Genomic DNA, 61172 nt, shown 5'->3' with positions numbered 1-61172 from the left:
AAACAGGATCCCTTCTCACCACCGCTGTTTACATCCTCCTCTTCATTTTCTTGTGAAGTCCCTGCAAGCTCTTTAGGGTTTTCTCTTAGTACGCTAATAGACTTCCATTGGGAGACACACAGTACACAACGATTAGCTAGGGAGATAAGTGTCTCCCACCATGCATGGAGAACTTTGTTTCAAGGCATGCTGCCTTTGAGTGAGCTGCCTTGAAACTTATAGTTTTAAGGAGATATACACACACACACACACACAGAGCCTCTTATATATTATCTGCAAATACATATTACAATGACTAGAGTGACCAATGTGACCCAGGCTTTCATCAGAGACCTGACATGACATTCTTTGGTGGACTAGTATGTAGATATGAGACCAAGGGGCTCCCATGTATCTCTGTGCCCTCTACCAGTTGGCGCAAAGAGGTCCCTGGGTCACACACTTTTAATGTAAAAGGAGTCAGTAAAGTTTGGGGGGAATCCCAGGACTATCTTGCTAGTCCTTCTGTTAATTCTGAGGCCATCTTGATGCAGAGTGCTGTGATAATGGCAGACAGGACTGAGTGATGGCAAAAACTCATTTCCTAGGAATTCTAAGGCCAACCCTGCCACTTAACATTTTCAGCTCTTCCTGAGACTACCAATGAGCCAGTTGCTAATCACTCAGGGAGCTACCACACCACAGGTTCACTGTTATGGCCACACTGCTTCTCCAAGAGGAATGCCCCTTCTGGGACCCCTACCAGTGCCACTAAGAGTTCCAACTAGATGCACCAGGCAGTCACTCCTACATGCTCTCTGCCCACTCCAGCAGTGCACAAGGAGGAAAGGGACAGATGCTGGGGCCAAACTGTCTCAGCACTGCATGTGAGTCTGGCAGTTCTTCGCTCTCTCCTTGTTGGTGCCATTTGCAGCTTGAATTGTTGTTGATGGCAGACAGCCTGGAAGAACCCTTTCCCCCTTTGTATTCCAACCCTCTATGACAATACGGGGAAACCCATTCCTCCTTAGCCCCTCATCCTAGCCAGGGAGACCCATCCCCTTGGTCCCTCCCCCCAGGCTAAGGGAGTTCATCAACATTCAGGGGAGAAATATACCCCTCAAGAGCCAAGGGTCTCAGCCCCCAAATGGCCAATCCACCCCGCATCAGAGGGGACCTATTCACCAGCTGGCTGACCATCCCGCAGCCAGAGACCACTCTAAACTCTCATTAGCTACCTAATTATGGATGTAGATGCTTGTCTTTAGGCACCCAAGTCTCACAGTGTTGGCCTTAACTTCTGTCTGGCTCATTTTCCCTGTACTATATCAATACTTACTGACCTGACAGCGGTGTTATGAGTATCAATCATTTAATGTTTGGAGAGTACTTATAGCATGTCTATACATTTTCTGTATTATGTTTTTCAAACATAGGAGCCATAACAGGACATCTGTATTCCTGAGATTATAGAGCATCACTTGTCGGCTTTCACCTCTAAATCTTGCCCACTTAAGATGTAGCACATTTCTGCTTCAATAAGCCTTTTAGAATCCTTTGTTCTACTAAGTAGAAATGTATGAAAAGCTGAAACTTTTTTATATCCAAAAATGGAAACTTGTTGGAGTTTGTTTAATCTCCTCAATCCTGAGGGATTCTTCCAAGCAATGATGTTTGTTTAACTGGACACCTATTGAAGAAATCAAGAATATGTGATCCTATGCAAGTGAATATATTTGGATAATAAAGGCCAGATTGTGGAGCCCTTAACTCATGTTGGTGATCACTTACTGACATAATGACAGGTTTCAGAGTAACAGCCGTGTTAGTCTGTATTCGTAAAAAGAAAAGGAGTACTTGTGGCACCTTAGAGACTAACCAATTTATTTGAGCATAAGCTTTCGTGAGCTACAGCTCACTTCATCGGATGTGAGCTGTAGCTCACGAAAGCTTATGCTCAAATAAATTGGTTAGTCTCTAAGGTGCCACAAGTCCTCCTTTTCTTTTTACTGACATAAGTGGAACTGCTCCCATGAGTAAATGCTCACAACACTCCACTGTCAGTGACACTCTAACATGAAACAGCTTAAAATGGGAACAAACTTCTTGAGCCAGTGCTCAAATTGGGGAAGTGGAAGGATGATGCTATTTCTCCCCAAAGTGATTGTATGCTCCAATTTTTTCCAATGTTTCCCTCTTTTTTTTTTTTCCTCCAAAAGTTTTTTTTTTCTTTTCCAAACTGGTAGCCTGCAGAGTATGGGCTAGTGTGGCATAAGCAGCCAATTTGAGCATTATACAGAGTACCAAAAAATACTGATGCTCATGCTGTGCTGACTCCATTTTTCCATCTGATGTTGAAAGAAGCATAGGAAAATTTTACTTGAAAGTATGTATTTTTTTGTTTTGTTTTTTTCTTTTAATTCCCTGCTTTAAAGGTAACCCACAAATAAAGAAGAAATGGATGTGTGTCCTCTTTATGGTGTCTAAAAAGTTTTTGTAAAAGTATTTTTTCCTACTTCCTTTTAACATTAAAAATCAGTTGTTGTCTATCTTTGACGACTCTGTTGCGACTTGCGAGCTGGTGAAGTTAGGACATCAAAAAAATACAGAAGAGAGAATGCTGAGCAGCGAGAGGGAAGGGGAATTTTAGTCAGATTACTTAAAACACTTTGCTTTTTAATTGTTTTTTTTTAACAGCTGTTTTATACCAATACCTATATGACATTTGGGGGAAAAGGAATTCTATATTACTTCTTAGATTAAGGGAACTCACAGTATTCATCTCTGAGATCTCTACAGCAACACCAGAGATCGTCAGAGTTGATACGCCTGATGTTCCAAGATAAAAAATAATAAAGAAACAAAAAAAGCATAAAATAATTTTAAAACATTCTTTGCAGACTACGTAGTTTGAAAATCTCACCCTGACTGTCTAATACAGAATGAGTACAGAGGCTCAAACTATGATGTGTGAAATCCCCCAAACTCAGCAGAATTAAAATATTTTTGTGCTATTATTTGGAATATGGGTGAAATGTGGACCCAGTAGGTGGCACCATTGCATCTTAAATACCAGTAGCTGCAATCACCTTATATAGGTCCTAATATGCTCCCATTAGAGTCAATGACAAAACTCCCGCTGATTTCAGTAGTGCAGGATCAGGCCCTTAACTAGCTCAAAGAAAAGGACCAAGCTGTGTAGCATGACCACCCATGCCACCAGGTCTTCTGCTAAACTTAGCGCTGTGATTTCCCCCCCCGCCCCCCCTCATTGGATCCTCAAAGCGTGGAAATCAAAGTTTTGACGCATAAAACAAAGAACAAAAGAAATAATTACTATTTTCAAGAGGTCAGATAAAGTTTAGATTCTTTGTTAGAGTAAAACATTTGCACACTTGTCTCAGTGGAATCAGATTATTGGGCTTCCCAATGAATGTTTGAAAGGAAATAATGAAAGAGTAAGTTAAAGCCTTTTAAATCTATATAATAAAAATTTTACTGTATCCACTTTCCAATTTTCACTGAATGAAGGAATGAAGTTTTTAGCTTATTAATTCTAACATTCACTTCTTTTGTTTCTTCACAACTTTTTATTGGGATTTTAGAGAACAAGCCTGGAAATGAACAAGCTGAGGACATGTTCTGTTTTGTCTAGATTGACATATTTTGACACAAGAATTTTCATAAAAGGCACCAAACTTCCTCTTCTGATCTGTCCACGCTACTTTGCTGTTCTTAGAAAATGCGTGATCCAATGCCCATTGAAGTCAACAGAAAGCCTCCCATTCTCTTCACCAGACTTTGGATCAGGTTGAGAGAGTGTAAACTAAGGCTCTGAGCTATGTCGATTCATGATTTTCTTTGCCTTCATTGTGTTTCTTACACACAATCATAAATATGGGATCAGCTCCTTAGGTACTGTAAATCAGCTTAACTCCATTGAATTCAATAGAGCTATGCTGATTTACACCAGGACAGAATCTGGACCATAGTGTTTGTGGGTCACTTAGGATTTTCCATGAATCAAACCACTGGTCATTCTAGAAAAATGGCTTGCCCCAGCTGTGGGCAATACTTGCTACTTCAGAAGATTCTGATCTGCCCTCCTGCAAACAACCATACAAACCAGCCAACCCAGAACCCTAATGTATTTAGTCCAGCAGTTCCCAAGCTCTGGTCTGTGGAACCCCTGCAGGTGGCCTGCAGAGAGCTGGCTGGTCACATGGTGCTACTGCTGGAAGAAATGAAACAGATGGGAGGGGGAGCAAAAGTACAGAATGTGCTTGATGATCTTCTAAAAGGAAAAAACACTTATTGGATTAAAGGCAGCTAAAATACTTTGGTTATTTATGGTGATTATTCTGTGCAATCAGTTTCTGCAGAGATGTTATGCCATCATGCAGGGGAGGAAAGGCAGCGTGTACAACAAGGAATGAGGCAACCATCAGAAAATCTCTCTATTCAGATGTACCCCATGCTATGAAAATATTTGAACACCCCGATCTAGGCAATTGTGTAGTGTTGTATGGAGTGGGGTGAGAGCTCAGAGGCAGGGCAAACACACTTAAAATTCCAGCAGCAACAACCTTAAAGTCTGGCAGCCAATTCACAAGGAGAGAAGCCTCCTGCCCAAACCCCTCCAGAGCCTGCCAATGTTTCTCTACATTCTGTTTGTCTCATAACTTTCCCTCTGAGTTCTCAGTATATGCAAAAAATACTGAGAACCTTCATAAAAGGGGTGTTGGGGGGGAGGGGAAGAGGGGGTTGTCATGTGAAATACATGTCTTGGGGGTGAGCCTTCCATGAAGAGGACCCCAATGCCCTGCCATTCTTTGCTCCAGTGGTGTCCCTGGCAGGAAGCCTTCCTGAGCTACATAGGGGTTAATCCCCAGCTGTTCAGAGGCTGTTCAGGGAAGCCATCCTAGCTAGAAGCTAATTAGATGCAGTTGTATTTATTGAGGCTCACCAGCTTCAAAGAAGGATGTGTTCCTCTCAGAGGCTAAACTCATACCTACCCCTTACTTGTGCTTAGAAATCAGGGCAGCAAGCTGTGGGAAAAACGAACACAGGAAATACTCTTTATCACTTGTACTGGGGCTGGGCTGGGATGAGTTTACTGCTTATAAAATTACATGAATGGAATATGCAGCTAGAGGCTTTTGCCAAATTAGATTAACCATGAGATTTGACTACTCCTATTATTTGAGTTTACCTGTAACAATGATTGTTAGTGGTCATAAAATTATCTAGCCCATTAAAAAACAACAGCCACAGTTTTTACCTCAGTTCAGTTCTGCAGCTGAAAGTCCCATGGGCTGTTGTAAATTCCATTTGTGTACTCCCAAAAGCATTTTCAATTTGCAGAGATAGATTAGCACAACTACGATGACAGAGATCATGTTTCTCTTTTGTGTGGATTTCAGACCTGTGCCTATACTGGTACTGGCTGGGAAAGCTAAGTAGCTCAGATGTGCAAATGATTGTTATGGAATTCCCCAGCTCCAGGAATAAACTACCAATGTAAAGTTAACATGAGGCTGCTATTTCATTATGGTCAAAAGAAAACATTCATTAATGGATGAGCGGTAAAAATTAAAACTTCAATCACATTTTCTTTCAGCTAAAAGTTTTAATCAAACTGCACACCCAAGTGGAATGGACAGTTCCTGAGACTGGGAGCTTTTCAAGCAAAAGTCAATAAATTACAAGTGAACATAAATAAAATCTAGATCTACTCCCCTACAACAAAGGAGAACATAAAAAATGCAGGCAAATCTGCAAACACCACAGCAGCATAAGTTGACATAATGTCCTTGCTTTAGGCTACAAAGAGATCCTATGGTTATTACTAACCTCAGCATTGCAGGTAAACAATATCTAAAAATACACCCAAGCTAATGAATGATACTTTTTTCACAAGCACATTCATCAAAGTATCTGGCAAGGGTAATAAAAAACTTGATACATACAAATAAAAGTTTGAGGCAATTAATATCATTCTCAAATATCAGAGGGGTAGTGGTGTTACTCTGGATCTGTAAAAGCAGCAAAGAGTCCTGTGGCACCTGATAAGACTAACAGACGTATTGGAGCATAAGCTTTCGTGAGCGAATACCCACTTTGTCGGAGGCATGCAGTGGAAATTTCCAGAGGCAGGTATAAATATGCAAGCAAGAATCAGGCTAGGAATAACGAGGTTAGTTCAATCAGGGAGGATGAGGCCCTCTTCTAGCAGTTGAGGTATGAACACCAAGGGAGGAGAAACCGCTTTTGTAGTTGGCTAGCCATTCAGTCTTTGTTTAATCCTGAGCTGATGGTGTCAAATTTGCAAATGAACTGAAGCTCAGCAGTTTCTCTTTGAAGTCTGGTCCTGAAGTTTTTTTGCTGCAGGATGGCTACCTTTAAATCTGCTATTGTGTGTCCAGGGAGGTTGAAGTGTTCTCCTACAGGTTTTTGAGCAGATTTAAAGGTAGCCATCCTGCAGCAAAAAAAACTTCAGGACCAGACTTCAAAGAGAAACTGCTGAGCTTCAGTTCATTTGCAAATTTGACACCATCAGCTTGGGATTAAACAAAGACTGAATGGCTAGCCAACTACAAAAACGGTTTCTCGTCCCTTGATGTTCACACCTCAACTGCTAGAAGAGGGCCTCATCCTCCCTGATTGAACTAACCTCGTTATCCCTAGCCTGATTCTTGCTTGCATATTTATACCTGCCTCTGGAAATTTCCACTACATGCATCTGACAAAGTGGGTAATGCTTGCTTATAACGAAAGCTTATGCTCCAATACATCTGTTAGTCTACAAGGTGCCACAGGACTCTTTGCCGCTAATATCATACTGTTGCTACAAGGGTGAATTCAACAGACAGAAAAATGAGGAGGTTAACTGATCTATATAATTCATACTCAGTCTTTATAGTCATCAATTCTGCAAACACATGCTTAATTTTATGCACTTGAGTAGTGTTGAAAATTAAACATGGTGTAAATGTTTGCAAGATCGGGGCCTGAATCTTCAAAGCACTCCACAAACATAAACTCATCGTTCCTCACAACAGCTTTGGGAGATAAATATTCTTCTCTCCATTTTTCAGATGAGGAGCTGACTCAGAGGTCAGAGCCAGGATTAGAGCTCAGTAAATTCCTAATGCCAAGACCTTGCTTGGACTAGCTTGATTATGACTTTTTCTTGTGTAGAACTCTCTCTCTCGTTCTCATAAAATATTACAATTACATATCTGCCCATAGATACCAAGACGATGGGTGCCTTTCAAAGGCCATACATGGCCCCAGCTGGTTGATGCAAGAGTTTCTATAGAGGCCAAAGGAAAAGACAAGGCCATAGATTTTCATCCTTATTGACAATAAAAGTCAAGATTATTATTTTTCCTGATTGCTGCACTTATACAGAGAAATTATTTCCCTGTTTCAGAGATGGGGTCAGAAATGGCAGATCCCCAGAGACTCATGGGTATTTTTAGATTTGTATGTACTGTATATGGAAACTTAAGCAAGTAAATAATAGCTAGAGAAAAACTTCAGTGGTTCAGAAAATATGTGCATAGCACCAAATCCATTCCTGTCTTACATATGTATGACATGCTGGCTGAAAAGTTGGCTGCAATGAGCTAGACTCTAGGTTCAAAACCAGCCGTGTGGTTTTGCTTTCTTATGTGAGTCTTTGGAAGTTTTCTCCCTTTCTTGACATACTTACTGAGTTCTCTAACAATGTATTCAACTGTTGTGGGGAAAGCATAACATAAATTAATTGACAAAGGAAAAAAAATATGTGTGGATAACTAAAGAAGCTTGTAGAGTACTGGTCTTAAGCCACCACATCAAACAGGAGAAAATGTGAGTTTCAGAGTTAATAAATCCATGAACCTTGGCTGCATGTATAGAAAAGAGACCCAAGACATGTGCTAACATCCACACATTCCACGGCAGAGTGGTGTAAGTAAGATTCCCAGGAAGCTTGACTCCTTTGAGAATTGCCTACAGGAGGCATTTGTGAGCAGACATTGTGGGGTCTATTCTGTTGATGAACACATGTAAGTCTTAGGCTACACTGGCAATTGAACGACTAAACTTTTGTCTTTCAGAGGTGTTAGCCCCCTACCCCTGAAAGACAAAAGTTTTGCCACAACAAGTGCCAGTGTGAACAGTACTTTGTTAGCAGGAGCGCTCTCCTGCCGACAGTGCAAACGGGGTTGTCGTCAGGAGAGCTGACAAACAGTGGCTACCCTGTGCAACTTTTAGCAGCATGGCTGTAGCAACACAAAAGCTGTGTAGTGTAGATATAGCCTTAGTAATCTGCATGGGCTTCAGAGGAAGAAAACATACTGGAAATGTCCCATATATTCCATTACCTCAACTGCAGAAACACTTACTTTCAGTAGCATAGACCCAGATCCTCAAAACTATGTAGGTACTGTGATAGACCCAGGACAGTTGGGTACAGCAGAATAATTTTTTTTCCTCACAAGGAATACATATATTTATGATGGCAAGTTTTACGAGGGATAGGAGTTAAGCAAAGCCAGTTCAAGTACAGTGGCACTTTAAGTTCCACCTTGTAAGGTATAGTCTCCATTAGAATTAGAGGCAATCTCCACTTTTAACCTTTGTAACATTTATGTAGCATGTTTTCTCCATTCCAAAATGCAGGGGGGTCTCTCAAGGACAACCTGTTAGTGTAGCTAATAGATATTAGTTCAGTGTGTGACCAGAAAAAAATCGTGTAATCTTGATGTGGCAGAATAAAGATTGTCTGGAAGTAACCATGTGTTTAGATTCCAGCATTTGGCACCTTCAAATGACAACCTGGATCCTGTATTTAAACTACCAGACCATTCTCAGACAACTGCAGGTTTTACTGAGGGTTCGTAATTGTCACAAAAAATCTTAATCAGCTTTCATGTTGAGAGTTCTTCTTGGCTTCTGTCTCAGCTAGCTGGGCACTCTACTGTGCCACTGTTGATGTAATCGATGACATCATGAGGATGTCTACCATCAGTATTGCAGCCAACAGACTGAGCTGTTCCTAGAATCTCCTTAATAGTTCCAGAGAGCTCCCGGGCCAAAGACCTGTGCCTCATCTGGTGTGCGATGTTTACTATCTCATCAAAGCTGACACTGCCACTGTATTTAATGTTCTTCTGCTTCTTCCTGTCACAGGGAGGCTCTTTGAGGGTTTTGATGATCAGGGCAGAAGCAGAAGGGACAACCTCCATCTGAGCTTGCCTGTTCTGGATAGTGAGTTTCACTGTGATCCTCAGCCCCTTCCAGTCACCTGTTGCCTTGGCGATGTCATCACCAACCTTTTTGGGAGACAAACAGATATACTGTCCACTGGATAAGCAGTTTTCTGTTCCCTGACTGACCAGAGCAGGAGCTGCTCCAGGCTAGGGTGGACTCCAATTAGCCTGCAAAGAGTCAGTTGAAGCCATTAGGCTAATGAGAACACCTGACTCCAATTAATGTGCAAAGAGTCAGGTGAGGCTGTTAAGCTAATGTGAACACCTAACTCTAATTAAGGCCCCTCTGATACTATAAAAGGGCTCACTCCAATCAGACTGAGGAGAGGAAGTGTGGCTGAAGGGCTGGGTAATGAAGACACCCTCAAGCCACTGGAAAGGGAGCCCTAAGATAAGGGTGAAGAAGGCGTTAAGAGAGAGAGAAGCGAGGGAGCTGTGGGGAAGTGGCCCAGGAAATGTAGCAACTCTGGCAGTGAAAGGTCGGCTGCCAACAGCTACGGCCATAAGGGCTCTGGGCTGGAACCCAGAGTAGAGGGTGGGCCTGGGTTCCCCCCAACCCGCCACTACAGAAACACCTCCTGGGAGGGGAAGACAGGCCCCTTTCTGGACAGGAGGCTAACCTGCTTTGGAATAAGCCTGTAGGAACAACAGAGACTGTGGGAGTTCTATCACCAAACTCCTTGCTGGCTTATGATGAAAAGGGCTCAGTAAACTGTACCCTGGCCCCAGAGAGAGAAGGGCTACATGGAGGGTCACAGTGAGCCTCTGAAGCTAGCATAAACTGCCTGGAAGGGCGGGACCCATGAGGACAAGGTTGGAGCTCTGCCACAGTACCTAACTCCCACTGATTTCAGTGGGAGTTAGATGCCTAAATGCCTTTGAGAATCTGGGCCTTTTCCCTCCTGACTCAGGGCCATTCTTATCCTACTTACACTGGTGTAAATCAGCAGTAAATCCATTGAATGGCAGGATGTTGCCTTGTTTGGTACTCACTGCTACACCTCCACAGCATATATTTTAACTCTGGACTGAAATCTTGGCCAACAGTGATTTTTGCTCTGAACAAGCTTAACCTGGGTTACCTTCAATAAGTCTCTCACACATCACCATGGCTTTCTTTTTCCAAAACTGGCACTGGACACTTCATTATAGACACAGCTCCTCCTCCTGGCAAAAAATCCCCTTTGATTGCAAACCATCCACCATGTTAACTAAAGTACAAGTTGTACCATAAAAGAGAATCAAAGGACTAAATTTTGCCCTCATTTTATGCCTGTGCAACCCCACTGATGTCAATGAGAACTGTAAATGCATAGCTGAGGGCAGAATTAGGCTCAAAATCTTCCTGTTATGGGCCTTGGGGAAGGGATAGCCAGAGAGGAGGAGAGCAGGGAAGGAAATGAGATTTAATCTCTTGTCTCACAGGAGGTCAGAGATAGAGCAAACACACTTAAAATTCCAGCAGCAACAACCTTAAAGTCTGGTAGCCAATTCACAAGGAGAGGAGCCCCCTGTTCAAACCCTTCCAGAGGTTAAAGGTTCCCATGAACATTTTTTCTTGTTGCTCCACCCCTCAGCCTTCTGCAAAGATTTTTTTCTCTGTATTAGAGTGATTCTAAAAATGGCATGATGGGCCTTCAGGGTAGTTGAGGCATAAGTATATTCTCATCAAATCTGCTTTATTCAAAGGCTAAAACAACCTTTCTTCCTAACTGCTAGCCCTGCAAACTCAGCCTGGATTTGAAAGTTGAGTTGGGTTCTCTCTGTCTTGTGTGTTGTCACCACTAGGCCATCTCTGCCTCATTACATCTACCCAGCCCCATCATCTCCTGAGCAGTTTGGAACTAAGTGAGCAATTCTGTTGATGTACAAGCCAGCATAGAATCTAGCTCGCTCTCTCAGAGATAGTTGGTTCTGAGCTTCAGGAGCCGCTACCTCAGAACATTAATTTTGTAAGCAGTGTAATTTGATGCTCATTCACCCCAGATGAAGATCTACTCCAATGACTCTGAATGCACCCAGAGAGCATTGCTGTAAAGTAAGGAAGTGCTAGTTTCACATATCACTTTTCAGACTAGAACTTCACTTTTACAGTATTAATGTGCACTCCCTGCTTTCTCCCTTTCCCACCCCATTTGGAAAGATAACTGACAATTTAATTTCCCGAGAGTAAACAATGCACTACAACTCAGAGTTCCAATGGTATAATCTCATTCACTTGGATTGATTTTACCGTCACCTCTTGCTGAAATAAGAAGTACTCTTGTGATGGATGAAAAGGTTGACACCTAATGGGTTTAACGTAGGTACAGCTAAGCTATAACAATATACTATGAGTCATTACAGCTGTGCTCTTGACTGGATGGGTTTCTGCAGGCTTCTAGTTAGGAATTAGGCTCCATGCAGTAGCTTAACTTGGAGAAGTGTTTCACAAGTGTCTTCTGTGCTCAGTGGCAAAACCACCGAAATGTAAGCAAACCCATTTGGACACCGAGGCTTGTGTATGCCTACACTGCAATAAAAAACCCATGGCTGGTCTATGCCAGCTGACTAGAGCTCAGGCTAAGGGATTGTCTAATTGTGGTGTGGACATTCAGGACCCTGCGAGGGAGAAAGTAAGTAAGGAAGTGTTATTTACTTCTTCTCATAACACAAGAACTAGGGGTCACCAAATGAAAATAATAAGCAGCTGGTTTAAAACAAACAAAAGGAAGTATTTCTTCATACAACACACAGACAACCTGTGGAATTCTTTGCCAGAGGATGTTGTGAAGGACAAGATTATAACAGGGTTCAAAAAAGAACTAGATAAATTCATGGAGGATAGGTCCATCAATGGCTATTAGCCAGTATGGGCAGGGATGGTGTCCCTAGCCTCCGTTTGCCAGAAGCTGGGAATGGGTGACAGGGAATGGATCATTGTTCTGTTCATTCCCTCTGGGGCACCTGTCATTGGCCACTGTTGGAAGACAGGATACTGGGCTAGATGGACCTTTGGTCTGACCCAGTATGGCCGTTCTTATGTCCCAGAGCTTGGGCTGAAGCCTGAACCCAAATGGCTACACCACAATTAAACAGCCCCATAGCACAGCCCCATGAGCTCGAGTTGGCTGGCATGGGCCAACTGTGGGTGTCTAACTGTAGTGTAGACATACCCCTAGTTAGTTTATGAGAGAGGTTATTGGTGCTACAGGCAGAACTACGTGATGGGCTATAATTGCATCCTCCAGGACACCAGAACACGCCAATTGCTATTTTCCCATAGGCTACAGATATTCTATATGTAATCTATGTTCCTTCCTTAACAAAGGGGCTAAAAGGGACTGGTCCCACAGGGCTTGGTGATGATGCTCTACCTTGACTAATTTTTCACCAAAAGAAAGAAGCAGCAATGGAGGGAGGACTTATGGAGGGAAGATAGAGAGATGTGCAGGACCTCTTTTGGGCAGGACTTGACTGGAAGCAAACTTGGAAAAATTCTACTTGTAAAAGAGATTAAAATAAATTTCCTCTGAGAAAGCCAGATGGCCATGGAGGTGAATATGGAGCTTCTGGCCACTTGTTCAAACCCAACCCAAGGGAACAGTGACAGTAATGTAGTCCTGATAGATGTTCCTCCTGCAAGTCTCCCTACTTTCCTTCATAGGTGGCATGAATGGATGTTCTCAAGTCCATTTTGCAGTCTGAGTCCTTCATGCTGGTCTTTACATTGTGTTTGGTAATGGGGTCTCAGATATGTATTGACGCTATGATTAGAGATGAGGTGCTTCTCACTGGCAGTCAGTTCAAACTGTGGCTTGGCACCACTGTACAGAAACCTGTATGTGCAGGTTGCTTCCCAAAGATGCCAGAGTGTCACCGGAGCTCTGTGCAGAACCAAAACATGTGGCCCAAAATGAGACCCTCCAAAAAGCTGGACTTGTGGTTCTCAAGAGATGAAAGGCGGGGAGCCTACAAGTGGGAAGCAGGAAGCTAAGTTATGAAGAAGAGGATCATGAAATATCTAAAGGGAGGTCATAGGGAATCCAGAATGGCAGTGTGGCTGTAAAAAAAGAATTAGATATGAATTGCAAAGAGATGCGAGGAATCCCCACATTTTGTGGAGGAACAGAGTGCCAAATATAGGAACTATAGGATAACAAAAATGAATCAAGCTAATGAGATGTAACAATTTGTTGAAATCATGTCTTATTTACATGTCAAGTGTCACCTCACCTCATTGCTTCCATTGGCATTGTTTGCTTTCACACAGCTCTGCTAAAGCTGTGGGATCAATCACTCTGTAACGCATCTAATGTCGTGGCAATAAGAGGTGAAGCATTTGAACCACTTCTGAATGAGATGCTCCAGGCAAGGCCTGGCTTGCTGAATGCCTACAACGGACTGTAGAGGAAATGTTTTACTTAGGGCATGTCTACATGCCCAGTGCTGCAGTGGTGCAGCTGTACTGATGCAGCTGTGCCGCTGCAGTGCACCTGGTGAAGAGGTTAATAAAACCACCTCTGTGAACGGCAGAAGCTATGTCAGCAGGAGAAGCTCTGCCACCGACATAGTGCTGTGCACATGAGCACGTATGTCAATGTAACTTATGTCACTCATGGCGGTGGTTTATTCACACCCCTGAGCGGCATAAGTTATGCTGACATAAACTGTAGTGTAGACATAGCCATAGAAAGTACAGTATACATTTACTTTTGGCTGGCTGTAACTGTTTGACATTTTTACTACCATGCTGGGTAAGTTAACTTTTCTCTTGTTATCTGCCCAGGTGGCAGGGACTCTAAAACAGAACGTCTTCTGGATTTCTGTTCCTCTTGGAAGGTGGTATCCCCCAACCATCTCACCCGGCAAGCTGCCTCTGATGTGTTGGCTGTGATTATGAAATGGAGGTTTTGGGGAGGTACTGTACAAATGGTATGGACTAATGTGAAGCTTAGTTATGGTTTCTTTGATCAGTCTGGGTTTCCTTCTCTGTCACTTGGAGAGAGATGGTTTTTCTGCACTCAAATGACCAAGATTCCCTTTTGTAAATTTGAAAAGCTAAATCAGCAGTGAGGAATCTTTTCTTTGGAAAGTTGTAAGGAGTATCCAATGTATAAAAATGACAAGTGCTTATAGGTCAAATTTCAAGGCTTGCCACAGGTGACTACAGAAATCTCGTTAAAATGAAATACAATTATTTAAGGAGCTTAAATGATTATCAGGGATCATGCAGCTTTTGTTAAGAACCAAAAGTAATAAAAAGAAATGCCAGTCTTTCAAAGCTGCTTTGTTAAAGGATTTAGAGGAGTGAAATGCTGGCTGTGCTGCACCTTCTACCATCAGCTCTGAAAAGTTCTCCAAAGTTGGTTGATGTTTTGGTTTGGGTTTACACTGCGTGAATCACCTGTTAAGCTAAACTTAGAAGGATACTATCACACAGTTAGGCCCAAAATTCTGATCTGTAATCAACAATAATTTACACAACCTAATGTGACTAGAAATGTTTTTATAACATTTTCCCCCAGTGGGTGCCCCTCCAAATATTAAAATGAAAACTTACGCAAAAGAACCCCACACAGTCATCTACACTGAGGGAAACTCAAAGAGAACAGGAATATGCTAGTGCAGCACAAGAGGAAAGCAAAATCATCCAGTCTAGCTTCCTTTTCTGAGCTGAGTAGAATACAAAAAATAAATGAGCGACAAAAAGAGTGGAAACATTTTAAAAATCCTTTCTATTTTAATAAGCAGTGTCCCTTTAAGAAGAAATTGCAACTCAGCAGGAGCAGGATTGGGCCATTGAAACACAACAGGAGATTTGCCAATGACTTCAATGGAATCAGGATCAGACCCAAGGTGCCGTACATTAAGTCTGTATATGTATGTATATGGCTCTCATCATTGTAGTATATGAACATGTGGTGACCTAGACACAAAACTTCCCTATCTTTGCTCACTGAGCTGGAGGATATTTGGCCCAACCACAGATCACATCCATCTTCATCAGCCTAATGAGGGAATATACATATGCAATGAAACCAAGGGAAATGCTCTCATGGGAGTCAACATTGTAAAAACATCTGTTAAGTGTTTTCTGCACATCTGTTCATGGTTCGGCCTCTGTTTCAGTATTCACAAAAACATTGCTAAAATTCCTAATAAGGGAAGCCTTGTGTCAGAGGAAGGAGTAAAGACCAGTTGCCATGGTTTGTACCACTTTATGTAAAACTTCAGTCGTAGTTTCATGATTCACACTTAATTGAAAGAGATGAAAACAACTTCCAAACATGGGTTAAAACATATGAGAAGATGTCCTCAGAGATCCCCTGGTTTAGGATACCATGTTACTGAGCTGAAGGATGCAAAGAAAAGTGGGACTCTCATATAACTGCATCCTTTTGACTTTTCCACTTCTGATTGCAGTGACAAAGAAAAAGTCATTAGAAATGCAATGTCACCTCCAAACACTGCCAAAAGCACCAAGTGGGTTTTACTGAAATCCAGCATATTTGCTCTCAGTCTGGGCTATGGGCTTCCAGCGGTCAGTGCTCTTTTTGCTATGTCTGCAATGCTGTTTATGAAGGATCTGGAGTGATTTATGGGTTTTGCTTTGAAAACCAGACCCTTTGGTTGCCTGTAAGCTTACAGGACAATTACTAATGTGCTGGAGCACGAATACTGAGCCCTGACCATTGCTGATGTTTTTAAGCTTTCAAAAAAATAACATGATAAAAGATAGGGGAGTTTAGCCAAGTTAGTTCACTCCCATTTTTAACTCATCGCCAACCCATAGCGCTGCGCCAAAGGATATTAGTGGGTATGATGGGAGATACCACCCCAGTGTGTGCGCACATGCACAAATGGGACAGGGAGCAAGGAGGCTCTGCTGGAATGCAAATTGGATATTAATAAATAAAAGTGATGTATAAATGTGAAGTTACCTTAATCTCTGACATTGTTTGCGGTTTCTAAAGTGCTAGTGTTCAGTGAAGTACACCGACAGGTAAGGATTTTATAGGCAAAACCAGAAGCAGCTGGTGGTACCCTGAAGAGGTACAAATAAAACCACACTTCCTCTTGAAGATACACTCTCTCTCTCTACTTATATTCTCTCTCTCTTTCTCTCTCTCTCTCTCTATAGTGTGTGTGTGTGTGTGTTTGGCTGCTCTACAGCCTTTCCATCGGAGCTGAATATTTGGCTGAGTTCACATCACTGTTTTCATAGGGCCCTGCCCTGCGCTGTGCACAAATTTCTGCAGCATCTCTGGCGATCAACTTGGTCTCCCTGCAATGGTGAGACTATGCCAATATTCTGATATTAGGCTGCCTGCTACTGCCATCCTGGCTGAATTCCCTCCCAGCGTCACGTCAAGCATGTCTAGATGGGGTGCAGGTTCATGTCTTCACCTGGGTTAAATACCAACCAACTTAATGTGTGCAGATGAGCCCAGAGACCAGGCCCTCCTGCATCCAGGGAACAGCGTTTAGAATTCGCTCATTTCAACAGCCATTCTGCAATCAGCTGTGCTGTTCAGGGTGTCACAGATGGTCCTGCAGCCCCCGTTGCTTGAGGCTTGGCTGCCAGCAGCAATATATCCGTTGTGCTCTGAGAGCTTGAAGGTGAAGAGGTGGCATGAGTCCTTTTGCCTGCTGCCTTTCTGTAGGGGGCTCAGGAAGGAGCTGGAGCTCTTCCACTCCTGGAACGTGTACATTTCCATGTGAGGGTGAGTGACTTTGCTCAGGTAGCTGGGGCTAGGGGTGGCTGAGGATAATGTCTTCTGACTGCCGCTTAGGAAGCTCCTGCTGTCTTCCAACGAGTCCTTGCGTGAGTGTTCGAAGGAGCCTTGGTTCCAATTCCTGTAGTTGTAGGCCCACCACCCCAGCCGCTTCTGCTGGTGGCATTGGCACTTCAGGATCCGTATAAAAGCTCTCTTGAACTCTTTGCTCGAGCAGGGATAGATGATTGGGTTCAAGCAGCTGTTGAAGTAGCCAAGCCAAAAAATTATCTTGAAGATGGTTTCAGGTGGCTTCAAAGCAGAAAACAGAGACCCTATCAGGGAAAAACAAGCAGAGAAATCATCTGAGATAACTGGTCCTGACTGCCTTTAATAAAGAGACTAAGGTGAACCCATGATGTTGATGGACGTTCCTGTGAGGATTCCTTTGTTAAAAAGTTCTATCACCCTTGCCGCTTCAGTTAAAGTCGACTTGACATTCTTGATATTTCTAAGGTACAAAACCCACCCTCCCAAAAGCTCTTTTGGATAAAGAAGCCTGATTTTCTTTTTTCATCATGCAGCTACAAAAAGGTGCATAAGCTCAATTTACGTGCGCCCCCCCCAAACCTCTGTATATTTATTTATATTGCAGTAAGGGATCAGGGCGCCCCATTGTTCTTGGCACCGTAAAAAACACACAGAGTTCCTACTGCAGAGAGCCATTTGTAGGTCACTTTCAATAGGGACAGATCTGTTTATATTCACAAGGTCCTTTTGTGCCTCTCATCCTGGTGCGTATCTGTGCTCAGACATAACTTGCCATTTCCACAAACTTGCTATGGCAACCCTAGGTTTGGACACTTGTTCTCTCCTGTCCCATCTAGGTTATCTAAGTCACCAATAGGAAATAATATTCAAAAGATACAAAATCTATTTAAGCCTGAAATCAGTTAAAGGTCACACAGGTCTGCATAGACCAGGGCTTCTCGGCATTTTTATAGCACAAGCAGAGGGATTAGCTCATGAACACTTCCCTTCCCATTCACTATCACATAATTTCCCTGAATCAACTATTGTGGTTGTTACATAGAAAACTATATTAGCAAAGCATTTAATGTATTTATTAATTCATTAAAATGAAATTTAGCAAAATGGAACATTCTGAAAGAATGCCTGAAGGCTCTGAGTTAACATTATGGGCCCCTTGCACACATTTACTGTATATTTCTAGCTGGAGCAAGCTGAGTAGGTGGATTCAATATGGGAGCTTAATTTCAGGAATTGGAACTAGATTCTAGGTCTTTTGAAAATGGAGAGATGCAGCTGAACCACATGTCAAGGCTCTGAGAACAGAATCCTTTTACACTGGAGCAGTTTCAGATGATAAAAGCACCCGAGTCAGCAATAGCTATCAGATTGCCTTACTGTGGTGGGAGGGATGTGACTGAAGGCATATTTCCCCATCTATCCCAGCAATGCAAAGGCTGTGGACTAGGCCTGAAAGCTATGCAAAACCCTGTTTAATGGACACAGCTATGTGCTATTTAGTAGGGGAACAGCTGTGTCATGCAGATAAGCATAGCTGCTGCTTTTCCAGTCAGCATGGTAGGCTTGATAGTAACTACAAGGGGCTGAGCAAGCTTAACTCCCATGGAAGCTAGGGAGAGATAAGCACATTCAATACAGCTTATGCCTCAGCCTGCCTTCCTCCATGCACCAACCAGCAGGGCTGAGCTGGTGCAGAGGGAGAAGTAATGTGCTATTAATACTGACAAACTGGAGATTACTTCCTGCCTCTGCCCAAAGCAAGAGGGAATGGTGGCTCCCAAAGTCACCATTCCTTCCCTAGACTGCTTATTGGGTGATGCAGCTAGGTGCTGGTTCTTTCTATTGCTTAGAAGTAAAGTGCCAATCTAGCTCTGAGGGTTTAAGTGGAATTTAAAAGGCGCATAGTGCTTTGTTCATGCCTTCTGCAGTGGACTGCATTTCAGTGCACAAACCAGTCTCTAACCATTGTGCTGCCCCTAATAGTCTGCAGGCCTCTCCCTCCCATCTGATGGAGATCCCAAGGCTCAGCCCTGATTTGGAACTGCAGGAAGTGATGAATGCAGCACAGAGTCTAACACTGGAGAAAAGTACCCAATAGGTTTCCAACGGACAAACCAAAATAATGCAAACACCTTGACTGCGTCTGCTTAGCATTAAGTATTTTTAATGAAAGATTCAACAAACATTCATGTGGTTCTAGGGAATAAATCATGAAAAGGATGTGAAACCCTTATACTGTCTTAGTGAAACTTGATCCAGGCTTATGACTTGAGCCAATATGGGCAAGATATGCCAAGTCCTCCCATACACTCAGTCGCAAACTCTTTCAGGATTCATTTTCTAAACAATAATTACAAATATTTTCCTTTGGATTTGAAGAAAAAAGTCTTGTGATTGTACTGCACAAATACAAAACCTGATTATATGGGGAAACTAGTCTGGGGCTTATCCTTTAAAGGGTCTCTATTTTGTTTTCCAGAACCAGCATAAAGTCTAGATGAACTCAAGATATTAAGGACCAGTAGGACTAATGAAGGAACTGAAGAGCACATATTGTTGTTATGCAAGTCCTACATAAACATTGGCTCTTGCCCCACAAGAGAATGGAATATATATATTTAATATTGGAAACATTTAGAATCTAGAAGAAATTCCTCCACTAGATTTTAATGTTTTGGGGCAGGACAAAATTTGAACATAATCCATTCGACAGTGTCTTTTTCTTTAAATAATAAGTAATAGTTAAAGAAGAAGGAAAGGTTGCTGGAAAGACTTTGCCTATGGGTAAGTAAAGCAAGAGGAGTTCCACAGAAGAAATGAGTGGCTATGCATATGGGGAAAGATAAATGGGATGCGTCTGTATGTGCTGTCTTGCATATAAACAGAATACAATACAACATACTGACATACAAAGATCAAAATCTAAAACAAAGCCGTGGAAAAGGTTAAAACAAAAGCCAAGTCATGAAAAATTGGGTAATATTTGAAAGAGCTAATGGAAATGTGTACAGTATACAGTTAAGAAAAGAAGGTAACAGGCATGTCTCTCTCGCACACTTTCAGGATAATCAAGTTTTCAGGTATTTACTGATGAAAATATCCAGTCAGTCAGTTTGAGTTCTTGTATGCAAAAGGGCAACTTCACAAGGGTGAAGAGAATTACTTCCTAACATCCCAGGCTGAGCGAGGTAGCATGTGCTCAGTTCTTATTCTTGAAATGTCACTGAGCCTTGGCAGATAATTTAAAAAAAACCTACAGAGCAACTACAGTACTGCAGTCCATCCATAATTGAGTGCTTAGCAGCAAAGATCTGAAGACATATCAGCTGGAAAGTGGTTTGGACTTAAAAATGATCTATATCTAGCAACATTTGAAGGAGAGTTTTGCATATTTCTCTATTGCTTTTTTAAAGTCGTATGGAAACAAGATTAAAGATAGGTATTTAAAACATTGGTGATTAATTGATTGTTTCCAAATTTATTTATTTTATTTCCCGCAGCTGCTGCAAAAATGAACAAAACCAGTTGTGATAAGACTTTTTAGACCTGTGGAGATAGCACACAAAGCCTAGAATTCATTACCTACACTACAGTGTCCAAGATTATGCTTTTCTGAACAAAGGGATACTAATTTGATAAGTGGATATCCTTCAAGCTATTAAATTATAGAAATGTATGGTAAAAGCTCTTTTTTAGGCAGTTATATAAAAACAGTGACTTCTTAGCTGAACAACGCAGGCCTTACAAATACATAAAAACAGCTCTGGAGGCTAGAGAATTTAATTTAGTATATAACGCAGGATTACTGCATAGTTTTAGGAACATATTAGATGTTAGGATAATTATTTTGAAGGTGAACTGGCAAACAGAGATGTTATCATACTGAAGGAGAATTAACAAATTTGTGAATAGAAACATAACTATTATGCTTTTACACAGCACTTTGCATCTGTAGGTCAACTCAAAGTGCTTTTACAAAGCATTATCATCCACATTTTACCAATGGGGAAATTAAGTCACAGAGAGGCAAACTGACTTGCTGAGCCAGGAATAGAACCCCACCTCTCATGAGTCCCAAAACCATTGTCTTGTCATTGTACCATACTGGGTAGCTGATAAGACTTTGCAATAATGACTCAGATAGGTCCTAATCCCACAAAGCAGAGTTGAGGACACCTGAAAGTAATGAAAGTTGAGCACTTTGCTGAGTCATGCTTACCGTTGGCAGTGCAGAGGTCATGGACAAATACAGCAGTTATTCTGAGCTCAGCAAAAACCCACATGCTATCAGACAGAGAGGGAATATTGGCGAAAACTCAGCGATCTTCTGAATGATGATGCCTCTACCATAGAATCCCCCTCTAGCACTAGTCAGTTTGGATTATGAGCCCAAGACCTGGTTTGGGATCTGAAACCACATCCTTTGGCCCAGAAACTGAGCTTGCTATCAGCTTAGCCAGGTTAAACCTGCCACATTTTAATGCTTTATTTAGGTTCATATGGTCCCTGACCTTTGTGCAGGCACACAGGGTGATGAGAGTGCCAATACGTTCCTATGTGTCCCACACAAGGGCAAATAACAGCCTTAGTCCCCGAGCTCAAAGGAGCACTGACTGCTATTTTTGTGTGTCCCCAGAGGTGAATCTAATCCCAAGGAGGGCAAAGATGGAGGAGGAACTCTGCCAGGCAGAGCAGGCTGCACCATCCTTAAGTTCAGTGTACTCTACATTTCTGCTGCACTCCTGGCAGCTGTGGGAAGGATAAACCTTCCTTAAAGTCTCAGTGGAGTAGGGAGCTCCACAGCAGCCCCAAAGCATGACTGTAACGGTAGACACAATCTAACCCTCAGACACTCACTAATGGGACTGAGGCATTTGGTTAATTTACTGCTGAACTTGTAAAGACTGAACAGAGTTTCTTCTCTTACTGTTGCCCAAGATCAAATGTAGCATCACTTTCCATTTAGTCCTCTGTGGGGAGCCTGGGGACTGTGTCCAGCTCCTGTGGGGACACACACAATGATCTAGGGCTTGTCTACCTCCTATGTTCCCAACACAGAACCACTGAGAATATTTAAATGGTGGGTTTTTTTGCAACCCAGCAAGTTGCAGGAATAGAGGCCCACTGGCAATCTGGCCCTCCGTAAATATATCCATTATTTAAGTGAGGATTGGTGTTAGAAAGACTGAATTCACTACACAATGAAGCTTCTCAGGACAATCCGTTGCCCTAGGCAAATCCTTAGTCAGCTGCCCCTTCCTGCCTCTGTAGAAAATTGGTGGCAGGCACTGAGTGCCTCCCCCACAGCTGTCATCTCCACCTCCAAACCTCGGGTAGTCAACTTGGAGGCTGACAGGGCAGACAATGGCCTCGGGAGGCAGAAGCTGCTGAGCCCCAGTGACAGATCCCATGGGAGGAGAGCAGTCTGACAGTCAGGCACTGGCCAGAGCAGCTCCCAACCAACTTTGTTCAAGTGCAGATGCCAAGGCCAAAGTGTCCCCTCCCTCTCCATGGCTGGCTGCTCCAGCGATGAGCCACCTGGCCTCTCTTCTGGTGCCACAGTGGGCTCTGGTGGGCAAACGGTATAATTTCAGCATCTCCCCAGCAGAATCTATTCTGCGGGGGGTAAAAAAATCTGCAGGGGACATGAATTCTGCGCTTATGTTTATTTTGTTAAAAAGTAGGGGGTTATGGCCTTCCCACTTTTAAAAGTGGGAAGCCATTGCCCTGACCCCCCCAGTTCCAGCACTGGTGCTCCCAGCCCATAGGGCCCTGGGTAACGGGTACTGCAGAACTCTACCCTGTACAAAGTAATCCGGGCTGGGGACAACAATCCCCCTCACACAGAGGCAGCAAGGTTCTTCTCACTGGACAGAGTGGGAGTCTCACCCCTGGCCTGGACCCACACAGCCAGTCCCTTGCCCAGCACCCACACACTGCACCACCTGCCTGTACCCCCCAGCCCATCCTAGCTCACACCATTTGCCCAGCCCCCCACAGACTCACACCTTCCCGTCTGTGTGCCTTGTTGTCGGGCTCATAGCCCGCACCTCAGCAGTGTCTCCAGAGCCTGGACACAGTGGTAGGGAAGTGATGATACCTGGGCTCAGAGACTGCCTGGGGGCAGTGGGAGACAGGTGTAGGTTGGCTGCCAACATGGACCTGTTCAGGTCATTGCACTTGTGGCCAAAGCCCCGCAGAGCTCAAGCAGCCCCGAGCTATGATGTTACACATTCTGGGGGGTGGGGAGCATTTGCCTGGGAGCCCGGCTGAGGCTTCCTGCTCCTCGGAGCCCAGCCAGCCCAACAAGCCTTATCTTCTGCAGCTGCTTCCTAGGCATCTGCCAATAGCTAAGGCAGCCTTTAGGGTTACCACCTGACTGGTAGTTGCCTGGCCTGGCTGGTTTTTTAAATGGATTTGCCAGTTGCCAGAAAAATAATTTAATCTGCCGGGTTTTTTTTTTAACGTGGGTTTAAAGACTGGTATTATTATCACAATACACTGGGACATCTAATGTTAAAAGTTTCTGTGTCCAATGAAAAATGCTGTTGTGCTCCCATTTCCGCAGTTTAAGTGATAACAAATCAGTTGAATACACAGCAGCTGTCTGGCCACAAACACGCAAGCTCACCGCACGTGTGCATGAGAGAGGGTTTGAGTCTTGCAAGAGTGAGGAGACGTGCTGTGTTATCAATCTTATCTCTATGTGTTATTTCTCCACATACTATAAGTGGCTGTTGAAGGGGGCATTGTGGAGTTGCCTTGTGGTGAGGGTTGTGGTTGTAGTGGGCTTGATTTGGGTGTGGAGGTGGATGCTGGTTGTTTTTCATTTCAAAGGTAGTTACTTGTGTGGCCTTTGAATAGGCAAATAGTGCCCTGTGCTCTTATGTTCCCTTCAGGACTTTAGAAAGTGTCTCAGGTTTCATATCCTCTCCCATTTCTGCATGTGGGACTTCCAAAGACATCAATAGATGAATTTCCCACAAAGATAGAAGGCCCTTTATTATTAGGAATTTTAGTTTGATAGGGGCCTCTGTATGAACCACCTCATTCTAAACGTGCAGACCTGGGCACAATTTGGCCACTGTTGCACAGAGCTCCTTTGACACTTATCCTACAGTAAAGATAGGAAAAATATATTTTGATTAGCTTGTATATTTTTAACATCACCTTTTTCGCTGCTCCTTCCTTGGTACTGACAATGTCTTTTATTTCATCATGCACACATACCTTACCTTGTAATTAACTTGCCAGGAGCAAACAACTGTGGGCTATTTTGGTACCTTGATAAAATAATAAAACTAATCCTACCAGGCACAGTCTCCAAACAACAAACTAATATTTCCTACTCTAATCTCTAGCTATTTTCCCATCACAGTCTGATAAACAGATTAAATATTTCCCAGTCCTGATTTAGATTGCCTTTCAGAATAGCTGAAAAAATGTCGCCTATAATTATCTCGTCAGTGATTTATTCCTGATGGGGAAGCCAGAATAACTCCCCCACTCTAAACTATCTGTTTCCTGGCACTTCGTGTTCAATAACTTCCCAGCCAGGGAATGTATTTTTTCTTCTCTTTTTTTTATTTTATTTATTTATATTTATTTATGATGGTTTACATTGTGATTCACTAAATATAGCACTGCATATGGTTTACCTCTGTCTGCAGCCTTGACACCTTTCTCTTCTAGCCATTTTGCAAATCCCCTTATCCAGTAATAATGCAGAACAGTAAATATACCAGGAACTCAATCAGTCTAGTAGTTTTTTATGGCATTTTGAAAAAAAAAATCCCTATCATTACCAACTGTACACACCAGACATGACAGCTATTCAGGTTGGAAGGAGACTGAACAAAAGTGAATAACATAATTAGGAATTCAAAAGTATTTTTTCTAGTGAAAGTTAATTTCAATTAGAATGTCATTAGCATTTTGAACAGTTTTTAACAAACTGTTTATTATTACAGTCAAACTATATAAGTCACCCTCAGTGAAACTGGCAAAGGCTGTGGGAAACAATTTATGGGATTAGCCTGTCATTACACATTTGGAAGCATATAAAACCAGCATAGCATTGGGTAATTGAAATGAACCTATCAAACTAGCTCTTGGGTAACTGTCCGTCATCAAGGGCCTGATTCTGGAAAACACTGAGAGGTAATGAGCACTTCATAGGATCAAGCTCTAAATAACTTATATGTTATGTTCTACTATTTCTATAGGGCTCAGCTTCTGATAATGGTCCCAATCCTGCAGTTTGTACACATCATGGCTCCTGTTAACATCTGGGATTTTGCCTGTCTAAGGACTACAGGACTGGACCCGGGGCTGTGCAATACAAAACATAGGTCTTTTCTTTTTTGCTCTTCTTTTCTTACCTAATTATATTCTTCTTTTTTCCCAGATGGAAAAACAAAGCGTAGAAAATAATTCGGCACACACAGAAGAACACCCAGCCTTCCCCCACGGAACTACTAAGAAATAGCTAGCAATGGACTAGAGCTGAAACAATGGGGGCAAATACCCTCCAACACTGGGAAAGCTTGGATGCAGGTCAGCACTTTGTGGCCAGTCCCATCTCTATAGTGACCCTCCAAATCTGAGCATTCCGAAACACTGGGGCTCCAGTCCCACTCTAGGGACTTAATCCATAGTGCATTGATTCAATGGGAGCCTTTGAATGAGCTTTGGACTTCAGTGGGCTTTGGATCAGGCCCTAAATCAGCAGGGCGAACAGTAGGAAGATCCTCTGGATTTGCCAAATCCTGACATACTTACATAGGGTGACCAGATAGCAAGTGTGAAAAATCAGGACAGGGGTGGGGGATAATAGGTACCTATATAAGAAAAAGCCCCAAATATCGGGACCGTCCCTATAAAATCGGGACATCTGGTCACTCTACACTTGCATAACCAAACTTCACATTGAGGACAGTTCAGATGCAGCCTGCTGCAGAGGAGCCACACACACTGTAATCTCTCATGTTCTCTCTTGCTTTTTTGTTTTCCTTTAATCTAAAGTAAAAGCTATTAACATTAAAAATACTCTGTGTCTGGAAAAACAACACAGACCAGCTTTAAAATCATTGTCTGTTCAGGCTTGGCTGTTCAGGCTTATCCGCACTCTGACCTGTTACAGGGAAAGCCAAATATATAACAATAACCATCACTGCCATACTCTGTGTCACACATTAAAAGCTAGCTGGGAGTATTTCCAGAGTATGGATAATCATAGCTAGAAAAACAAAAGTCTTTGTGGATCCACTGACACCTTAACTAGCAGATTTCTAGGAGGGGCATTTCTTCTCCAAGCTCTAGATCCATTCTCAGCAGCCTAATATGGTATAAATATTTGCTCAATAGTTTCCTGTTACCTCAGTCCACCAGTAACTATATTACTGTAATGTGTGACAGCAAGATGGCAAAGTTAAGACTCTTCATTTAAGTATAAACTTATTCTGATGAGTACAGTACATCTGAAAGGGTCCTGTTCTCATTTTTGTAGGAAAGAACTGAGCGTAAATAGTTAGACTTGCCAAACTAAACCAAAAAACCCTACCTCAAACAGAGTTTTTACCCTGAAAAGGAGGATACGCCAAAGACTCCATGAAGCTCAGTAGGGTCTTTGCTATTGCTATTGATTTTATATGGTTAAGGTGCTCAAATGCTGCAGTGATGGGCAGCAGTTTAAACCCCTAAGATATAGCACGTGCCTGGGAAGGAAATGCTGTTGAAGTTGGCTTTGGTATGTTTATGTCAGGCAGTTAATTATGCCATTTCCATTCATGCAAAAGGAAATAAATTGTGAACACCATGTAAATCAAACTGTGACAGATTTATGACATCATGGACCTCAGTTGTGTGGCTACATTTCCTTTCATCTGTCCTGTTTGCAGGGAATATATTTTATTTCTGCTGTAATGGGTTTGAGTACCAGGAAGCCTATGGGTAATATCAATTGATTTACACCTTGTTTTAATGTAAGTGGGTTGACAATCTTCATGCGTGGGTGTTCTTTGAATATAGATTTGCTGGGAGTGCTTATATATTTCTCATTTGTGCCCAGCCAGTGGGAAACTGTAAACCATTTTTATTCCAAATTACTGGCAGTCTCCTCTTTTCCTTTCCTCCTTCTCTTTACCTCCCCCTGGTGTTTCTTTGTCTCTTTCTATTTTCTGCTTTCTGTCACTTTTCTTCTCTTATTCCTTTCTTCTCTTCATTTTTATAAGTTATTCTTTCTCTCCTCTTCCTCCCTCCTATCTAATTTTTCTCTCCATCTTCCTAGTTTTCTATTTTCTAATCACCCTTTTCTCTTTACAGTTTATGATTTTCCATTAGCCTAGCACCCATCTTTAATTACATGTTGAAGTGGTATTAAACATATAGGTTAATTACTCATTATTACACTAGAAATACCTGCTCTGGCCAGACAGATGAAGTACTGGACATTAATCATTTTGCTATTTTGGCAGATGTATGATCACACAGTAACAAAGTTTTGGTGGATGTAGGTTCTCAGATGTCACCTTTTCTAGCTATTAGTGATAAAGGGACCATATTAAAAAAAATGTATACATTTGGTTTTATATACCTTGGGGCCCACTTAGAGGAAAATCTATCTGTTGTCATTTATAGGAACAAATGGGAATCATTTGTTCATACAAAAGTAGGATGATGATCTAGAATTGCTGTTATGGTAATAGCACACTACTTACAGAGAAATGTAATGTGAAAGTGAAACTTGATAGTGAGAAAGTTCCACTGGATAGATTTTTTAAAAGATTAAATCAAAGCACACAATAGTATTTAGTAACTACCTGAATTGAAGTGTAATCCAGTATGAATGAAAAACGAAGAGTTCCAAAGTTCCAAACACTGAGTCAGACCCAGCCACTCCCAGTCTCATATTGAATCTCTTTCCCTATGTTAAGTATCCTCACACCTTCTTGTCAACTGTCTAAATGGGCCATCTCAATTATCACGACAAAAGTTTTTTTCTCCTGCTGATACTAGCTCATCTTAATTAATTAGCCTCTCACAGTTTGTATGGCAATTTCCACCTTCTCTGTATGCATATATATATCTTCTTACTGTATGTTCCATTCTGTGCATCCGATGAAGTGGGCTGTAGCCCACAAAAGCTTATGCTCAAATAAATTTGTGAGTCTCTAAGGTGCCACAAGTCCTCCTGTTCTTTGAACTTTGCTAGTTTGCTATAGTCCTTGTTACAATGCACGTGGCCAAATCAATGTGCCAAGGTTTCAGGGTTAATTGGATTCCTGAAGCTTCTGATTTTTTTTGCCTCCAACCTTCAATATTTGTTTACATTCCTCTAAACTTATTTAAAACAGACAATAAAACCCCCTAGTTTACAAACATTTGGTAATTGAAGTCACAGACAGAGGCTCTGTTATCTGTCTCAGTGGTTTATGAATGATGCATACTCATGCTCCCATCCTGTTATAATTTGGAAATGCAACTCCGTAAACATTGTTAGCATAATTAAATAGCCAATAGCATTTACACTCATAGAGCCTGATCCGTATTCTTTGTGCACACAAACTCCCCAGGGAATTCTGTGGGAGTACAGGGTGTGCAGGGAATGCAGAATCAGACTCTGAAAGAGCACTTCTCTGTACTAATACCTTGGTAAACAGGACAAAAAGCTCTGGCAAGGGTAGTCCCTGCCTTCTGGCAGCCTGGAGTAGCTTTGCTTTTTGTCCTCTTAGCCTAATTAAAATCCACACATTCAGATGCCTTCTCTTATCATCCACATCATCTATCTGTGATTAATGGTATGTCAAATTCCAAGTGAACAACTCACCCTTGCAAACACAGTATGATTTCATTCTGCACTATACAAGGCTCTGGCTCTTGTTTACAGACTGGCCAAAATAGGATCCATATTTCACCTCCAGTGAAACTTCACTGGAGGACGCAATAGTGGAAGCTATAGTGTAGACAGGGTTCAGGCCTTTTTACCATTGTGTTGTCTAACCCTGCCCAGAGCAGAGCCCTGTCTTTACTTTTCTGTGGTGACTGACATGGTCCTTGTATGTCCCATATGCTGCAGGCAGTGATAGAATGGAGTAGATAAGATTCTACTCCCACCCATCTACATCTTTAATGGTCAGTCCCCTGCCACTCACCCACTCAGTCCTGGAATGTAATAGGGGCACTGGGAATGACCAATGATAACCCTCCTAACATGACAGAGAGTCATTGGCTGGCACATTCCATGATGCCATCTAGGGATTGGGGCCATCTCTGAGGCCCCACCCAGCAATTCATGCCGCTTGGATGACCAGTCCACGTATGTAGATCTTCAGATGAAAGATGTAGTCAAACTACAAAGCATTATTGTATACAAATTACAAAGCATAATACAAGACTTGATATCTGAAGTTAAGATTGGCGCAATCTATATGAGGGCTGAAGGTGATCATATAGATCAATCAAGGTGATGGTACAATAGCCCATTTGAAAATAGGTACTAAGAATGATTTTGTAACAGGAAGGACAATGAGAGCTTTATCTTCTGGAAAGAAAGAAAGAAAGAAAGAAAGAAAAAGAAAGAAAGAAAGAAAGAAAGAAAGAAAGAAAGAAAGAAAGAAAGAAAGAAAGAAAGAAAGAAGAGGAAGCCAATATCTTAAATAAAATACCACTTGGAATTCTTTGTGACCCATCTGTAATATTGTAACTATCAGCAGAAATACAGGACATTTCGTGGATAGCAGAAATTCTTTCAAGTTCATTCTCCCTTTTATTTACATGCTGTCAAAACAGTCCTTTAAAATGCATATAGGGAAATTCAAGCAATAACTTAAATGCAAATAGAAATCTGTCAGCCAGATCCTCAGCTGGGGTAAATCAGTATGCCTGCATTGAGCCAATGGAGCCATGGTGATTTATACCAGCTGGGAATCTGGGCCTTTATGTTTAAGTTGTCTTCCTCTCCCATTATCAAGACTTTCATTTATGGTATTTTTATATTTTAATATAATGTTCTTAAGTCCCAACCTTTCTCCCATTGAAGCCCTTGGGAGTTAATGATCTTATTGTTTTTGGCCAGAACAAAACAGTTTTGCAGCTGGCTAACTGCATAGGATATGGCCAGGGCTTGCACTTGTTTTGCAAAGGATTAGTTGATTAGGAAAAAGCTAATCTAAGTCTGCAGACATTTCATTTATTACACTTATGCATTTTCAAATACTGGGCTTGCTTTATAAACATTTTTTTTAAACTTCTTATTCTTGATGTATGGCCTAAACATTCTTTCTTGGATACCTTTGGTAAAGGATAACCCTCTACCTGGGGGACCTAATAGGAGAGCTATAGAGAGGCTATCTTGGCTTCCATTCTAAACTCTGATATTCATGGCTTTTTAATTAAGCAGGTTAGTGCACAGGGTTTTAGGGCTCAATCAAAAATCCATTGAAATAACAATGGACACAGCTTTGCAATGGGTTTTGGATCAGGCCATTTGTTCAGATGCTGCTAAACCCTGTACTCTTGCCCCTGCTCTTCATTTAATAGATTTGTCCATTTTTGCATTAAAAAACACCTATCCCATACAGCTACTATGGCACTGATCCTGTAGGCACTTGTGCATGTGTATACATTTACTCTTATGAATAATCCCACTGAAGGCAATAGGATGTGAGTAACGTTACACACGTTCACAACGTCTGCAGGATCAGGACATATGTCCATTGCTCTGCTGAGTGTTGATAGATAGCAATGTTCCCCACTAGAAAAATCAATTCCTTTCTCTGTTTAAGGGTAATAGCTGCTAAATCCCCATATTTCTTCTTTGAATCTTCTGGCTCAATAAAGTATGAGTCTTCCCAACAACAAAGAAATATATTGCCCTAGAAAATAAGAAGATATCCATATTACCTCCCTTCCTGAGATTCGTTAGCATTTTTACAGAGGCCGGTTGGTATCACTGGAAATCAGAGCCTCTTTTGTCCTGTGATGTCTGTTTAGAATTTGTAGTGTTTAGTGCTGATGGTTATCTTTAGGTGACTAGTTACTGTCAATAGTTTTCTTTGTATTCAAACTGTTTTTGTATTTTACTTGCATATTTACTTCTGTGTGATGATGTGTTTTAACATTTGCCTGTTTGCTTAAGCTCCAAATTTAAGTTAATAAATAAAAGAAGCATCCAATCCCCGGATGTTCATACAATTTCAGGTGTTTTGACAAACAGCTTTGCTTTGAAAAATAAAACATTGCAAGGAAAGTAACTAATTGCTTTGGGTATTTTGGATAAAATTCACCCCTGTGAATAGGACTTAAGTGGAACTTGAGTGGCACGTAGGCCTTGTGCTGCAATTAATCCTTTTGAGAAGGGTGAGTACTCCATACGTGACAACATGTGCTGGGCCTCTGCACGAACTGTCCATCATGATCTTTGGCCTCATGTACATTGGTCAGAGAATAGACTGAACTGTTTCGTCCTGCAGTTTGAGCTATTGAACTTTGTTCCAAAGATTTAGGCTGAAACTGAGCATATGATTAAATTGCTAAATATACTTTTCTAAAGGGCTGAAATGCTATCTGATGCTGAACTGGCAACTTGAGGGCACCAATCTTAAACAGCTAGACTAAAGAGGGTTATAGGAAGAAATAGGCTTAAAGTCTTTAGGAGCCTATACATACAAAGGCAGGACTAGACCTAAAACCTTTGATAAAATGTGATTTCCATGGAAAGATATGAGGCCTGATCCTCAATTCCTGGCACACCGGGAATGCTGAATCAGGCCCCATATAACACAAACTTACATTGTAACTTTGTACTTATATATTGGTTGCTTGTAGGACCCCTAATATTATTACTTATTTTATTGTCAGATTAAAAAATACTAAAAATAGTAACATTTTTTGAAAGTAACATTATTGCTGTTTTCTTTCATACATCTGATCTCTCATGCTGCAGCCACTGATGTCAATGTGAATTTTGCATCCAATTTCAGTGGTTGCAGAATCCGAGTTTATTTAGGCTGCAATGGGTAGACCCTGGTACCTGTCTGGAGCCCCAGTGAAGTCAAGTTGCAGGACTTGTGTCTTACATATTAATAATTTTTTGTGGTGGTGGTGGCTTTTCCCCCTGCAATGTGTGTTATGTCATGTATAAACTTTATGGCTGGGCTTTTCAAAGGAGCCTGCAGGTGCTGGGTGCCACACGTGTATTGGTCAAATTGTGAGTTGGATGCCTAATTCATTTACACTTCTTTGGAAAGCTCTGCCTAATAATTCACCTGCTAGAAATAACATTGAGTTGCAACTTGTAGCCCTGCTGCACCATATATAGCCTTTTCACCCTGGATGCATTTCTTTTTATACATGTAATGGCTCAAAATTGGTTCCACCTCATGTAAAAGAGAGTCTGGATTGCAAATGGTTTCAGACGTCTTTTCCCATTACTCTAGCTAAAAATCGTCTATTTTTATTTGACATTTTTCAACAGTGTTTAATATGTTCCAGGTGCCGTTGAATATTTTTGGGTGAAAAAAAGAAATATTTATTTTGAAATAACCAAGATATTTACATTTTGAAATTATGTTGCTGAGTTGGTGGAGCTACCAATTGCCTTGACAGCATATATGCCTTAATTTTATTCATTATACTGCATCACACATAATTTTGAATAGCAGGATAGCTGGCTGTATAAACGGAGTGATTATAAACATGCCCAAGAGGGGTATAATGTAGGCCTTATTTACATAAAAGAATAGCTGGTACCTCATGGGGGAAAAAGAAACTTTGCACATTATTCTGTTTGGAAACAATTCTGGTGCATGCATCATCATATGCTTAATTCTGGAAGCAGCATTGCCCAGTGGTTAGAGCTAGGCATGGCCATCAAGCAATCAGGGTTCTATAATGACTGGTTGTAGGATGCGTAACAAATCGCAACCTCTGTATCTTAATTTCTCTATTTGTAGAATCAGCACAGTACTTTTCCATCTTTGTAAAGTGCTTTGAAATCTTTGGTTGAAAAGCACTAGGTAAATGCGAAATATTATTTCTCTTCCCTTGTTCTTTATTACAAGGAGCACATTTATGAAACCAAAATCTTTGTTTCTCAAGAATTCGTCTGACCCTGCTGCATATTTCCACCCCCGGAGCCCTAATGTTCTAATCCTTTGTTTGGAACAGCACCACAGGTAGCTGTGGAAATTATTGCAATGTCACAACTAAAGGATTAGAACTTTAGCTGGGGAACAAGCCGCAGGAGGGGAGGAACTTCTGAGACGAAAAGAACTTATTTATATACTAGCAGAACCATTCGCCAAGGCGATATTTTTCAGCGTCCCAAGATTCAGGCATAACTGTACAGTTGTAAAATGTTTCAAGATGCATTGGGTCAGATTCTGATCATTCTCACATGACTGCAAATCTAGAATTGCTCTTATTTTACATCCATACACATTGTGGGGTCATGTCATCACTGAATGAATCAGGAGGGGAAAGCCGGATGATTGCAAAGGAGTGTGCATGTAGATATGACTAGAAATAATGGGCTGGATTTCGGAAAGGGAAAATGTAGACTGAACTATGAAGAGAAACTTGCAGGGAAGTAGAAGAAGCCACTTTAAAAACTAGTTTGGACCCAACAGCAGAAAACGTACCATAGATAACAATCCTGTATTGATGGGGATGTGGCTGACATAACAGGTCCTTTCCACCTTTAACTTTTATGCATTTTCAAAGCATTGCAGAGGTGAATATAAATGACCATCCATCAATGTGGAACAACTATGTATTGTCAAACAAATAGGATTGTGACATCTCTGAATGAATTAAGGAAGAAGATCAGGTGAATTAGGACCTGATACACCTCCTGTTCCTGGTGATTAGCAACAATTGAAAAAGTAATAAGAGGAAAAGTACATAGCAGTTAAATAGGCTTGGCTAACATTTTTCTGGGGATCAGAGCATTGAACAAGGATTTGGGCTCCTGCAGTGGGCTGGCAGAGATATGAGATTGCAGACACAGAAGACTGGATTGCTATTCTAATGTACTGATGAGTATGTACCCTCTAACAGGAATGGATTCTGATACCAAAAAGCATCTCATAACGGACCTAAGTAGCAGCACTTTCAGTATCCCAAAAAAGGTCCAATCCTGTGAGGTGCCAAGTTCTCTCAGTTCCTCATTTTGTTCAATGGGAGCTGTGGAAGCTTGGCACCTCACAGGGTCAGGCCTTAGACCTCAGGTGCCAGAACAGCTGTTTTCAGCCAGATAGCTTCTCCTCGGTCCCTGCTGCCAACTCTGAATCTCTGTGTCTCCAAACACAGTGCTGAGACTTTTTGATCAGTCACTCCACTTGCAACATCTTGGGCTCATGGTTGAGGAGACAACAGGTGAACTGATGTTTTAAATTCCTCACTCAAGTGTCTTAAGCAACAATTCATTAGCCATCCCATGCGTGAGCAGGGAGCCTGCAGCGGCTTTTAACCTTTCTCAAGGCAAAATGAAGACGTGTCAAAATATGGCCTCCTTTGACTCCATATCTTGTTACTATGATTTTGGGGTAGGTCCTCGGCTAGTGAAAATCAGCAAGTGAAGCTACTGACTTAAAAGGCTACACTGATTTATGCCAGTTGAGGATCTGGCCCTTTATATTTAAGTATGCCAGGATATAACTGTGATTTTTTTTACGGTTGCTACAGCAATCTAAGCACAAAGGGACTGAACTAATTTACTTTATCAGAGGGTCCTGAACCACTGGATTCTACTGCATGGGTTTGGAGATTCTTTATATCTAGACTGTAATGTTGTACTTTGTAAACATGCTTTGCACAACACGTCTATCCTGTATGGATGAAATACGTATTTTCCCAATGATCTGTAGCGTTATCCAGTGTGGAACTTTCTCTGACAGAGGACAATGTTTGACATCAGGGGGGCTGAGTTCCGGAGACTTCAACTCAGAATTTCACTGCTCTTGCGGGTTTGTCACATCTGTAACATTATGTTTTTGTAGGTTTTTATATGATTAATTTTAGACACATCGAGCCAGATCTTCCTGATTTTCACCAGTTGAGAATCTAGCACAAAGAATAGCACATCCATAGTTTGATCCAGTAAAAATGATAAACTTAAAACTTTTAACCAGGACCCCTAGATCTTTGAGGCAGTTTAGAGACAATTTGTTCAGCGGGAGTCAGGGGACCATAGGTGAAATGTATAAACAAATTCTTTAGCTTACCACAATGACTGGATTAGAAATATTTTGTTTTACAGTGACTAAGTAAATAAGAGACACAGAACACCGAGAAGGCTATGTTCCATTTTCTTTCATAGTTAGCCAGTGGGATCATTTGCTTTGCGTAACAGCTGATTTTGGACAGAGATTTTAGAGAAGAAGTTTTAAGAATTCTGTGCTAACAGGTTGTGAGATGTGCTGTGATGCTGATTCAAGGTGGTGAATAATATTAAGGACAAAAAGGGAGAATGTCAAAAGGATTTCAGGAATGCAGCCCTGTGTAAGATTATGTAGGATGCTTTGGTAACATTTCAGTTAAATGTACATAGTTTGAGAGCATTTAAAAATGAAAGAATTGATTGCTAAAAGTTCCAGCTGCAGCCTCTTCAAGGGCCTGATCCAAAAGCCCTTTGAAATCAATGGGAGACTTTCCCTTGGCTTTGGATCAGACCCCAAAAGAAGAGATGCAGTCAGGTCACTGCGTATGGATCCATATCTAGATTTTGAATGCCCCATAGTTCAGAAGTGTTTGGATCCAGAGCTTCGGATCAGGCCATTTTGACTAAAAATGTTACAACCTAGTCTGTATTATTAACAGCTGACAGTATAACGTGTTAAAAAGCTGCGTATGACATCTGAATGGGCTGCCTGCATCTGTTTAATACATGGCTTTTGCTATTCAGCATGCTACAAAAGTGTCCACAAAACATTTAAAAATAAAACACGTATAAATGGAACCTTAATATAAAGTGTTAAGAAAAAATATGTGAAGGTTTTATCCATGTGCCATCTGTCTACCTGACAACTGAGCTGATTTGTTGCAGGCTGCAAACACTGCAAAGTTTTTGCATGACTTTCAGCAAGAACAGTGTCAGAGGGAAATTATGATGTAGTTTTATCTATCTATCTATCTATCTATCTATCTATCTATCTATCTATCTATCTATCTGCATTTCTAATGCATCCGTCTTTATGGCATCTAGACACCATTCAGCTGATTTTTATCTGACATTTCTGTAATAAACAATTGACCCTCATTCCTTGATCCCCAACTTACCTAGAGGCAGAGCTATGAAGAAAGGTAACCAGCACAAGATAAACATGCCAACTACAATTCCCAAGGTCTTGGCTGCCTTCTTTTCTCGAGAGAATTTAAAAAGTTTGAAAGCTATGGAGTTCCTGGGGTGGTGCCCCTTGGCCTTGCTGCTGTTGAAAGTGTCCTCGTGAATGTTCCGGGAGTGAATCCTTAAGGTCAGCTCCTTGGAATCACACATTTCTTTCAGGACCCCAGCTTCCAGGTTTTTAGTTGTCCTTTTGGCCACTATGTAGACTCTACAGTACATCACCAGGATGACAATCAAAGGAATGTAAAAGGACCCCAAAGAAGAAAACAAGGCATAGAAAGGTTCTTCAGTGATGCGGCACTCTTTATCGTCCTTGGGTGCTGGTTCCTTCCATCCCAGAAGAGGTCCAATGGAGATTATTGTGGAGAGGACCCAGACACTTAGGAGGGCAAGAATTGCTTTCCTCCTAGTTACCAAAGTTGGATACTGAAGCGAATAACTCACCCCTATATATCTATCTATAGAAATTGCACACAGACTTAAGATAGAAGCAGTACAGCACATCACATCAACCGCTGCCCAGATATCACAAAATATCCTCCCTAATACCCAATAGCCAAGAATTTCTAGTGTAGCAGAAAACGGAAGGACAGTAAAACTCAGTAACAAGTCTGCTATTGCGAGGTTAACTATGAAGTAGTTTGTAGGGATTCTTAAATGCCTATTGCAAGCTACAGAGAGAATTACCAAGATGTTACCTACGATAGCAAAAAGTATGAAGGCACCTAGGACAAGCCCCACTATTATAGCCCTAGTGATATCCAAGGCAGGTAAACTGAGATTGCTTGCTGACTGATTAGAGTTGTTTGCAGTGAGACTCCCATTACTTAGTACAGAGTAGTCCAAATATCCAGGTAATGATGAATTGTAGTTATCATCAAGGTAGGTATTCATCTTAAAAATCATGCTCCATAGCAAGTTGTAATTGGATCCCCTGAACAATGCACAAAAGTACTTCAGATCTGTTGAAAGTTATCTCTCCACCGAAGAATGTGCTGCAAGGCAAAACCCAGTTTCAGCTTGAGAACTCATCGCCACTGTAGGTTACGAGCCACCAGCATGCAGAGTTTGCACAGCATGAAATCCTCTGAAGTGTGTCAAAAAGTAATAGGATGCTCAACTTGGTTAATTTTCCATGTCAATTCATTGAAACAGAAATTAGCAGATGGAACTCTTGGACTGAGTAGCTGTTTGGATCATGAGGTCTCTGAAACAAAAGGCAGGTTTACTATCCTCTCTTGTGCATTTGTTGGAAGGGTGCCCCTGCCCAGCTGTTATGACATGCGTCTCCAAGAAGCGTTTGTAATCATTTAGGCAGCTCTGCATGGAGTGGCTGCCTTTGCTTACGCTGGCTGCTCTAATGACATCACTGGAGCCCTGACACATAACAGCACTAGAGGGCAATGCAGTTTAAGTTAAAACTTCCAAATCCAAGCTTCAAAACTAAACAAATGGAACATATGAATCTTAATTAAAGCATTTGCCACATAGAAATCTGGATTGGAAACCTTCAAAAAATAGTTTCATTATGTGAGAAAAATATACTCAGTGGGATATGGAGAAAAAGCAACTGCAGTACGAAATGATATAGCACCCTAGGACTTTCACTCACTAAATACATATCTTCTAGTTTATTTTGTAATCACAATGAATCATATGCTGCTTGACAGATCTAATGATCCCCTACCTTGTAGCGATGAATACAGCGATTTGGGAAATGCAGCATTTATGTTTTTTATGGTAAAATATAGACAGACCTAGTATTCAAAAGTGAAACAGAATTCTGCATGAGCTAGTTTCATTCTGAAGGTTGTTTTCACCTGTAAATTAGGAAAAAAGTACCAGATGATGACACTCAAAATCTGTGGCATGATCTTTGATGATGATTCTGTATTGCATTATTCTGGATCTCTCTCTCTCTTTAGACCCCAGTTTTGCAAGGTGCTGAGTGCCCTCAACTCCATATGAAGTTAATGGGGGTTGAGGGTCCTCAGTACTTCTTAGCAAGCATTCAATATGCTTAAATACTTTGCTGCAGCTGTGCCTTAAGACTGTGAGGTCTTTGGGTCAGGGACTTGTTATTTTTTAGCCACAGTGGTGTGCAGTGTTTGCTTACAATACCACATTAAGAAGAATTTGAATAATAAGTGATTTGTGCTAAGTTGTGGAACTAGCATTTACTGCTAGCATTGCAATAGCGGTAAGATCTTTATTCTGAAAACTGTCACTGCCTAAATTTGTGTATCACCAGATACAGGAAGTCCTGCAGCTTCACAGCCTAATACCATTAAAAGGTAAAAACATAAAACTGCCAAAATACTGTTCTCTACTTTCTATCATTATATTATATCCTACAGCTGTTGTCTGGAGAACTCTGAGTAACCATGTATTGGTTTTTTGTTACAAAGTGTACCATGTTTAAAATAAAAGGTTTATTTTCAATAAGGCGACAGCGAATGAACAGGGATGTTGTTTTGAAAGACATATTTTGTAAACACAATCTCTGCTTGAATTTTCTTTCAGTAAGTGTATGACATGTTTGCATTGCACTTAATAATGGCAGTGACAATGAGAAATAACTTGTGTTTAAAAGCTTTTCTTTGAAGCACCTATAATAACAGTGAAAACATGTCAAGAGACCACTGGAGTGATGAAAAAACATTCAATTATTTTATGAACGTCTGTTTTCCTGGTTAGACTGAAATATCTTAAGTTCAGCCACCTTGGCATTTAGGCTCAGCATTACAAAGCCAGACTATAAGTGCCTTTCCACCTAGTGGAATCCACAGCCTGGAGCCGGGCGCTCAAGATCCCTATACAATGCCAGGGGAGAGTTAGGTGGCTAAGAATGAGATCCACAAAAGCCAGGATGCTGAACAGGGCGCCACCAAAGTTAGCCAATAGGAAATGTCAAGGAGAGAGGTGTGACCTAGGCCCCACCCTTCTCAGGGACTTAGATCCCTAACTCCGGGTTGAAGGGAAGCACCTATTGCCACTTGGGATTCCCAGCTGTGACCGCTGTCCTGGAGTTAGGCGCCTAAGCCAGGTCAGTCCTTTCTTGCAAAAAAACCAAAGAGGAGATGGTGCATCTTCTGTACCCACTATCCACCAGGGGTTAGAGCACTCACTGAGGGTAGGAGTGACCCAGGTTCATACCCCCGTTCTGGTCATGAGCAGGACACTTGAACTAAGGTCTCCCCCGGGAGTACACTAAGTCCCCGAGCTACTGAAGCTGTTCTACTTTGTATAAAGCACATGCTTGGAGCAGGGACTGGAACCTGATTCTCCCACATCCCAGGGGAGTGCCCTCCACTGGGCTAGAGAATCATTCTCATGGTCTCACTGGGCTATAGAGCCATTCTGACTCCAGCTATATTTTGTGCAGGGCCTGATCCTGGACCCCTAGGTGAGATAGACTGGGGGAACACCTACTGTGAGGTTCCTGCTGGGGCTTAGGCATGAGCTAGGCACTGGCATCAGGACTTAGTTATGTGCGTGTCCACTGGGAAAAATTTAGGTAGCCTAGGGGACTTTATCAGTGGAAATGCAGATGCCTAGGGAATGTAAGTGCTTACAGGGTTAGGCAGCAGCTGAGTAGGGGTGTTGGGAGTGGCAGTGAGCTGCATCAATCCCTTTGTGGACCTAGCCCCTTGCCACTGCTCTTCCTTGATAGCAGGGAGCTGTCTGGGCTATAAAAGCAGGATTTGTAGCCTTTGCTGCCGGACAGACTTATATTTTTCATTTATTCCTCACATTTTGCTCTATTTCACTGGAATCCCATATCATTTTTCTCAAGTTTATTTGTGATTTCTGATTCTGTTTCCCACCATTTGTCTTGTCCATTTAGATTATAAGCTCTCCAGGGCAGGGACTTTCTCGTACAGTGTGCATAAACAGTGTGTAGTGTCAAGGGGCATCACTCTCAATTTGTTATTCATCAACAGTAATAATGAACTTGGCATGCAAACAGTAAAAATCAGTGTAAAATGAGAAGAGATCAAACCAACAATAGTAAGGGAGTGAGTTTGGTCTAGTGGTTAGAGCAGAAGACAGGACTATTTTACTCTGTGTTCTGCCACAGAGTTACTGTATAGCTTTGAGTGAGTCACTTTACCTATCCTTGTCTCAGTTTATTCATCTGTGTAATAATACTTACCTACCTCAGTAACTTGTGAGGTGTAACTGATTAATGTTTTCAAATTGCTTTGAGATCTTCAAAGACGGGTTCTTTAATAAAGCATTGTTAGTGGAGAATGTGCACAGACATGGACATGAACATTAACTCTTTACCATCCTTTGCATGGATAAGAGGAACAGGTACATTTAGGAAACAGGCTTCTCTTTACATCATGGTTAAGATAGTTTTTTATGTTACTGCAACTGAAGACAGAGAAGGCCAGAGAAACATAGATCCTATCAATTGCAAAGTTGCTTTTATCCTGTAATTCAGATATGTCATGTTCTCTGAAAAAAGGTTCTAGAGTTTGGAGATTCTATTCAAAGCTGTTTCAATCACATTCTACTGTAAGACAAATTGCTGTTCCTCTGAGCCTTTCAAAGTGAGTGTGCTATGGTCAAATTGCCAAAGCAACAAGAGACTGAATATAGAACACTTATTTGTGGAAACAAGGAGTACATCTTTAAAGGGACTAGTCTGAAACTTGAAATGTGCTGAACTCTTTAAAATATATTTTACCTTATCAGATCCGTGATGCAAAAAGATTCCCATCATCAGGGCCTAGCTTTGGAATTAGTTGAGTAACTTTAAAAAAAAAGTTTTACAAAGTGCTTTTTAAAATGTATCAGTCTTTTGTTCACTTTGGGCCAGATTTTTAAAGGTATTTTAGTGCCTAAATATAGTTTCTATAGCTCTGGAATAGGCTTGCAAGGGAGGTTGTGGAATCCCCGTCATTGGAGGTTTTAAAGAACAGGTTGGACAAACACCTGCCAGGGAAGATCTAGGTTTACTTGGCTCTGCCTCAGTGAAGAGGGCTGGACGTGACATTTTGAGGTCCCTTCCAGCTTTACATTTCTATCATTCTAAAGATGCAGAGAGGCACCTAGTGGGATTGTCAAGAACATCTGCGCCATTTATCTCCCCTAGGAGCAGTGGTGGAAGTAGGGCGGTACGGTCTGGTACACTGTACCAGTAAGTTATTTATAGCTGGTAGGGTGTACCGGAAAGACACAGGAGGAGCAGAAGGTGGGGCTTCCACGCAGCTGCGTGCCTGCATCTCCTGCCCGGGGTCTGTCCCAGAACCACAGCTGCTAAAGGAATAGAACCTCACGCTGGCAGCTCCTCCAGCGCGGCTGTACTGCCCCCAGCCTTGCCCCCCCAGCTCTGTCCTCCGGCGGGGCTGCTGTACAGACCCCGGACAGGACTCAGGAGACACAGCTGCGTGGAAGAACTGGGCGCGGGCCTAGGGGTGGTACAGCCCCACCAGAGGAGCTGCCAGCGTGGGGCTCGGTTGCCAGCATGCCTGAAAAAAATATTCTCTGCTGTCAGAGGGAGCTGTCTTGAAGCTCTTCTGCCGGCAATTCCCAAAGCAGGTGTGACTGTGAACTGGCTGTTGTTCCAGAGAGCAAGCCCTCCTCTTCTCTTAGCAGCTCATACAGCAGCTCTGCCATGTCCACCCACTGGGAGTGCTCCTCCCTGTGATGGGTTGGGTCACGGAGACCCCCTTGGGACTGCCACCTGATGTGCTGATACTATCTCTGAGCCCGTTTTGGGTACTGGGACTTTAGTACCCTGTCTTGTTGAGCCAGACACGCTAACCTGCTGCAACCACAGACCCAGGTCTGAACCATGCCCCTCAAAAGCTGCAGACGTAACTGAAAACAGCTTAAGAAGTGCTCCTGTCTCTAGCTCCCCAATGCCCAGTTCCCAATGGGGTCCAAACCCCAAATAAATCCCTTTTACTCTGTATAAAGCTTATACAGGGTAAACTCATAAATTGTTCACCCTCTATAACACTGATAGAGAGATATGCACAGCTGATTGCTCCCCCCAGGTATTAATTACTTGCTCTGGGTTAATTAATAACTAAAAAGTGATTTTTATTAAATATAAAAAGTAGGATTTAAGTGGTTCCAAGTAATAACAGACAGAACAAAGTAAATTACCAAGAAAAATAAAACAAAAACATGCAAGTCTAAGCCTAATACATTTAAGAAACTGAATGCATGTAAATCTCACCCTCAGAGATGTTCCAATAAGCTTCTTTCACAGACTAGACTCCTTTCTAGTCTGGGTCCAGTCCTTTCCCCTGGTACAGTCCTTGTTCCAGCTCAGGTGGTAGCTAGGGGATTTCTCATGACTGCCTCCCCTTTGTTCTGTTCCACCACCTTATAGAGCTTTGTCACAAGGCAGAAATCTTTTGTCTCTCTGGGTCCCCACCCCTCCTTCTAAATGGAAAAGCACCAGGTTTAAGATGGATTCCAGTACCAGGTAACATGGTCACATGTCCTATGAGACCCCAAGCCTTCATTCTTGACCACCTGACTCACAGGAAGGCTTGCAAGTAAACAGAGCCATCTACAGTCAGTTGTCCTGGTTAATGGGAGCCATCAAGATTCCAAACCACCATTAATGGCCCACACTTTGCACAATTACAATAGGACCTCGGAATTATATTTCATATTTCTAGTTTCAGATACAAGAATGATACATTCATACAAATAGGATGAACACACTCAGTAGATTATAAACTTTGTAATGATACCTTACAAGAGACCTTTTGCATGAAGTATATTCCAGTTACATTATATTCACACTTATTAGCATATAACATATTTTCATAAAATCATATGGAGTGCAACGTCACACTCCCCTCCCCCCCAAAGTAATGTGGGATGGATCATGGGGAGGGGAGAGGGAGAGCAAGGGACCCCCAGCTGGGGGTAGGGGCTGGGGTCTCGTGAGGAGTCACATGAGGGGTCACATGGGAAGGTCACATGCCCCCCACCCTTTAGCTAGTGTAGCGTACTGGTAAGAAATGAATTCTACTTGCACCACTGCCTGGGAATTAGGCACCTGGTGGGATTTTCAAAAGAACGCCTGGTCGAAAAGAGACCCTGGTGGCTCCAGTCAGCACCACTGACTGGTCCGTTAAAAGTCTGGTCAGTGGCGCAGCAAGACTGGCAGGCTCCGTGCCTGGCTCTGCGTGGCTCCTGGAAGTGGCCGGTATGTCCCTGCGGTCCCTAGACACGGGGGTGGCCTGGGAGGCTCTGTGCCCCTCTCCGAGTGCTGGCTCCGCAGCTCCCATTAGCTGGGAACCGTGGCCAGTGGGAGTTGCAAGGGCGGTGCCTGTGAGTGGGGGCAGTGCCCAAAGCCTCCTAGCCATGCCTCTGCCTAGAAGCTGCAGGGACATACTGGCCACTTCCAGGGAGCTGCCTGATGTAAGCACCACCCAGAGTCCACACCCCAACCCCCTGCCTCAGCCTGGAGCCCCGTCCCACACTCAAACTCCCACCCCTCCCAGAGCCTGCACCCTGTACCCCTCCCGCACACCAACTCCCAGCCTCAGCCCAGAGCCCCCTCCTGCACTCCCAACCCCCAGCCCCGGCCCTATCTCAGGGCCTGCACCTGCAGTCAGAGCCCTCACCCCCCCCACACACCCCAACCCCAGGCCAGATCCCCCTCCTGCACCCTGAACACCTCATTTCTGGCCCTACCCTGGAGCCTGCACCCCCAGCCAAAGCCATCATCCCCTCCTGCACCCCAAACCCCTCATCCCCGGCCCCGCCCCAGAGCCCACACCCCCAGCCGGAGCCCTCACCCCCTCCCATACCCCATCTCTCTGCCACAGTCCAGTGAAAATGAGCGAGTGAGCAAAGGTGGGGGAGAGCGAGTGACGGAGGGAGGAGTGATGGAGTGAGCAGGGGGCAGGGCCTTGGAGAAGGGATGGGGCAGAGGGCAGGGCAAGAGTGTTCGGTTTTCTGCAATCAGAAACCTTATTCCAGCTCTGAAAAGTTTATAATCTAAGTATAAGACAAGACATAACAGATGGATACAGCTGAAACCTTCGTAATATCGGACCTTACTGCAGCACTGTCTCTGCTATTACATTTTTCCTGAGAAGTGGGGTAAGCCTGCTGCTTTTTGTGAGACATTGCAGATTTGTGGCTAAGGGAGAACTAGTGATATTCTGGTGTCTGACATTTGACTGCAGCTTAAAAAAAGGATTCTTTATAAACAATGTCAGCAATTTTACTCACATGTGTAAGTTAACATTTAAACAAGATATGTAGAAAATGATAAAACTTTTGTCTGTTATCATTGGACACCACAACATTACTCATCTAAGCTGTCTGACATTAGATTCTGTCCTTTTATTGCTTGCTTTATTAATTGCAGGTGGTGCATAAAATGGTTTGATACACTTGTTTTACAGTGTTTTTGAGATCTGTTTTCTTTCCATAAAGAACCCCTGACATGTTCAGCCAAACTTTTAAAAGCCAGATACAGTATTTTGCAAAAACTTCATTAAACTGTCATATATCTTTTCCTTTCCTCTCTTTGCCAATTAATAAGATGTTGAGTATAGAAAATCACTTGGCATTAGCTAGAGTTGTGCAAAAAATATCCACTGATGTCCCAGTATATGAGTGTTTTTGTATTTCACTGTGAAACTGAAAATTGCTCCATTTTGCATTTGTTTGGACTGATGCTCCTCAAAAAAGAATCCATTTTCAAGATGAGCTGAGAAAAACTGCGTTAAAATGGGTCACATTTCAAGAAATATTTGGCCTATTTTTGAGCAAAAGCAGATTCACTTGCACTTTCTCCTGTTTTGGGCATGAAAAAACATTATGAATAAAAGCAAAATTTGCTGGCTTGAAATAAACTGAAACAAAATGCAAACAATGTTCAAAATTTTGAACAGTCTGTATTTTCCAGTGCCTCACTCCAGTGCTGGTGACATCACAGTCTTTCCCATGGCACAATAGTTAAAAAAACCCCACCTTGACTAGTTAATTTTTAAAGTTATTAATCATTTCAGGCATCATCTCCAGCCCAGAAGTCCCCTCTCAATTTTTGCTTTTACACTCGCATTTTCTATTTTTTAAAATATTTTTCTCTCCCCTGTTGCTGTGCCTAAGACCTACACAATTAACAGAAGGCACTAATACAGACCCTACTAATACAGACCCCAGTCCCAAAACGGGTTCCATGCAGGTGGAACTTTTCAGATGTGCTGAGCCCATTGACTTCATCGGAGCTCTGTGTGGGCACAGGCATCGACCCTTCTCTAGTCAGTTGCGGAATGGAGGCCTAACTGAATAACAGCACAGGGGAAGGAATGAATCTGACTCTACCCAAAGTAGCAAACTACAAAAACATTTTAAATTGTAGGCAGCACTTTGAAGGTCAGCTATGAGTATTGTGTCATGAATGGAACAGGAGGGTAAGGTGATAATAATAATAAATGTACAGCGCCTAGCACAATGGGGTCCTGGTCCATGACTGGGGCTATACTGCAATACAAGTATAAATACTACTACTAGTAGTATTTTTGTATTTATATAGTGCAGGGATTGGCAACCTTTGGCACGCAGCCCGCCAGGGTAAGCTCCCTGGTGGGCCAGGCCGGTTTGTTTACCTGCCGCGTCCGCAGGTTCGGCCAATTGCAGCTTCCACTGGCCATGGTTCGCCGCGCCAGGCCAATGGGGGCTGCGGGAAGTGGCGGCCAGCACATCCCTCAGCCTGCTCCGCTTCCCGCAGCCCCCATTGGCGTGGAGCGGCGAACCACGGCCAGTGGAAGCTGCGATCGGCCGAACCTGTGGACGCAGCAGGTAAACAAACCAGCCCGGCCCGCCAGGGAGCTTACCCTGGCGGGTAGCATGCCAAAGGTTGCTGATCCCTGATATAGTGGTTCATACTGAGAGGTATCAAAAGACCCTACAAAGGGTACAAATCCTTTGATGAACACCAACGCTAGGAACAGAAAGTCAAAAAAATATACGCCTGTATATTGAGGTTGTGGTAAAAATCTGCTTGAAAGTTTGCGCTCACGAAAGCTTATGCTCTAATAAATTGGTTAGTCTCTAAGGTGCCACAAGTCCTCCTTTTCTTTTTGCGAATACAGACTAACACGGCTGTTACTCTGAAACCTGTGTGTGACAGTGGGTCTTTAAAAATAAAGGGAAAAAAGACTGCTTAGCCCTATACCAGCACTTGCAGGTATGTGTGTGTGTGTCTTTAGATTCACAAACTCTATGAAAACTGATGGGCAAACCTAATGCATTTATAATTCTTTGCTCACCTCAGCCAGTCATTGAGTTAACACAAGAATATGATGACATGACAAAGTGGAAATATTCTCTGTACCTATAAATTATATCTATATTCAAATTCAAAAAGAAAACACACTTATCACAGAAACATAGAATATTAGGGTTGGAAGAGACCTCAGGAGGTCATCTAATCCAACTTCCTGCTCAAAGCAGGACCAACATCAACTAAATCATCCCAGGTAGGACTTTATCAAGCCAGGCCTTAAAAACCTCTAAGGATGGAGATTCCACCACCTCCCTAGGTAACCCATTCCAGTGCTTTACCACCCTCCTAGTGAAATAGTGTTTCCTAATATCCAACCTAGACCTCCCCCACTGCAACTTGAAACCATTGCTTCTTCTATCATCTGCCACCACTGAGAACAGCCTAGCTCCATCCTCTTTGGAACCCCTCTTCAGGTAGTTGAAGGCTGCTATTGAATCCCCCCTCACTCTTCTCTTCTGCTGACTAAATAGCCCCAGTTCCCTCAGCCTCTCCTCATAAGTCTCGTGCCCCAGCCCCCTAATCATGTTCGTTGCCCTCTGCCGGACTCTCTCCAATTTGTCTACGTCCCTTCTGTAGTGGGGGGACCAAAACTGGACACAATACTCCAGGTATGGCCTCACCAGTGCCAAATAGAGGGGAATAATCACTTCGCTCGATCTGCTGGCAATGCTTCTACTAATACAGCCCAATATGCCATTGACCTTCTTGGCAACAAGGGCACACTACTGACTCATATCCAGCTTCTCACCCACTGTAATCCCCAGGTCCTTTTCTGCAGAACTGCTGCTTAGCCAGTCGGTCCCCAGCCTGTAGCGGTGCATGGGATTCTTCCTTCCGAAGTGCAGGACTCTGTACTTGTCCTTGTTGAACCTCATCAGATTTCTCTTGGCCCAATCCTTCAATTTGTCTAGGTCACTCTGGACCCTATCCCTACCCTCCAGCATATCTACCTCTCCCCATAGCTTAGTGTCATCTGCGAACTTGCTGAGGGTGCAATTCATCCCATCATCCAGATCATTAATAACCAAAACCAGCCCCAGGACCTGCGGCACTCTGCTTGATACCAGCTGCCAACTAGACATCAAGCCGTTGATCACTACCTGTTAAGCCCGACAATCTAACCAGCTTTCAATCCACCTTATAGTCCATTCATGCAATCCATACTTCTTTAATTTGCTGGCAAGAATACTGTGGGAGACCGTATCAAAAGCTTTGCTAAAGTCAAGCTGTATCACATCCACCGCTTTCCCCATATCCACAGAGCTAGTTATTATGGCATAATCTTTCATACACATTAAGGTAAAACCACTCTTTTACTGCACTCTGCACTTTATCAGAATCACTGCATGCAGAAAACTGGAACCAGCAGCACATACAGCTCAAATCAATCAAAATGCAATCTTGTCATGTGCCTTCATGTAACTGTCAGCTCTCTGATCAGAGGCTTGTCACAGACATAAACTGTTTTTTGATGTCTAAATGTATAGGAGTGTGACTTGCCTTTCAGAAAGTGCCTGAGATGAGTCCAAATTCTGGGACCTAAGCAGACTAAAGAAAAACAGAACAACAAAAAGCCTCAGAGATCACAGTAATACTGTGTCAGGGATTTCCACTCACTGTCAGATGGGCCCAGTCTCCATTTGGACAAGCTCCGGCTATCCTCGCCTTCCCCCAGCATCCCAGGGCACCACATTAGATTCCCAGAGAGTGTCAATAACATCGGGCTGTCTTGGCCACCCCAAACTGGGAGCTGTCAAGGCAAAAGAGGTGCTGCAGCTAGGTCCTTGCTCTAGAGATCTCACAAAAGAAGGGTAGTGTGCACTTCCTGTCTACTGCAACAGGGTGCTTTGCTCCTACCATGTATTTTACAACCTTACAAGCCACTGCATGCTGTCATCACATGTGCCCCAACATCACCAGCCCTTCTGAAACAGCCACATCTCTCTCCACAGAGGAGGATTGTAGCCAGAGAGCCAGACCCCGCCCCCCACCAGCATTGCTGGAAACACAGGAGGAAGCAGGAACAGGGCACTTAACATATATTCCAGCACAGCCTTTGAAGCTGTGAAAGCACAGGTGTGCTGCTACAATGTGCCTCTGGGAGCAGATACAAGGATTAAGCTCACAGCAGGCAGAGGCCCTGTGACAGACATGGCTCTTAGCTCCTACTAAATAGCGTGATGCACACACACCAACATCCTAGGTGGGAAAATATTTACCCTGATAAAAGAAATGTCCAGTAGTCGAAACTTATTGTTTCTCTCCCTTGCAAGTGTAAACTACTCTTGCAAAAGCTGGCGTCACCCCGACAGACCAGCCTCAATTTGGCATAAGAAAGGAGAAAGAGAATAAAGGAGTACAGAGGTATAAGTAGGGGACCTACAGCACCATGATTTTTGAGTGCTTTTCACTATCTATCTGCTGGTCAGATAAGTGACAGCCTCCCAAGGCTTCTGCAGCTAAGAGGGTCCCTACGCCTTGTCCCTTATTCGTCTTTCCGTGGAATTGAGTGACCGATCCTGGCTTGGCACCGCTGGAATCGAGAGATGCAAGGAGGGTAAGAAGCACCCACACCTGATCTCCTATCTTTAGTGTACACATATTTTGAAATAGAGCTCTATACTTTGTTTTCTTTCTTTGGGATTGTGGCTTCAGTTTTGTAACTTGTTTGTGTGTGTAACATCTCTACATTTAAATAAGTAGGCACTAGCAATTTTGTAACCACATGATTAGAATCTAGCTTAATAAATTTTGGTAACCATTTATGCATAAGCCTGACTTGTTTTCTCTGGTTTACTGTAAAGCAGCCAACACAATTAAAGAACCTCAGCCGTTTTGGCTCTAAAGCCTGGCCATTAGGTGAGAGTACTAAGAGCCTAGCGTTGAGTTGTGCCGCCTCCACGGGGCAAACTCTTGGGGCACCTGTCAGTCAATCCTGGCTGCCCGCTGCGAAGGAGCTCTGAGCTCTAGCAGTTAAAGTCACGGGTGTGGAGAGGCTCTTAGTGCTGCCATTGGGGCACCTGTCAGTCAGTATTGACTGCCCGCTGCGAAGGAGCTCTGAGCTCTAGCAGTTAAAGTCACGGGTGGTTAGGACCTTGGGGCATCCGTCAGCCTAGCCCGGGCTGCCCGCCGCGAAGGGACAGTGCGTCCTAGCAGTTAAAGTCACGGATGGTATAAACGGGCATAGCTGGCACCTCACCAAACATCCTTGGCTGTCGGCTAACAAGGATGCACTGGAACTGTGAAGAGCCAGAGCCAGTATCCTTCAGCTGACTCCTGTGGCCCACAAAACTCCACCCCAGAGCAATGTTCCTCCCTGAACACAATCCTGATATCAAATAGCCGCTGTGGGTCAGAGCCCCAAACATGCCGCTTCTATGATGAGCTGCATGCCATTTTAGGGGGTTCAGCCACCACTACCCCAGCCGTGTTGTTTGACTCCTTCAGTGGAGATGGAGGCAATACGGAAGCAGGTTTTGGGGACGAAGAAGATGATGAGGAGGAGGAGGTTGTAGATAGCTCACAGCAAGCAAGGGGAGAAACCGGTTTTCCCGACAGCCAGGAACTGTTTCTCACCCTAGACCTGGAGCCAGTACCCCCCAAACCCACCCAAGGCTGCCTCCTGGACCCAGCAGGCGGAGAAGGGACCTCTGGTGAGTGTACCTTTTAAAATGCTATACATGGTTTAAAAGCAAGCATGTGAAAGGATTACTTTGCCCTGGCATTTGCGGTTCTCCTAGATGTAGTCCTAAAGCCTTTGCAAAAGGTTTCTGGGGAGGGCAGCCTTATTTCGTCCTTCATGGTAGGACACTTTATCACTCCAGGCCAGTAACACATACTCGGGAATCACTGTAGAACAAAGCATTGCAGTGTATGTTTGCTGGCATTCAACCAAAATCCGTTCTTTCTCTCTCTGTGTTATCCTCAGGAGAGTGAGATATCATTCATGGTCACCTGGTTGAAATAGGGTGCTTTTCTTCAGGGACACTCAGTATAGCCCATTCCTGCTGGGCTGTTTGCCTGTGGCTGAACAGAAATGTTCCCCGCTGTTAGCCACAGGGAGGGGGGAAGGTTGAGGGGGTAGTCACGCGGTGGGAGGAGGCAAAATGCGACCTTGTAACGAAAGCACATGTGCTATGTATGTAATGTTAACAGCAAGGTTTACCCTGAAAGAGTGTAGCGACTGTTTTATAAAATGTGTCTTTTTAAATACCGCTGTCCCTTTTTTTTTCTCCACCAGCTGCATGTGTTTCAATGATCACAGGATCTTCTCCTTCCCAGAGGCTAGTGAAGCTTAGAAAGAAAAAAAAACGCACTCGCGATGAAATGTTCTCCGAGCTCATGCTGTCCTCCCACACTGACAGAGCACAGACGAATGCATGGAGGCAAATAATGTCAGAGTGCAGGAAAGCACAAAATGACCGGGAGGAGAGGTGGAGGGCTGAAGAGAGTAAGTGGCGGGCTGAAGACAGGGCTGAAGCTCAAATGTGGCGGCAGCGTGATGAGAGGAGGCAGGATTCAATGCTGAGGCTGCTGCAGGACCAAACCAGAATGCTCCAGTGTATGGTTGAGCTGCAGCAAAGGCAGCTGGAGCACAGACTGCCACTGCTGCCCCTCTGTAACCAACCGCCCTCCTCCCCAAGTTCCATAGCCTCCACACCCAGACGCCCAAGAACGCGGTGGGGGGGCCTCCGGCCAACCAGCCACTCCACAACAGAGGATTGCCCAAAAAAAAGAAGGCTGTCATTCAATAAATTTTAAAGTTGTAAACTTTTAAAGTGCTGTGCTTAAAGTGCTGTGTGGCATTTTCCTTCCCTCCTCCACCACCCCTCCTGGGATACCTTGGTAGTCATCTCCCTATTTGTGTGATGAATGAATAACGAATGCATGACTGTGAAGCAGCAATGACTTTATTGCCTCTGCAAGCGGTGATTAAAGGGAGGAGGGGAGGGTGGTTAGCTTACAGGGAAGTAGAGTGAACCAAGGGGCGGGGGGTTTCATCAAGGAGAAACAAACAGAACTTTCACACTGTAGCCTGGCCAGTCATGAAACTGGTTTTCAAAGCTTCTCTGATGCGTACCGCACCCTCCTGAGCTCTTCTAACCGCCCTGGTGTCTAGCTGCGCGTAACCAGCAGCTAGGCGATTTGCCTCAACCTCCCACCCCGCCATAAACGTCTCCCCCTTACTCTCACAGATATTGTGGAGCACACAGCAAGCAGTAATAACAGTGGGAATATTGGTTTCGCTGAGGTCTAAGCGAGTCAGTAAACTGCGCCAGCGCGCCTTTAAACGTCCAAATGCACATTCTACCACCATTCTGCACTTGCTCAGCCTGTAGTTGAACAGCTCCTGACCACTGTCCAGGCTGCCTGTGTACGGCTTCATGAGCCATGGCATTAAGGGGTAGGCTGGGTCCCCAAGGATACATATAGGCATTTCAACATCCCCAACAGTTATTTTCTGGTCTGGGAAGAAAGTCCCTTCCTGCAGCTTTTGAAACAGACCAGAGTTCCTGAAGATGCGAGCGTCATGCACCTTTCCCGGCCATCCCACGTTGATGTTGGTGAAACATCCCTTGTGATCCACCAGAGCTTGCAGCACTATCGAAAAGTACCCCTTGCGGTTTATGTACTCGCCGGCTTGGTGCTCTGGTGCCAAGATAGGGATATGGGTTCCGTCTATAGCCCCACCACAGTTAGGGAATCCCATTGCAGCAAAGCCATCCACTATGACCTGCACATTTCCCAGGGTCACTACCCTTGATATCAGCAGATCTTTGATTGCGTGAGCTACTTGCATCACAGCAGTCCCCACAGTAGATTTGCCCACTCCAAATTGATTCCCAACTGACCGGTAGCTGTCTGGCGTTGCAAGCTTCCACAGGGCTATCGCCACTCGCTTCTCAACTGTGAGGGCTGCTCTCATCCTGGTATTCATGCGCTTCAGGGCAGGGAAAAGCAAGTCACAAAGTTCCATGAAAGTGCCCTTACGCATGCGAAAGTTTCGCAGCCACTGGGAATCATCCCAGACCTGCAACACTATGCGGTCCCACCAGTCTGTGCTTGTTTCCCGAGCCCAGAATCGGCGTTCCACAGCATGAACCTGCCCCATTAGCACCATGATGCATGCATTGGCAGGGCCCATGCTTTCAGAGAAATCTGTGTCCATGTCCTGATCACTCACGGGACCGCGCTGACGTCGCCTCCTCGCCCGGTATCGCGTTGCCATGTTCTGGTGCTGCATATACTGCTGGATAATGCGTGTGGTGGTTGATGTGCTCCTAATTGCCAAAATGAGCTCAGCGGCCTCCATGCTTGCCTTGGTATGGCGTCCGCACAGAAAAAAGGCGCGGAACGATTGTCTGCCATTGCTCTGATGGAGGGAGGGGCGACTGACGACACGGCTTACAGGGTTGGCTTCAGGGAGCTAAAATCAACAAAGGGTGTGCCTGTACATCAAGGAGTATTTCAGGCAGACCTGCACGGAGGGTTCCAATAAGAAATGGTGCACCAAAGTTATCGTTGTTATTGGAACAAGGAGGTTAGCCTGGCCTCTGATTGATACATGGCTAGATTAACCTCGCTGCGCCTTCTCTGTGACTGACTGCAGTGTGATCTAGACAGGGGAGGAGGAAAATGAGTACAAAACAAATCTGGTCTATTTCTTGTTCTGACCCACTCCATCTATCCTTTACATCTTTGGCTGGCAGCAGACAAAAAAGGCGTGAAATGATTGTCTGCCCTTGCTTTCACGGGGGGAGGGAGGGTGGGAACGGGGTCCTGACGATATGTACCTAGAACCACCCGCGACAATGTTTTAGCCCCATCAGGCATTGGGATATCAACCCAGAATTCCAATGGGCAGCGGAGACTGCGGGAACTGTGGGATAGCTACCCACAGTGCAATGCTCCGGAAGTCGACGCTTGCCTCGGTACTGTGGAAGCGCTCCGCCGAGTTAATGCACTTAATGCACTTAGAGCATTTTCTGTGGGGACACACACACTCGAATATATAAAACCGATTTCAAAAAAAACGACTTCTATAAATTCGACCTAATTTCGTAGTGTAGACATACCCAAAGGAAAACATCCAGAGGCCAGGAGCACCACTGAACAGCTGTCAACACTGCCCTTCTTCAGCCACCCCTGAAAAAGCCAGATCCGGCTTCTGACCTTTAAAAACTCACCCCTTCTCCCTGCCCCAAGGGAATGTTATCTGCAGCTGGCCCTGCAGAGGATGCAGCTACGGACAAGCATCAAAAGGCAAATGATGGGGGCAAGGCAAAGACATGAAAGATGGTGAAGTCCTGATCTTTCCTGTTGCCTTGCTGGCAGACTGGCATTCAGCATGAGCATGTCATTCCTTTATTATTTACATCCCTCCCATCAGATAGAATCATAGAATATTGGGGTTGGAAGGGACCCCAGAAGGTCATCTAGTCCAACCCCCTGCTCGAAGCAGGACCAATTCCCAGTTAAATCATCCCAGCCAGGGCTTTGTCAAGCCTGACCTTAAAAACCTCTAAGGAAGGAGATTCTACCACCTCCCTAGGTAACGCATTCCAGTGTTTCACCACCCTCTTAGTGAAAAAGTTTTTCCTAATATCCAATCTAAACCTCCCCCACTGCAACTTGAGACCATTACTCCTCGTTCTGTCATCTGCTACCATTGAGAACAGTCTAGAGCCATCCTCTTTGGAACCCCCTTTCAGGTAGTTGAAAGCAGCTATCAAATCCCCCCTCATTCTTCTCTTCTGCAGGCTAAACAATCCCAGCTCCCTCAGCCTCTCCTCATAACTCATGTGTTCCAGTCCCCTAATCATTTTTGTTGCCCTTCGCTGGACTCTCTTCAATTTATCCACATCCTTCTTGAAGTGTGGGGCCCAAAACTGGACACAGTACTCCAGATGAGGCCTCACCAATGTTGAATAGAGGGGAACAATCACGTCCGTCGATCTGCTCGCTATGCCCCTACTTATACATCCCAAAATGCCATTGGCCTTCTTGGCAACAAGGGCACACTGCTGACTCATATCCAGCTTCTCGTCCACTGTCATCCCTAGGTCCTTTTCCGCAGAACTGCTGCCTAGCCATTCGGGCCCTAGTCTGTAGCTGTGCATTGGGTTCTTCCGTCCTAAGTGCAGGACCCTGCACTTATCCTTATTGAACCTCATCAGATTTCTTTTGGCCCAATCCTCCAATTTGTCTAGGTCCTTCTGTATCCTATCCCTCCCCTCCAGCGTATCTACCACTCCTCCCAGTTTAGTATCATCCGCAAATTTGCTGAGAGTGCAATCCACACCATCCTCCAGATCATTTATGAAGATATTGAACAAGACTGGCCCCAGGACCGACCCTTGGGGCACTCCACTTGATACCAGCGGCCAACTAGACATGGAGCCATTGATCACTCCCCGTTGAGCCCGACAATCTAGCCAGCTTTCTACCCACCTTATCAAACAATGTTTTCCCCCCCTTCACAGCACTGCGACTATCAGTGGAACAAATGCATGGCTCTGTGCTGCTGCACCCCCAATCTGCTAAAAATAAATGTTAATAATCAAAACGGATTTCTACAGAGACACTAACTCGTGTAGTGCTTTTATGTAATGCACTTCTGCTCTTAAGTATTCCTACTTACTGGTGTGGAAAAATTGTACATGTTTGGGTGCATCAAAATGAATTCTTGTGGATGAGAATTTCACTTTTACTAGATCTTCTCTGGCATGTTCCAGGAAGGCACGTTGTCTTGAAGTTAGCTGAAAACTGTGAAGAGATCATGGAGCTATTATAAAACCATATTATCCAAGTGTAAATCTGGTCTTCTGACAAAGAAAGCAATGATAATGAACTACAAATGTTTTCCTAGCACTTTGCTCATCTCGAGCTGTGGGGTGTTAGAAGCTGTAGAACATTAGAAACTGGGGGCCATGTTTAACATGTGTTTGCAGGATTACTAGTACAACACACTTGTTTTTGAGGATGCAAACTGTTGAAAATTTTGCCTAGAAGCCTGGGTACAAAGGTGTCTGCAAAAATGCATTCACTCTCATTGAACTTGTGCAACTAACTACTCATTTATATGCACGGTTACTCAATCTGTTTACCAATCGTTTTTGTTGCATCGTTTCTACCCGTATTTGAAAGTTCAGGCATCACTGTTGCTGTATAAATAGCTCTGTTTTGGTAATTAATTTGCTAATTGAATTAAGAACCTAATATAAACCAAACTCCGAAATGTATCGGCAAATCATCACCTCACTGTATTTGTTGCTTGAAATGTGGATTATTGAAAGGAAAATAAAATAAAACAAAAATCCAGACCTTGAAATTAAAAAAGACAAAGAAGGCATGCGTAATACATGGGGTCTCCTTGCTAGTTTCATGAGACATATAGTTTGGAGCCTAAATTTGACCTTCCCTTACCACTGAAATAAACTGACAATTTCTCTGTTTTCTGGGTTTCCACAACCCTCTAATGACAACCCAAGCAGTGGGAGTTAAAATGCAGTTTATTAGCACATGAAGCGTACTTAGCTTTGTCTGCAGTGAGCTCATCTTGCGGTCACACAGCTGTACATAGACTAGTTAAGGAGTCATGACTGAGGCACAGGGCACTAACTGGTGGTGAATTCATAGCCTGCAATGAATTCCCAATTAATTGACTGGTATGTTGGCTAGCAAGAGTCCAGTTCAATTATATCTCTTTCATCTCCTCACCTCTCAACTCCATTTATGATAATAAATTCTTCTAACCCTGACTACAACTTCTTCAAATATGTTTAGGTGATTTTATAAACATAGCAATCTCGGGGGATTTGAGGGTGAGGGTGAATTAGCAGATTAATGTCCAGCAGTCCAGCATTTAATAATGCTGAGTTTTGCAGTTTTCAGGTGGAAGACGGACAGGAGCAAGTTCCACCTATTTCCAGGGAATTTAACTGTAATTATTGGGATCATTACAGATGTAATGAGGCTGGATACATAAAGGAGGACTATAAAGCTTCTGTCATTTGAGGGAAAAGCATTTTAAACAAACAATAACAGAACAGCTAAAAAGTTTTCTACAATGATAATATTAAGAACTAAATGGTCCTAGTTTAGTGAGCATCAGTAAATAAAATTGTCACTGTGTAATAGAGCAGTGGCCAAGCTAATCTGTTTTGTATCTTGTCTCCTACAGTAGCTAATACAGGATACTTCAAAGGAAAATGTAACCCCTCCACCCCACATAATTCACCACACTGTACTGTACTGTACCAAGGAAGAAGAATTTCTTCCAGACCTCAGCTGGAGAGCAGTCCTCAACTTGAGGACTGAAGGATGATTAGCTTTGTGATTTTTATCTTAGCTAGTGTCCCTGAATGCACTATTTTAGTCAAATTAGTGGCCAGTCCTTTTATGAAATATACCAAGCTGCTTACCTCAGTTACAATGATTCTGCCTGTGTGTATAATTACACACAACAAACCTATGTTAAAAGAACATTAAAGTCAAGCACTCAAAAGATAGGAAATGCCAGAATTAAGGTTGCTGCCAAAGGCATGTTATAAGTAACTGTCCATCAAGTCCTAAAAGTTCAAGTTGCAATTTATAAAGAATGAAAGGATGGTACCACAATTAATACCCATCAGCATGGTAGTATGGAAAACAGGTCATCAAACAAACTCAATATCATTTTTTGGGATGAAATTGCAAGTTTGGTTGACAAATATAACGGAGTTGACATAATAGATTTGTATAATTCATTTGACTTAGTACTTCATGACATTCTGATTAAAAATTAGCATTATACAAAATCAATGTAGCACATATTAAATAGATTAAAAACTAGCTAACTGATAGATCTCAAAAAGTAATTGCAAATGGGGGATCATGATCCAATGGAAGTGTTTCTAGTGGGACCTCAAGGGAATCTGTCCTTGGCCCAATGCTATTCACTATCTTTATTAAGGATCTGGAAAAAATATAAATCATTGTTGGTAAAGTTTACAGATGACACAAGAATTGGTGGAGTGGTAAATTATTATAAGAACAGGTCAGTCCTAGAGAGTGATCTGGATCTTTTGGTAAGATGGGTTCACTTGAAAAACATGCATTTTTAATACAATGAAATGCAAGGTCATACATCTAGGAACAAAGAGTGTAGGTCACATTTTCAGGATGGGGAGTGTGGTGACTGTGAATGGGACTTAGAGATCGTGATGGAACCAGCTGAACATAAACTCCAATGCAGTAGAGTAGCTAAGAGACCAAACACAATCCTTGGAAATATAAGCAGGGGAACATCAAGTAGCAGTTCACAGGTGGTATTACCAATGCTTATGACATTAGTGGGGGACTGTTACTGGAATACTGTGTCCAGTTCTGGTGTTCACAGTTTAAAAAAGGATGTAACAAATTGGAAAGGGCTCAGAAAAGAGCCACAATAATTATCTGATATCTGCAAAACCTGTTGTGATGAACTGGGAATCATTGGTATTTTTTTTAATGAATGTGGACAATGCCTATGTGTTTGTTTATGATGGGCTACTTGGTGACAAGTATGGAGTGAAATCAAAGTATGGAGTGAAATCAAAAGGGGTTGCCAGAGCAAGCAGGAAAGGTAAAACAATAGCCTAGATAAGGAGCATCCCAGCAAACACGCAAACATAATAGCCAGGTTTATTGCTGTGAAGAGGAAACTCCTTGGCCCAATGCTGGTGACAGAACTGTTTTGCCAGAGCTGAGAAGAGAGATCCAAGGGAACACTAGAACATTAGAGGAACTTGGTGCCTAGAAAAGGGTAGGAGTTGAGTGAGTGATGAGCGGCTGCCCAAGGAGTGTCAGTGAAGGCTGACAGGCTGGCAAGGAATTACACAGAGATAGAAAGAGCCTGCTGAAAGCAAAGCAGTCTGTTTCTTCAACCAAGATATGGGGCTTAGCTGGGCTGAGGGAAACTTACAAAAGCTGGCAAAGAAAGATTAAGGGAAAAGAAAAATATAGGCCTTTTTATTATTGTCCTTTGCTGTATGTTCATTGTACCTTTTGGGGAATGAATAAATAGTGCTTTGAAGATGCTGTTTTGAAGTCACTTTAATCAACTCACTGGTCACAGGTCCCCAGAGTGAAAGAGTGTACAGTTACCCAATGCAGTTGGGTCTGTCACATCAAACAGGGGCGTTGTAACTTAGGGATCCAGTCTAAGAGTGGTTGCACTGCATGGTCTACCTAGAATGAGGTGCCTGACGCCAGGTCTGTCACCAGAGAGGTGCACTCACGAGGAGCTAAAAGGGGACTAAGGTACATTTCACCCTGGAACCATGATACCTGTCTTTCAGTGAGAGACTAAAGCAGCTCAGTCTATTTAGTTTATCTAACAGAAGGTTAAAAGGTGACTTGATCACCATCTGTGGACAGGGTTTCTCATAGTAGAAAACTCTATAATTGAGCAGACAAAACATAACAAAATCCAATGGCTAGATGCTAAAGTTAGACACATTCAAACTAGAAATAAAGTGCAAATTTTTATCAGTGAGGGTAATTAACCATTCAAACACCTTACCCAGGGGCATGACAGATTCTCCATTATTTGAAGTCCTTGAAATAAAGATTGGATGTCTTCTAAAATATATGCTTTAGCTGAACAGAAGTTATGGGTTTGATGCAGGAATCACTCAGTGAAATCCTATGGCCTGTGTTATGCAGGCTAGATGATCATAATGGTCCCTTCTGGCCTTAAACTCTAAGAATGTCCACTGTGTGACCAATCAGATCTCCATTAGCCTCCAAACTAGGTAATCTGTGTTTGCTGCTTAAAGTCCAGCAGCCCTTTGCTAGAGTATGCAGTCATACTGCTAAATCGCTGGCCTGGGCAAGTTATGTGGGTGTAACAGGGCCAAGAGGTCCAGGGTAGCCAGTCCTGTTTAATAAGCCCCATTTTGCCACACCTGTGCTGTGTGTAGGACTTAAAAAAAGAGGAAGCCCATCATTAAGGGCTGGCCATGGAGAAGAGAAGATGAACTGGGTGAGAGCTGGAGAGCTGAGCCACTGGGGTGGAACTGACTCCTGTGATGGCTCCTAGAACAAGGGACCTAGCTGTAAGGAAGCAGTCCTGGGGCCTGAAAGATGGTCTGGTAGTGTTTAGTTTTGTCTGTAATGCTGGAGTTCTATTGGGGGGCCCAGGAGAAGCACTGGGACCTGTTGCTTTGTGAATGAAGAGTGGGATTCTGTTTGATTTAGATAGACTTTGTTGGTGGCCCAAAGGGGAAGCTGGGTGAAGGGACGTTGAAAAGGCCACCCGGGAGAAGTTAGCTTAGGGCCTGAGCAGTTACAACTGGACTTGGAATCTTGGATACTCCAGAAAGGGATTTCACTTTTAAGAGGGCTAGGCCACATGAGGCCCAGACAGAGATGACCAACAGGAGGTGATGACCCAGTGGAAGGCACAGCAACTCTGCACGCAGCCTCAAGGGAGTTCTATCTGGTGAGTCACTTCTGTGCACAAGTGGCTTGCTCTGGGGTGAGACCTGTAGCAAGGAGTTAAAAAAACCCTCTGAATCATACAACTGGATTTAAGGTTCCATTGGTTCTTTCTTTTGATATGACAAAATAGAGCGATTGCATGCCATGGATTGTTGCTCCTAAACAGTAGATTGTAAAGTATGATTTAACAGGACAATTATTTTAATAAATCCCACTAAAGCCCTCCCTACAAAACTTGCTAGGACTGTTTTGCTTGTTGTGGTTTGCCAGGTAGGGGAGCATTAAACCAACCAAACAAAGCCACACCCAAAAATCTACCCACAACTACGGATTCAAAAACACGAAGAAGTTTATATCAAAGCATTAAAAATTTTCTACAATCTTATCTTGAGTTTATTTTGCATGAAAACAGTTGTTTTTTTTTTTAAAAAAAAGGACAGAGAGAGAGAGAGAGAGAGAGGTCATCTTTTTGACTCCTAAGTGGGCTTTTGCAGGACTGCTGTCTCCTAGGTCCTCTCCTATCTCTGATCTTTCAGTGAGTTTTCTCCTGCCTTCTGCTACTTGCATGTGGGGAGGGTGCATCCCTAGGAGGTCTGTCCTTGTCCCCCTGCTCTTTTCAATTTACACTGTGTTTCTGTGCAGTCTCATCCATTCACATGGCTTTACCTGCCCTCTCTCTGCTGATGACTCATTAGCCTACTCATCTTCCTTATGCTGAGGCACAAGGCCTGTGCATCACTTCAATCCCACTTGAGTCCTATTTTGAGGGTTTAAGTGGGCTTCTCTTTCCATTCATTCCTGCTTCTCAGCCTGATTCTGACCTCTCCTCTCAGCTTAAGTATTAAATGTCCAAAACTGAATTGTTTCTCTTCTCTCTTAACCCTGCTCCTCTTTGCCCTTTATCTCTGTTGACAAAGGCACCATTATCTCAGTCACTTAAGCTTGTAATGCAGGGGTTATCTTCCTTTCCCTTGACCACACAGCAAGACCATGTCCACATCCTGTGAGTTCTTCTTCCAGAGCATTGGTAGGAGCCATTCTTTTCTTTCTCCACTATAATGTCTCATTCAGGCCCTCATTTCCAGTGTTGACTA

The 61172-nt window shown here is 43.1% G+C and overlaps 2 protein-coding genes across 2 annotated transcripts; both read right to left on the bottom strand.

Annotated features, from left to right (window-relative positions):
• Positions 1-8927: 8927 nt before the first annotated feature.
• Positions 8928-14078, bottom strand: LOC140916442 (large ribosomal subunit protein uL11-like). The gene is made up of 2 exons (XM_073358089.1): positions 13932-14078; positions 8928-9302 (listed from the first exon to the last, which is right to left on the bottom strand). Exons 1-2 carry the CDS (start codon positions 14076-14078, stop codon positions 8928-8930), a joined length of 522 nt encoding a protein of 173 aa, XP_073214190.1.
• Positions 14079-16112: 2034 nt separating this feature from the next.
• On the bottom strand, positions 16113-37238 carry ADRA1B (adrenoceptor alpha 1B). The gene is made up of 2 exons (XM_073358165.1): positions 36266-37238; positions 16113-17271 (listed from the first exon to the last, which is right to left on the bottom strand). Exons 1-2 carry the CDS (start codon positions 37236-37238, stop codon positions 16706-16708), a joined length of 1539 nt encoding a protein of 512 aa, XP_073214266.1. The 3' UTR covers positions 16113-16705.
• Positions 37239-61172: the final 23934 nt, after the last annotated feature.

Source organism: Lepidochelys kempii, chromosome 8 (assembly GCF_965140265.1).
Source record: "Lepidochelys kempii isolate rLepKem1 chromosome 8, rLepKem1.hap2, whole genome shotgun sequence".
Taxonomy (NCBI): domain Eukaryota; kingdom Metazoa; phylum Chordata; order Testudines; family Cheloniidae; genus Lepidochelys; species Lepidochelys kempii.
Note: the sequence above shows the minus strand (reverse complement) of the source record. Positions and strands in the feature narration are given on the sequence as shown.

What these genes read in the sequence shown, in the direction of transcription:
- LOC140916442 (XM_073358089.1), bottom strand. Translation starts at nt 14,078, where the DNA reads ATGGTTGGGGGATACCACCTTCCAAGAGGAACAGAAATCCAGAAGACG. An exon ending in ACAGTTACAGCCAGCCAAAA is followed by an intron (nt 9,303 to 13,931) that starts GTAAATGTATAC and finishes TCTCCCAAAAAG; the next exon opens with GTTGGTGATGACATCGCCAA.
- ADRA1B (XM_073358165.1), bottom strand. Translation starts at nt 37,238, where the DNA reads ATGATTTTTAAGATGAATACCTACCTTGATGATAACTACAATTCATCA. An exon ending in CTTCATAGCTCTGCCTCTAG is followed by an intron (nt 17,272 to 36,265) that starts GTAAGTTGGGGA and finishes TTTCCCTGATAG; the next exon opens with GGTCTCTGTTTTCTGCTTTG.